General features: G+C 55.0%; 1 protein-coding gene and 1 long non-coding RNA gene across 2 annotated transcripts in view; both read right to left on the reverse strand.

Annotated features, from left to right (window-relative positions):
• The window catches only part of LOC144375205 (uncharacterized), a 3,767-nt gene extending 2,142 nt beyond the window's left edge, over positions 1-1,625 (reverse strand). The window contains exon 1 of the long non-coding RNA XR_013434701.1: positions 1,172-1,625. This is a non-coding gene — a long non-coding RNA (uncharacterized LOC144375205). The remainder of the gene's footprint in view (positions 1-1,171) is intronic.
• A 17,225-nt stretch (positions 1,626-18,850) lies between these two features.
• On the reverse strand, positions 18,851-51,199 carry LOC106145613 (putative RNA-binding protein 19). The gene is given in 21 exon segments (XM_078027118.1): positions 18,851-20,421; positions 20,521-20,643; positions 21,692-21,854; positions 30,249-30,369; positions 31,331-32,449; positions 33,042-33,152; positions 34,097-34,113; positions 34,116-34,192; positions 34,571-34,692; positions 35,284-35,414; positions 36,752-36,934; positions 38,693-38,771; positions 40,083-40,162; positions 41,718-41,799; positions 42,800-43,127; positions 43,524-43,538; positions 44,860-45,047; positions 45,277-45,315; positions 45,435-45,554; positions 46,995-47,177; positions 51,061-51,199. Coding segments are annotated over 17 exon segments (2,061 nt in total). The 5' UTR covers positions 51,184-51,199; the 3' UTR covers positions 18,851-20,421; positions 20,521-20,643; positions 21,692-21,854; positions 30,249-30,369; positions 31,331-32,266.
• Between the last annotated feature and the right edge of the window lie 19,176 nt (positions 51,200-70,375).

Genomic DNA, 70,375 nt, shown 5'->3' on the forward strand with positions numbered 1-70,375 from the left:
TTTAAACCTTCTCAGGTGCAATATGTAATCCATACTGAGCTAACAACTTCACCAAGTCTTTATAGGCCTCATAAACTGACTGTTGTAATTTGGCTGCCAATAATACATCATCCATATAATGAATAATCTTGATGGAAGGATATTGTTGTCTGAGAGGTGCGAGTGCCTTCCCCACATACATCTGACAAATCGTAGGACTGTTAGACATTCCCTGTGGTAAAACAACCCACTCAAACCTTTAATCTGGTTCCTCGTGATTACACGAGGGAAGGGTGAAGGCAAAACGCTGTGAGTCTTTAGGATGCAAAGGAATAGAAAAGAAACAGTCTTTAATGTCAATAGCAATAATATGCCAGCCCTGAGGAACAGAGGAAAGCAGCGGCAGCCTGAAACACCCCCGCCATACGGAGGCGGATCGGGAGGCCGCCCATTCTTGAGCCCTTGCTTATCTCTGTTCCCTGTACCTAAACTCCCTAGCTGCCGGGACAGCGTTCTTATCTCCTCCTCCTCAGCGTCTTCTGCCTCTGACCCACTTTCGCATGGGGGCGTGCGCAGCACACTGAGATCTGGATACAGTCTCCTCCGGTTCTCCACACCCCGCACACTCCCCTCTTCCTGAGACACTTCGCTCTCTGTTGTTTCTGATTTTTCTTCATGCAATTGTTCTAAAACCTCCTGCCCTTTAACAAGCGCTTCTTGGCATCGGCCATCCGTAAGACAACTACGGACCATCTTCCAGAGGGGTATCACCCCGCCCTCTAGCATGCCCTGCTCACGAGCAAAGTCAAGGTCTTTGCCTAATTTATCCCAGCTGGGTGTAGTGAGGCTGCCTGAAAATGCAAACCACGGTGCAGCTGTATCTACCCTCTGTAAAAATTTCTCTAAGGTACTGCGTTTCACCTCCAGTCCCTTGGAACTTAAAAGGCCATCGAGGGCTAGAAGGAGTGGACTTGAAGTCACAGCACCCATAACGCAACACAAGAAAACACAGAAATCGAAAGTGAAAGTACACAAAACAAAACGAACATACACAGAAAACAAAACAAAAATACAGAGTGCAATTGCTATGAGATGTAACGCCCTCTCTTTTTACAGAGGAGCAGGTACCTTTTAATGCTCCCTCTTTATGTATAGAGGAGCCTCCGCTTTTTAACAGCGGGTCCCACCTTACCTGGGACTTACCGGCGCGCCTCCCTGACTGCTGAAAGTTCTGGTTCCTGGGTGTTTCTTTGTTTCTTTTCTCCCGGGTTTCGGCACCACTTGTCACGACCCCCTTGCCCGCAAGGAAGACGCGACTCAGGAATCTTCTTTCAGCAGTTTATTCAGGCCCTTGATATTCTTCTAATGATTCTTCTACTCTACTTCTACCACCCGGAATAATAATTGGATGCCCCTCCCAGCCTTAATAAAGCACCTCGAACCCCAATGCAAAGCTGCCACGTGTACCCTTCTCACAGGGTGCTAGAAAATGACACGCCAACTTTCTCTGATAAGGAGCTGGGAACACGCCAACTCTCCTTGATATGGAGTTGTCCTTCACAGACCACAACGGAGCCAGCGCCATCATGTAATGGCGACCACAGTCCGCAGGAACGGCTCACCACAGACCAGGGTCATTCCCCATGTGGAGCAGGAACCTGTGCAAATAGATGCACCAAGTGAGATTGCCTGTGTGTAGAAAGGAGGCCTAGGGTACCTTCTTTCAAAAAGCAGATCTCTCAAAGAAAGACCAAGGTAAAGATGCTCTTCTTAATTACAACTGCAGAGACACATTCACTCTGTGAACGCTCCCTAAGCACCGTACTTGGGATCTTCGCACCTTCCCAAATATAATAAAAACACTGTGAAACCACTAAAGTGTAAATACTGACCTGCGGGTCCTGCCTGTGATCCTATCACAATATATTTGCTAAAACTAAAATGACCCAGGGCTCATGGTAATCATGGAGCCATAAGAGTGAGAGAGGGGATCAGACCACACATGCCACCTCATGCCACTGACGCATCTTTTTCAATTACTTTTTCCCTCTTCCCAAGTTGGCTCACTTGAAGATGCAGAAAGGAATCTTTCTGCCCTGCATAGATAACTTGCCCTCTGTATTCATCCAGCAAAACCTCAAATTTCCTACATCTCCTTTCCCTCCAGAAGGGCTGTGGGAGCTGCCCTCTCTTTTGACCTACCCACCTCCCTGCTACCCAGATGCCCAGCTGGGTCCTCAGCTGCTGCATTTGTTCGTGAGGCCATAAACCAGAGGCAGGGTCAGGCCTGGTCAGCTTGCTGATGGAATTAGAGTAACGAATGGGGAGTGGGGTGTTCAGATTATTCTTGGCTCTGGAGCTGAAGGAGGAAGGCTGGCACTTAACTTCTTGATAAACTCAGCACCAACACATCCTGGGTCAGCAATTATGGTTTAAAGATCCCTTGGAAGGGGCCAAGGTGGAACCTCCCTGAGCAGCTGTGTCCACCTGAGTAGCCCTGCCATGACTGAGAGGTGGGTGAGATCTGAAAGCAGGAGAGGGCCAACTGCGGATGATGTAAGGTACCTGCCAGTGCAGAGCCCTTCCCCCTCGCGTGCCCTGTGCACGAGCTGAGGTACTCTGCAGAGGTAAAGTGGTGAACGGATGTGGACAGGGGAGACTTGGATTGTAATATAAGTCTGAGGATATCTGGGCAAATCCCAGGGGGAAGCTCCAGAGCAAGGCTCATTTGAGCAATGCCACACTAGGCACAAATGAGCCAGGCCCCATGTCCCTTCTGTGCTCAACCCTGGGCTGGGGTGACCTGAGAAGCTCATGGTGACACTGCCAATGCTATGATAGATCCCAAAGGTACTATAGACAGGTTCAGTTCAACCGTTGAATAGTGACTTTCTCTTTGAATAAAAGCCTGGGACCTGTGGGACTGCCATGTGGACATCTTCCTCCCTGCTCCAGAATCCAGGCTCACTGGAGAGTCTGATGCATCCAGATATGTCCACTTAACCTGCATTTTACTCTTGGGAATCTTCTAGGTCAGTGGACTTGGTGGCAGGGCCTTTTCTGTGATCCTTGGGGCAGTCGGAGCATGAGGGGACTTGAATGGCCTATTCAATGCGTGGGCCCATCCCTCTGTAGACTTCAGAAGAAGGGCCGGAAGCTGTGCATTCCCTCCAGTCTTCATATCTCCTGGCGTCTGCATTGGATGAAGACCCAAAATCATGGGAGCAAGTGGTTTACCTGATGGGATTCCAGAAAGCAAAAGATAAAGGGAAGAGGCCACTGGGGGTTGGAAGGCTGCCTTCAGGAGTGTCCTACCCCCAGGGCTTCCAGGAGCATGAGGAGCACTGACTCACCACAGGCACAGTGACAGAGAAGCTCAAATGCTAGAAATGGGCAGCTGGAGTGACTGCAGGGAAGGGATAAGGGACATGGGGTGGGAGGTCAATGGGACAGCAGATAACTTTTAAAAAATGGTCTCCAGTTTCCCCAGTTCTCCCAAAGGCCCCACCCAAGGTCTCTCATCAACTTGCCTTGAAGTTGCACCTTCCCGGGGCAGGATACTCTATTGCAAACTCCCCAACTGATTGTTCTCAGGACCAAGCCCTTTGATGGTTTTATTGTCCCTAAATTCAAATCAGGCTCCAGTAACTTCAGAGCAGGTAGATAATGCAGATAAGGGGGGAGGGATTGGGAAGGGAGCTGCCCGGGATCAAAGCAGGATGCTGAGAGCCATAGCCGAGTCCGAATGAAGTATGGCATTTTTGCCAGTATGGAGTGGTTGAGAGGTGACGCCACCAGGCCATTGGGATGATGATGGTTATGTTGAGCTGTGTATGTTAGACCCTGCTGTCCGCCTCAGCCTGCTGCTTTGGAGTTCTCCCTACTTTGGAGTTCTTGCGGGGATTCCCAGAGAGTTCCCATTGTTTGGGGAAATGCTGGAGGAGGGATTTCCGGTTGGTGTGTGGTTCCTGGGGGAGCCATATGGCCTGCCGGAGAGTTCCCGGGGAGCATATGTGGAGTGTACTGGTGGAGTTCAGAAATAAAGTTTGTTCCTGCTTCAGTGGCTCATAATTTGTGCCCAGCCAGACTGCGGCAGCAGGAGATTGCGACTTCTAAATCTGCCCCACCAGACTTCCTCTGAAAACTCGCACATGCAGGAGCAGGTTCCATCATCTCTGGCCCAGAAGGCCCACGTTAAGTGGATCAAGGTGGCCATCACCTCTGGGAGCTCCTGAGCACACCTGCTTCCCCTGGTTGGTCCACACAGTTCCCTGATTCCTTGCCTAGCGGCCTAGTTCAAGGACAGAGTGGCTCTCAAGATGGACGCTGATGAGGTTTCTTGGTAGGATATAAATTTCCCAGTTCATTCTGAGATCAGCTTAGCCAATGTAGTGGCTCCAGGTCTGCTTTTGGAAGTTCCCAGACTGAGCTTGGGTACCATGAAGTCCACTCGCATTCTGTCTCTTTGCCCCACCCTCTTGCTTCCTGGGATGGACCTCCGGATTACAAAAGGCCCTTAGGAACCGTGCTGAGCAGAGGGGCTTTATCCTGTTGGAAACAGATTGCCTGGATATTTCTTACCAAAACTCACGTGCTGAGGACCTGCCACCCGAGGCTCTGGTGGAAGAGGGGGCCATTGGGAGGTGACTAGGCCCATGAGGGTGGGGTGCCCTTGGTCCTCCTGAAGGGACTGCTACACCCATGAAAGACCCCAGAGAACTGCCTGGCCCCACCCAGGGGGGACCCAGAAAGAAGGTCTGAACCAGGAAACAGGCCTCACCAGACGCTGAGTCTGCTGCTACTTTGATCTTGACACTCAGACTGAGATTTGTTTAAGCCACCCCCACCCCAGTCTGTGGCCTTTTGTCAGAGTAGCTCAAACAGACTAAGACAGGGACGACTTGATGGGTGGCCCAGAAAAAAGCTCTAAGGACGGTTCTCCAGGCAAAGAGGAAGCCACAGGGTATCGAACCATCTTTCATGAGTCAGGTGGGGTGGGCACCTCTGGGTGGGGATGTCTAGGGACTTTGGGGTTGTGTGTGCTTCTTACATGCTACGTGATCAGAGAAAGACCTCAGGTTGACTTTGAGGCTATTAGCATGATGCTCATAGGGACAAGGACTGTCTGAAGGGACAGGTGGACTTGAGTGGGCTGGGAGGATGGGAGACATGCCTTGGATTCTAGCTATGCACATCCTAGCTTTGGTCTGGGTTGGCCAATACATGCTGAGGCCCTACTTCGTATCAATGCCTCTCCTAAGACAATTGCAAGAAGGCACTTGGCAAGAAAGCCCACTGGGCTCCGAGCTTAGTGTGTAGGACAGGAGGGATGTGGGCAGGTTCAGGGTGTTTGAGAGCTTACTGGACATGCTGATGGACAGGATGTGGAAAGAGGGAGACTTCATAAGGTGGCCATGTCATTTCTTGGTTGGGTCCCTAAGGAAATAAATGCAGAGATGGAGACAGGAAAGAGGCTTGTTGGAGACAATTCCCAGGGATCAGTTGGAGACAATTCCTGACTGTGTTGAGTGCTACCTCGTCTTGGGAGATCAGCTGTGATGAGAGTGCTTACACCACAGAATCTGTCAGATGCTATAACCTGACCAGGTTGTTAAAGGTTGCTGGCACGCCACCGGTGTCTGCAAAAGAGATGGGGGCAGGAGGCAGAGAGCCTCCACCCAGGAAGCAGACCTGATGGTCCCCATGAACTCTGGATAGCTAAGAGCCGAGAGTGCCTCTCTACGGAAGAGTCCTGCATGGGGCAGAAGTGCCACACCATGTTCAGCCTGGGACTTGGGGCTGCCCAGGAAGAGCCCAGCTCAGCCTGAAGGCAGAGATCAACCCTAGAATCTCAGCTAATGGCGTTTCTGCAGCTAAATAGAAAGATGATCTTTTTTATTTAAAAAAAAATGACCCAAAACATGTCTTGAAACATGTGTACACTGAGGGACAGGCTCAAGCTAATGCATTTCTCTGGCTTTCTTGTTTTCTGTGATAAGAAAGCAAAATCGACTCTTGGCACTCGACTCTTTCCAACTCTTCAAGAAAGAAGGCAATATTTTGTTAACAGACTTTTTCATGTGATACAACAGATCTCCTGGACTTGTTCTTATCTGACATTTTGTATTTGACCAACATCCTTCCAACCACAGGGACCCATTAGCGACCATTCTACCCTGCTTCTGAGTTCAACATTTTTAGGATCTACATGTGAGATCCCTTTGGGAGGGGTCTGGGAGGTTCACCTGACTGCTCTCCACCATGTGTGCTAAGAAGGGGGTAGCTGTACCCCAGTATTCCAAACTACCACCTGGAAGTCTCTGCATGTGAACTCGGTGAGAGATTTGCAAAATCCCTAATCAATAGGAGCTGACTCTGGGAGAAAGCTTGTCCTGGGCCAGCCTTCCCATGCACGTGTCAGTGGAACAAAAATATCTTGAAGAAACCTGTGTCTACCTTGTTGCCTTACTAGTGAACGGATTTTCTGTTTAAGCTGCAGTCTGAAATAGTCGAGTGGACTCTTTGGCAGAACAGGCAGGAGCTCAGAGCTAGAACAAGGCGGTGTTAGGGGCAGGAAATCTGCTGCCTCCACCTGGATCACTCAAGGTATTTTAACACCAAAAAGTTGGCAAAGCATCCTTGCCCAGTTCCCCAAAGACCTCCACTGAAGCCCTCTTATGGTGCCCTAATAAGTGTTTTTGCAAGTGGGGAGGATGAACAAGGTCCTACCCTACCCCATCCCCCAACCCCTAAAAGAAACTCCCGGGTTCTGACACCTGGATATTGCAGACAAGCCGGGAACTCTCTGGACAAAGCCATATTCAGCCATCAATAGTGGCATTCACAGATGTCACAGCTCTAGATGGAACAACACTTCCAGGGTCTCCAAGGATTGGCCACCTGGCTACAGAACGGCCATGATCAGCTGCAAGCATGTCAATCTGGCTTTTGCAGACAGACTTTTGACATTAAAGAGAGAACTTCTAGGACGGACCAGAGTCTGGCAACACTAGGCCCACCTTCTCACCTTGCAATAAGCTGATAGAGTGAAACCAGAACCTGTCCTGAAGTCACAGGGTCCCAACTGGCAGGATGAACTTGAGGACCCTCCAAAAGCAATGGTGCAGGTGTAGTAGATCTGAAAACCGGCACCTTCCATGGCAGAGTCTGATTTGAGCAGCCCATCTTAGCCAAGCAGGAAAATAACCTGTGCTGACCCAACATGTCCCACCACCCACTGGGGCCTCACCATGGCTGCTTGTAATCAGCTGGAAATTGTGCCTCCTGGTTAAGGTTTCCCTTCCCCTGGCAGCTGAACCTCCTCTATCTCTTTGAAGATTATAGGGCTTTAGTATGCCTTTAAAGTGAATTTTTCCCTCTGCATTTTATTATAATTAATGACCAGAAAACTCTTCTCTTTCCCCTCTCTTTATCTCTCAAATATGTTTCTTTCCTCTTTTAAAAATGCAATATTTCTTTTAAACCGGGATATGGATGAGCCTGTTCCTAGCAGGGCAGGCCCAGATTTATCTGTCAACTTGATTATGCAAAGCCTACTTTCCGCTGGCATCTGAGGTGGATTTCAGAGCTATGAGTCACGTGGGCTTCAGGCTTGAAACCCAGGGAGCAGCCATCTCCTGGAGTCCATGCGCCCCATGCAGCCTGACTTTGAGAGAGTCCCTCCAAGGCCCTGCTGGCTAATGGTCCAGACTTTGAACACGTGCATGCACTAGCACAATCATGCAGTGTGCTGACCTGGGCTGAGACAGTCATGAACTATTCCAGGATTAATTTCCTTAGAAGAAATACATCAGGGATCCTGGAACAGAAAAAGGACATTATATAAAAGCTAAATAGAAGAAAGCATGTACTTCAGTTAATAATACTGTGTCTCTACTGGCTCACTTATTATAACCTTAGTCCCACTTCCAATGGAAGATGTTAATCCTAAGGGAAAGTAGGCACAGGTTCATGAGGCAACTTGACTACCTTCAGTTTTTTGTAGATCTAAAACTCTTGTAAATTGTTAAGTGGGGAAAACACATCAGCAGTCGCTCAGAACTGAGGATTTGCTGGTCAAGGGTGCAAAGACCTACCTTCGTAGTAAACATTATGTTGTCATTATTTTCCCTAAATGTGCTCTGGTATACGCATGTGACAGAATGAAATATCCACGCTATTAACAAAATCCAGAATGGCATTCTGGGTAGCAGCATTAGAGAACGGGCTGACTGGGAGCTCTTGTTAGTTGGATTGAGTTAATTTTGATTAGTTTGCAGGGCGAGTCTGCAGGCTTTAGGGAACATAGTATATTAAACTAGGAGCCTGATTTAATAACCAGATAGTATATAAGCAAAGTGAGATATCTAAAGATCAAAGTCTGCGTAGCAATCACTCCCTCTGGAAGCTCTAACCATGTATGTATAGGGCTCTCATGAGGTTTTTGTGCTGGGGGTAAACGTGTTCTAACACGAGACAAAATCATTGTGCACATCTCTCTGGTGGTTCGTACCATGCACGTGACTGAGGCTTAATTTGGGGAGAGGAGCTTTGGCAGCCTAGAAACCCATACTCAAACCACCCAAGTGTCCCCTCAGGACAATTCATCGCAATTTGATGGCCTGATCATCACCCTGTTCTGCCTGCGGGGGGCCAGTGGATGTCTAGCCCAATGCTTTCTAAAGGGGCTCGAAACACGTGGGAGACCAGGCATCTTGCTTGCAGCCCAGGGCTGCAGTCTTGCCCTGAGTGTGGGTGCTGACCTCGGCCACTCTACCCCCAAGTTAAATCAACCCTGGGCTTTCTCAGGATGGCTACAGACATTCCATGTAAACCTTCCTATGACAGGAATGATTTGAGGATGATATAAGTGCCCATCAAGAGGGGGTGACTTAGTGGTCCACCTCCACGGGCTGGCACCCAGCCAGTGAATGAGGCTGGACAGGTGCCCATGTGGACTGAGCTCTGTAATGATCTGGGCGAATCTCTGCATGCAGGGTGGGCTACAGCCCCCGACAAATGCAAAGCAATGGAAGGTGTGTATTTCCATATCTGTAGGAAACAGATGTCTAGAACAGGGGAGTTGAGAGTCTGCTATCCAGAGCTGTGGCCACTAGCAATGTTGACAAGTGAGTGCTCAAAGTGCAGCCAGTGTCACTGAGGAACCCAATGCTTCTCTTGCGGTTCACTGATGTTGAAACTGCACTGCTGCCTGACAGGTGCCGAACTGGGTGGTGTAGGGAGGCAGGTCCAGAAGGCGGCAGAGGATGGATGGCCAGGGAGAACTGATTTTTGTGGCCTGGCTTAAGAAATAAAACCCTGGATTGTACTAGAAATATTCTCCAAAAGCGCTGGCTGGCTCTGGGCTCCACATGGGAACTTCCATGGGGCCGGGAAGGCCGAGCCCGTAGGAGCAGAGTGGGCTCCAGTCCTCTTGCTGTGGGGCCTCCACAGGTGTCTGAAGACTGCAGGGTGCTTTGGCCAGAGACCCAGCTGCGTTCTGTTGAAGGGTGGCAGAGACTCTGGTGCCTGAGGCCCCTTCTAGTACCTCTATGAAAACCTATGGGTAAGGGCCACCTGCCACCTTGGCCCATGTGCCCTTCCCAGAACCTCCTTCCCTGGAGGCCAAAGAGGTTTCCCTACTTCCATTTTTAACTGAAAAAAAAAACAACTGGGAAACTCCCCACCCTGAGCTTCAAGGCTGGGATTTTGCCAAGTGGGACACGAGGGCTTCTGACACGCCCCTGACTGTTCTACTGGGTGGGAACTGGCCAAGGTCACTGCCCTTGGAGAGCCCCATAGAGCACCATGGAGCCTGGGGAACACGGATTGTGTCCTATCTCTACGTTTTTGTGTCCTCACTATAAGCACTCGGGGGAATCCTTTCTCATGAGTTGTTCTGAGCCTGTTTATCTGCCGATTCTGTGAATCAGTAAGAATTGAGTGGTCTTAAAAGTCCAAACATCAAGTGAGACCTGATACTTCATGATATCTGTCATTTCCTGACCCCCACCCTCCTACCCAGAGCGCCAAAGATTCCTGACTCACATCTTCTGGGAAGTCCCCCAGTTGCGGACACCCGTGGTACCTTTTGATGCCTCTCCCTTTGGGCTTGAGTATCACTGAGTCCTTGAGGCGTCAGCAGGAAACGGTCATCTGAAATCTCTGCCGGGGGTCTGAGTCCTAAGTGCTCTGAGTAGCGGCCTCTTCTGAAAGCCAGGTGACAGTATCCCAAGTCCCAGACTAGATGAAGGGAAGGTGTAAGAAGCACCAATTTGAGAAGCGGGTGCTGCTGTGCTTTTGTGGAATGGTCCTCTTGAGAGAGGAGAGTAGAAACTTGACTCTGCTTAAAAAATAAAATGAAATGGACTCGACGTCAACCCAGCTGCCTTAGTGCTGATGAGGCCTGGTGTCCTAGTATCTGGTGGCAGGGGAGGGAGGGGGCACCCAGAATGGTGGGCCATGGACCACAGTGCCATTCACTCAAACCTGAATGGCATCAGCACCTCTAACTCTTGGCCAGCCCTCGCCCCAGCCCTCGCCCCATCCCTGCAGGGCCTGGGGTCTCCGTAAAAGGGACTGGGTAACTGTTCATGGAGGTCCTACTGCCTGGATACTTCCTATTCTAGTTGGGTGTCTCCAGGGGAGATGCCTCAATCCTGCTCATTGGCATCCCAAAGTGCCCTTCCCCAGAGGGTAGACACAAGGCAGCTTTGCAATTGGGAACTAGGTTTAAAGTCCTAGAAATGCAGAGACTTAATAGCGACCTATTTCTGAAGACCTATTACAGTCCCTAGAAACAAGCTTACATACCTTTGTTCACCTCTGAGCCTCAGTTTCCACCCCATGTAAAATGGGGGCACTGGTATGTATCTCATGGGCTTGTTCTAAGGGTCAAATGAGCCAGGATGTGTTGGGCTCTGAGAACAGCACCTGGCATGTCACGTCACAGAATCTTTCCTCGAGGTCCCGTGAGTCGTCAAAGGTCTCCTGGAGGAAGGATCTATTCAGTGCTGGCCGCTGGCTGAAAAGGAAGCAGGGCCGCTGGTCCCCGTGCTTCAGGGTCACAGCAAGTGCAGCCTGGATTGTCAGCCTAGGCGTCTGGACTCCAGTCTTGGCATTGGTACCGAGTTGAATATGGTGGTAGCTGATCTGATAGTCACTGGGGACACGATGGCCATCATCTTGGAAGGTGACTCTTCTTGGTCAACAGCAACACTATCCACGATTTTAAGGAACCCATTTGGATGACAACTCACTTAGTAGCACACGACTAGCTGGTCCATGAAGATGGGTGGGCCAGTGCCCTAAGCTCTTCTGATAACTAGAAGATCAGGGGAGAGTTGATCCCAGGAGCCCTTAGCCTGTCACCAACCATCACAGGAACAGGTGTTGGATTTACTGTGTGGCAGGTGCCTCGGCCTGTTGGCGGACATTAGCATCTCTTAGCCTTATCTTCTCTGTCTGTAAAGTGGGCACACAATGGACTTGAGGATCTGGAGTCCTCCTGCCTGTGAGGACCACACAGTGGCGGAGGCAGAGCTAGAGTCTGAGCTCTGGTGTCTGGCCGTGGGCGATGCCTCCAGCCACCTTGTCCTAAGCCCTCTGGGGACACGCATCCTCGGGCCCTCCACCTCCATCTGTCCTCTGAAAGCCAAGTTCACGTGAGGCCAGGCAAGATGGGCGCCTCCTGCAGAAGTGGCAGTGTTTATTCCTGCCCTACCCCCTGGAATGGGGTGGTGTCATGGGTAGGGAACTTGAGTAATAACCAGAGAAGGGGGGACTCTGGTTCCCAAATAAACAGGCTCATGAGTGATGAGGGGACCCTCAGCTCCCACCCCCACCCGGGCAGCTGTCCTGCCAGCCCCTCGTGCATGCCCCTCCAGGAGGGGGACCAACACCAGCAGGACCCACTTCAAAAGGCTCCCGGGCCTCAAGGAGGGGCAGCTGCTGGTGATGGAACCAGTTTGCTGGGGGCTGGCCAGTGTGGAGGGTGGGGTGGCCTCTGCAGCAGGCAGCCCTGAGCCATCCAAATACATCTGCGTGGAGTCCTCCAAAGCCCAGAAACCCAGAGCAGGAAAAGTAAATAATTCGCTTATCTCTGACCAAGTTTCTCCTTTGATCTCACCCCTCAATCGCTCTTCCCCTACCACTACTCCAATTTTCCTTTCCTCACTACCTTCCCTAAAAACTTTTCTTAAAAACCTTTCCTCCTCCTCACTTTGATTTATGTCCCAAACAGCCCTGGAAGCCTGACGTCCCCTGATGAATTGTTGGGGCTGTTCTGTTCCGAGATCCTGGGCTGGCTGGGAAGGGGGCAGGGCGGAGGTAGGATGGCGTCCTCTAAAGAGGCAAGGACATGGCCCTGCCAAGGGACATGCCGTGTAGACACGTGTGAACATGCGTGTAGAGGCATGTTGCTGTGGGCACAACCACGTTCCCAAAGCTTGGGCTGCCCCCTGCTCCTATGAGTCTGTGTGTTCAGAACCCACATAGGGTTCCTCTCTGCCTGCCCCTCCTCTCTAGAGGGTGATCCATTAAAAAAAAAATCACATGCTGACTATGTCCAGAGCTCTGGGAACCCTAGATGGCCATCCTGACTCGGCCACAGCAGAATAACTACTGTCTAGAGCAAGATCGTGCCAAGGTCAAAGGCTCTGGGCAAGACTGCCCAGGCTCAAGTTGTAGCTCGGCCATTCACTAGCTATGTGACCTTAGCTTAAGAGAAAGGCGTAACCTTTGGGACCCAGTGTCCTATATGTAAAGTGGGGTAAGAAGGCCAGGGTCCTGGGATTAAATGAGCTAACACTGAAAGCACATACTAGCCTCCACAGAGTGCCAAACACTTTTCTCAGCTGTTAGCAGGCAAGACAGCCAGAAAAAGACCAAGGAATGGCTAACAGAAGTATGTAAGCTAGTCAGAAGCCTCAAGAGCCTGAGAGTAAAATCAATTTGTAGGGGCAAAGGTCCTGGGGCTGAATTATTCAAGGAATTAAAATCCACCATCAGTGCATGGAAACTCAAAATGCAGGAAGCACAATGAGAATAGAGCTGCTGGTAGAGGAGTCTTGGATACTAATGGGAGTTTGGTCTTTGCCCATGTGGCATTGGGGAGCCCTATAGGGCTTAATGCTGAGAATTGGGGTGAGGACATTTAGAAGACCTGAGTGGCTAGTCCTGGGAATGGGGACTGGAGAAGAGGCTGGGAAGGCAGGAGATGGTTGGAGTTGTCCAGATGGGAGAAGACAGGGGCTTGGGGGAGCATGGCTGCTCCCCTCTCTGCTTAACAGACAGCAATGGGGGCTGTGGGAGGAACTCTACCAGAGTTCAGGAGCCTCGTGGAGAAAAAGTCGAGGCAGCCTCCCAAGTCTGAGCATCTGGTGCTCGGTGCCCCTGGCTGCAAGGAGGGTGGCAGTGTTCTTGGTTTTTCCAGGAAGCGCAGGCAATCCTGGAGGGGCCGAGCTCCTCTTGCACGCCTAAGCAGACCGAAGATGGACGGCCAGACAGAGCGATGACCAGGCTCCCTGAGCGGGGACTTGAGGGAGCTGAAACCTAATGTGGTAGGGAGATCATCGTCATTAGTGGCTCCTGATCTGTCCTGCTCGTCGTGATTCTTAAAGCGTTAATGCTCGACCTCCATCCCAAGGCATTGTGTGAGGTGAGATGTTGGCACCAGGACACCTCAAAATCCCCCAGGTGACTCTAGTGCAAAACTTGGGCACCACTATTTAAAGACTTTCAAGTGTCAGATGGTGGACCAAAGAGATGAGGACCCAATTTTAATCCCCAACACCATCCTTTGAAGGTGGTTCTCACCTGTCCAAGGACAGGTGGTCACGTCTGTACCTGGCCATCTGACCCAGGACTGCCATCTTACAAACCCTTCAAAGCTTCCCATGGGGCTCCAGGGAGGCAGAACTAGAGTGGCCCTGGGCAGAGGTCCCCTGGGAGGGTCATTGCTAACCGCACGGGTGCAGATTTTAAGCTTCTCACTATTGGACTCACATGGGTTGGTGGCGAGACACACTGGATGGGATCCAAGGACAGGGGCTGGCATCAGGCACGGCTCCCTGGGAACACTGCTGAAGACTCTTGCCTCAGGTGGGGACTTTACCTGAGTGACCACAGGATGGAGGTGTCGGTGATCCTTTAGGACGCAGCAACCATGGACCCCCCTTGTCCGTCTTGGTCTCGGTCACTCTGCTGGTCCTGCTAGCCCTTCAATCCTCCTCTACTGTGGCCCTTCCCTGATCCAGAGTCGAGCAGGCCATGTAGTTTGATTCTTCTAACTGGATTCTTACCCTATCCTAAGAATGGGCCAGGATGCGTCCTTCGACCTTGGACTTGGTGGTTTCCAGCTTGTGATTACAAGGAGCAAAGCTGCCGAGCTCATCCTGGGCCATGTCTGTGGTGCAGGGGGTGGAATTGTAGCCCGAGGTGTGAAGACCTTCACGTTGATCTCGGGGACTGTCATCAACCTGGTCTGAGTGGTGTAGATGTTCCCAACAAGAGTGTCCGAGGACCCCTGCAGGGCCACAACTCTGACAAGATCTGCCTACCCAGGAATGGCTTGATTCAACATCCAGAATGTTCTAAGTTCCTTAAGTTCTTTCATGTTCATTTGATCCTCAAACTTATCCCTTGAGGGGAGAGGGTGGTGGGACACCCGTGCTTCGTGGATAAGCAAATTTAGGCTCACAGAAGTCACACTCGTGGGATGGGGCCGTTCCAGACCTTGTCTGCTCAGAACTTGGTAGCACATTACCTCCCTGTAGCAGTTGGACTCCATCCTAAAAGTTCGTGGCCATGTGGTTTCTGTATTTCCAGACCATGCCAAGGTCAGCCTCCAACTTAAGGGTATAGGCTGCTTAGGGCTTAGAATGGGACCGAGTGGTCCAATGCTGTCACCCAGGGAACATCTCTCGACCTTGCTGAGCCTGTTTTGGTCCCTCTGAAGATGGGAACAGAGAGCACTTGACTGGAGCTCTGGGGAAGATGGGATGAGCTCATGACACATGGCATCTGACCCCTCTATTAGGACTTCTAGAACACGCAGAATATAGCCATCTGCCCCCACCCCAAGAAACAGAACACATCTAGGAAATCTAGTTCGAGCAGAAAGATGCAGAGACTCACAAATTGTTGTTCTGTGTAACTCAGAAATGCATAGCCCGAAGGTTGAAGACTCTGCGTGGGGAGGTGGCTAAGGGACCACTTAGAGCGTGGCCTGTCCCTGTCTCCGTGGCTCTGGGATCCACACTTCCTGCCTGCCAGTGCATCAGGCCAGAATAAAATCCCAAATGGATGATAATCCAATCCAAGGACAAGATAGATCCTCAGTGCGAAGCCACTCCATAGCTGACCCAAAACGCTGGCTACGTGCTCCCGGGAGCCCTGGGCTCCTTAGCTGGTGCTCTGCACCTTAGCAGTGGACATAGGCTTGGGAACCCTCCGGGGGCAGAAGGAAGGACAGGTGGACTTCTCCAGGCTGTACCCCCACTCCCAGCACAGCTCACACGCAGGGTGCATCCTCGAAGCCCACTTCCTTTTCCTGCAATGTATTCCACCAGACACTGAACCCCAAATGGACCTGCTGTAGCATGAAGCCTATGGAAGGCCACGCGAAGATGTAAACGGGGACGTGAGGTCAAGAAAGTGGGTGGAGCAGCTCACCACAAAGTCAAGTTGGAAGGCCAAACCTAAACCTGGCTAAGATGAAGGATATTGATCATGGTCTCTTCCTCTTTGCTCCTAGCTGACCCCCTAGGTGCAAAGGGCTGGGTGTCTTGGTACTAAGGGAGCCAGAGGCCAAGACGGGAGATCTCGGCAAGAGGCCCCCCCAGTCACCATTCTAGCTTATACCCGAGCAGGGACCCCGTGCCACTCTGCCCTTGGGGCTTCAGACTGAGCCCAAGGGCCAAGCTCCCACTCCCCTCAGCACGCTCTGTCCAGAGCACAGACAGGTCAGCTCCTGGTACTCCCTGGTGTGGCTTCCTGTGGGAGAAGCCCCTCTCCCTCCCTGGCTCAGGTAGCGGGGCCCGCCACTGTCCTGTAGTTACTCCAAGTGTGGTTTCCTCTCGGGCCAGTTTGCACCAGCCTCGAAGTGCCCCTGAGGTTTCTAGGGGAACTTGGAGGATGTCTAGACTTTTGAAAAGGAAGCAGTTATGGGACGTGTGATCCCTGGGGTCTGCCCCTGTGGAGCATCAGGAATCCTGCAGGGGATGGCCAGAGGGACCTCTGTCGGGGTCCAGCTGACTGGTCTGCACAGTGGAGGATGTGAACTCTGGCCTACAACTGTCTCCTGCAGAACTCCTCCTGAACATCTCTCCCTGAGCCTCATCCTTCCTCTCCCAGGAGATGGTGATGGGAGTCCCCTCTCACAAGCCGTTGGGATTTAGCAACTTCAGATGGCAAAGGGCTTGGGCCAATCCATGATTCTGGGCCAATCCCTAAAGCAGCTGAGTTAGTGATGGGCATATTGGCGCCTCTCCCCCTCCCTCCAGGTGACTTCTCTGCCCCCTTCAGATCCCACCCTGTTTTTCCTTCCTTTCCATCCCCTGGTGAAGAAAGGACCCCATTGGAGGAGGCCCAGCCCATCTGTTTAAAATTCAGGGAAAGATGCCACAGGCCTCCCCAGCTGGGGCCTCGCTGCCTCTGATAAGGAGGACGGGGTGAATTCTGAAAATTAAACAAATCCTGGTGTCTTTGAAAGGTCACTCTGCTCTGAGGTTGGCCGTCCCACCCCAGACACACTGTGGGGCAGCCAGCCGAAAGGAGGGAGTGTCAGGAACAGATGAGACCAAAGAAGAGGAGGCCCGAGAGGAGGCCCAGATGTGACTCCCACAGGTGAGAGGCCTGTGAGCTGAGGAAAGGTCCTCTCCTGAAGCTGGCCATCCCCAGGCTCCTTTGCAGAACCCACAAAGTGCCAGAGTCTGAGGACAGTGTCGCTCCCTGGAAGAACCCACCTTCTGGGCAAAGCCAGCACTCTCCTCCCTGCTGACAGCAGATGGGAATGTGTGTCTGGGGACATAGAGTCCGTCCAGGGCTCTGCTGACCCTGCTTGGGGCTGCTCCTTCCCTCAGGAGCTGAGGGACACCAGCAACAAGTCACCTCTAGATATGTACGTGCCCCAGAATGCACACAGCAGTAGGGCCATGGGACGTTTGCCAACGGCTTTGCCCCTGTGTGTGTGGCAGGCCATCTGGGCCACTGGGGACCCAGTGAGCCCGGGAGGTAAGAGGACCCCCCAGGAGTCTGAGAGAAGGATGCCAAGCTTTGAAAAAATGCCCACGAAACGTGGCCTGGACCACTAAGCCACGTGTGGGCCTCGTCTCAATCCTTAAAGCGGCTGAGTTAGTGATGGACGCTCTGGTCAGATGTCGCATGTCGATAGTCGGAGGTGTTGGATCCTGGCTGTGCCACCCACAGCTGGGGAGCTTCGACTCAACCTTGCCCCAAGCCTCTGCTCCCGATGGCTACCCGTTGCTGCTCCCCGTCTCACCCTTACATCCCCATGAAGGGCCTCTGGAAATGGCCGTGGAGTCAAGCCCCTCCCTTCCCCAGGTGTACAGAAGGGGTGGGTTGTCCAATCGGGCAGGGTGCCACCAAGTTCTGCACCTCCTGGTTTTTCTTGTTGGCATAAAGGCTTCTCATGTGGCTGAGACGTGAGATGTGGACTTGGCATCTGAAAAAGTGCAGTCCAGCCAGGCGGTGATGTCCCCAGGGAGTCAGCCCCTCCTGGCGTCATCTAACTTTGGTCTTTGTACTTGATAGAAAGGGGGGCAACCAGCAGCACTGACACCCACTGATTCTATCCGGAGGACTCAGGGGCCCGAGTCGGCCTGGGTGGGAATCCCTGCTCGGCTACTGTGACCTCAGACAAGTTGCTTCATTTCCCTAAACTCCCATGTAAAGGGGCCTGGGGTAGCTGTGAGGTATGGAGAAAGCAGATCCGGCAGGTCAACCTGTTAGTCATTCTGTAATGTCCACCTGTGAGAATCAACTTGGAGGCTCATGTATTTTGACTTGGCTTTGGAGGTTTCCAGTGTGATTGGTGCCTCGTGGGCTTTGTCAGGCTGCCAAGTTCCGGGTTTCTCAGCTGGGATGCAAACCTGCCATGTGGGCAGAGTTTCCCTGGGTTGCTCAAGGTCACTCTTGGGGGGGCTTGTGATGCAAGAGGAACTTTCACACTATGCTGCTTACATTTTTCACTGTGCCATGAGTGAAAACTGTCCTTTGACTCTGAACACTTGTCAAGAATTGACATAAGCTTGTGAGATCTGGGGGGTCAGAGTGCAGTGGTTATTGGAAAGCGAGGATGACTATTGCAGATCAAGCCAACGTAGGATGACTCCAGCCCTGGAAATGGGCACGTGGAGCTTCACGTGTCTGGTAGATCTTTAGCACCCAGAGGGTGCTTTTAAAGCTGTCAATCCTTTGGGATCTGACAATCAAACCTTTACCTGCAGATTAGAGGCTTAGGGGTCATAGGAAGGGGGTGATAAGCCTGTCCCTTTTAGCTCCAGGGTTGATTCATGGAGAAATGGAGGAGGCCTTGATCAAATCTCAGGTTTATATCTGAGGCACCACGGAAAAAACAGCTGTGTGAAGTCACAACCTGGTTCCAGATCTCGGCCCTGCTGAAGGACAGAAGAGGCTGAACACCTGAGGAACTTTCTGGAAGCAGGTTTATTGGCTGCAGCCCACCCGTCCAGAGTGTGGCTCATGCCTGAAACATTCTCTGGACAGAGATTCTGGAAATTCTCAGACCTTTATCCCTTGGAGGCAGGGAGGAGGGACATTCACATAACAGGTTTCTCTGTTCCATTTCGTAGACCAGACACGGGTTTCGCAAGTCTTATGTTTTCTTGGTTTAAAAAAAAAAAATCTTTTTGTACAACAAGTTTGCAGACAGTCCTGAATCCATGAGGATGAAATAATTCTATAAATGTCATTTCAATATACCAACTCCTATCCAAATGGGGAAACCCACCCGTGTCACAACTGCAAAACTGCATTGCTCACCTTCTGAACGATCTTCTGTCTACCCAGTCTAGTGTCCACTGCTGAGCATATTGCTGTCCACAATAGCCTCCTGTATGCACCTGCTCTCTCTCAGAGCAAGGGGAGGAGATATGCTCCCCTCTGGAGTCCGGGCTGATCCTGGGCCTTGCTTGAATCAACAGGGTGTGACTGTGAGGTGCTCTTGTAGCTCTTCCAGGCTCTGGGGCAGTTCCAGGGGGAGGGATGCCATGGTCGTGGGTGTGAAGGTTCAGGGAGGGAGTGAATGTCCCTGGAAATGGCTGGACCTGTGTGTTGGGAAAGGCCAGGCATGTGGAGGCTGGCCTTCATCTCCCACCAGCTGCTCTTCCCAGGGTCGGCAGGGGTGTTGTGGAGCTGGCCCCAGCCGGGCCCCAGGGAGACAGAAGAGAAAGGGAACTACAGGGTGGGATGTGACTTAAGAGGGTTTTTGTTGTTTGTTGTTTGCTGGCTTCTGCTCACTGGCTGACAGAAGAGGCCTCAGCCTGGATCTGCTCCAGGACGTGGTGCGATGTCCACCCGCTGGGCTCATGTCACCTCCTGGGTCAGCGCCCTGAGCCCGTCTTTTTCTTCTGACCATGTTGCCTACAAAACCCCCTGTCCTGGTCCCCTGAGCTGTGCCTTCTCCCCTGCCGCTCCCCACCCCGCTCTCTGCCCGTTGTTTCGGATGTCATCTTCCCCAGAATGACAGGAGGGGGACCCGCCATGTCTTGGGCTGGGCAGGGCAGAAGGGCAGCTGTCTCAGCTCTGATCCGCTCTCTGTTCTGGTTTCCTGGGGGGCGGCCATGTTATCTCCCCACCACCAAGACCCTCACTTCCAGATAAAGGGCTCCAGGTTGGGGGCGGGGATCCTGGAAAGCTGCTCGCGACTGATAACAGCCCTGCTGGTGGCCATGGGAGCCAGGAGGGGGCAGCACACACATTCCGCACCTGATTGTAATGAAGCCTGAGCCCTGGATCTGTGTGCCGCAGTCCGCCTCTCAGCCACTTACATCCACGCCTGGCTTGGCCTCTAGAGGTGCAGCTAGCAGTGTCTCAGGCAGGTGGTCTTGAGTCTCTGGGGCCAGCTGTGGTCCTTGCGGTGTCACAGTCACTCCTGGCGTAGTGTGGGACATCAGGGATCAGCGTTTCTCAGTGATGCGCAAACAGGAGCTCAAGAGCATCCTCAGGAGTAAAGGCCCTGGAGCTGAAGGCCCAGCCAGGACCTTCTAGTTCAGATTGGAGACTGAGCTTCAGAGAGGCTGCTTCACTGTCCTGAGGTCACACAGCTCATTAGAAGCACACCCAGCGCACAGGACTCTTGTCCTAGCACCTGAGTGTAGAGCCATGATTGGAGTCAGTCCTCTTGGGTCTGGATCCTGGCCTCACTCCTGCCAGTGGGCGACTCCTGCTGTCTGTCTGTGCCTAGGTCATGAGACATGAGTAGAAGCTTCCCATTGGGTGGTTTGAAGGTCTGACTGGGACAGTGAGACCCTGCAGTACAGGGCCCCATGCTTGACGCACCTGCCTGCTGCGAGTGTGTGCGTTGGGGTCCCCACTCCTCCTGCTCCCCGTCGCTCTCCTGGTGGACAGTACTGAGCGCCTGCCTGTCTTTGGTCTTCAAGATGCAGGCAGAGCTATGTGGAGCTGGCACCATTGAGACAGAAGGGAAAGGGAAATACAGGGTGGGATGCGACTTAGAGGCGTTTTTTTTTTTGTTGTTGTTGTTGTTTAATTATTTTGGCTTTAAGCACTGAGGGCAGTGAGGTCAGGCCTGGGGTCAGTAGGCTCCATGTGTCCTGACTGACACCCGGCTTCTGCAGCGAACCCCTCAACTGCTCCGTGCCCCAGTTCTTCCTTCTATAAGTGGAGCAAGAACCAGCCTAGCTGCCACCTCGGGAGGCCTGGGGGACTGACCATCACTCACCCCCTCAGAGCGACCCAGGTCTCCACAAGGCAAAGTGGGAGGATAGTGTTGGGCAGGGCTGCGGGGTGGCTCAGAGCCTGGCTGGCAGCCGAGGTCCCCAGGCCCTCAGCCACCCATCTGAATGTGCCATCGGGGTCACTGGATGGGTGGGTGGTGTGGGGGCCAGACACAGGCCAGTGCACCGGGAGCAGCACCTGGTGGCAGTCTGCATGCCCCCTGCTCCCCGTTCTCATAAGGAGCTGCGCCTGCTCGGGTGGCCGGAGGACCTGGGAGTGCAGGGGCTGCACCTGTTTCCAGGTGTTCTCCAAAGTGGGGGCCGTGAGCAGCTGCTCCTTCTCCAGAAAGAAGAACAAAGCAGATACCCTGTTCTCGTGGAAGGACATGGTTCTGGGAGACCACACCTGGGGGCGGGGGGCCAGGCTTGTGCAGAACAGCCCCTCCTCTCCTGGAGATCCCTGCCGTGCTGTTGGAGAGGTCCCCATCCTGGGCTCTGAGAGAGCCTTCGCAGGCCCTCAGGTGGTCCTGAGCTATGTGCATGGTGGGCAGCAGCAGCACCCAAGGCCTCCCTTGTTCCCACGCCTTGGCACCCAAGAAATCCTCAGGCATAGCAAAAAAAATGGATTGTGGGCTTTCCCCTCAGTTCCAAGGGAAATGACCCCCCCCATATGGAACTTCTAGAACATTCCACCACATCGGTAATCCTGCACATCCCTGGCCAGTAGGCAATGGGCAGGCACAGGCCACCTGGCCCCTCCATCAGCCCTGTACCTTGTCCTGACGCAGTTGTCCTCTGCCCACATGTTGTCCAGCCCTGAGTCTTCAGAGCATGAGCAGGGATGGTCCTTTGTCCTTTTCACAGCCATGCAGTCCCGTCCAGCAGCCTTGGCCTTGCAGAATTGGTGGGTGCAGTGTGAGTCAGCTCGATACCGTCCTGGGTGCCAGTTCAGGAGAAATCGAGGCTAAGGGACTTGTTCTGGGCCTACAGGGGTCCAGAAAAGCCCAGGTACCTGTGCTCCTGCTGTGGTCCTACAGTGACCAGCTGGTGACCGGGAGCCCAGAGCCCCCAGGCCCCAGCCTCCTCATCTGTAAAATGACGTGGAAGAACACGGGGATCCTGGGTGGGTTCAGCCCAGCAGTGCAGCCCCTCTGAACACAGGGAGGACGGCAGCTGTCACCTGGCCCTTCCAGGGGGGAACACTGGAACACCCACGACCCCACTGAGAACGCTGCCCCCTCGCAGATGCCCACAGCAAGCTGCTCCTCAGGGGCGGCTGCCTACGGCCAGAGGGACAGCCCTGTGCTGGGCTCTGGGGCTGGCCTGCAGGTGGCAGCCCATGGCCAGGTCTCTGCCTCCTGCTCTAGGAACGCTGCCCCTCCCTCTTCAGACAGGAGACCAAGGCCCTGAGAGCTGGAAACACTGCCCAGGGCAGAGGGAGCAGCTGGGGCTGGGAGCCTCGATCCTTCCAGGGCCACAGGCAGAGGTGACCAAGAGACCTACGGAGCCTGGTGCACGGCTAGGCCCTGGTTAAAAAATGGGGGATTCTACAACAGCCGGAGCAGAACCCTAACCACAGCCTGTGTGGCCATGCAGTCACCTGCCCAGGGGCCAGCTGTGTCACAGAACCCCCTTCCTAGAAGAGGGAGACCACTGCCTTCCAGAAACCAGGACTGAAAGCAAGGCCAACCTAAGGAAGGCCACTGACACAGGGGATTGAGGCCTCTAGGGACCTTTGCTGGTGCCAGGGCCTTGGCCAGAACCGTATCCAACAGCACTCCTAGCACACTGGGCTGCAGGGACAATGAACGAGAGCGTGGGGCATGCCCAGCCCAGCCCCGCCCCGAGGCCTCCCAAGTGCCCTCAGTCCTGGACACCTCTGTCCCAGCACCGTCCCCACAAGTGCCCTGGTATGGAAGGCCATCATGAGAAACATGGGCAGAAGTGAGACCTGTCCAGCGAGTCCTTCAGCTCTGTGCACAGGGACTGGTGCCCAAGGGCAGAGGCCCCAGAGCCTGCCCTGCATGGCCCCAGCCCACAGCCTCTCTGCCCGGGGGACTTTCAGGTAGAGACTAGGGAAGGGCACATGGTGGACCAGACAGGGACATCTGGAACAAAACTCCTTTCTTATTTAGGAATCTGAAGCAACATAGGTCTCTGGGCACCTGCTGGGGACTGAGGCCCCTTCTGCCCTGCCCCTGCTGTGGGGTGGAGCTGCTCAAGCCACTGTGCGCTGGGGCCCTGCAGAGTCTGGGGCCCCCAGCTGTGACCACAGTGCCTTTGGGTGGGCGGCAGGGGCAGCAGAACTGGGGACAGGTTCCCTAGAGCCTGACCCAAGAGAGCTCGGGAGGCTACAAGGGCAGGACGTGACTAGGGAGGAAGACAAGTGGGAAGGACTCAGTCCTGCCACCGAGGGCTCTGCCCTGAGTGACACTGTTGGCAGGTCCTCCCGCCTGCTGTTCCTGCCAGGTGCCTGATCTCATCTCAACCTCTGAACAGCTCCCAGGAGGGCAGCCATGCAGTGAGGGAGGAGCAGGGTGACAGTCTGAGGTCCCTGAGGACTGAGGGGGCAGGGCTCGGGCTCAGGAGCTGGTTTTCCTACTGGGAAATGGGGCTGAGGACAACCCGCAGGCTCTGATGACCACGGGACCCGAGGACGGAAACAGCCCAGTCCCCTAGCCTGGCCCAGCACGCAGGACCACCAGGTCGCCCCTGCACCATCGGGAACCACGGCGCCTGCGTCATGAGCTTTGCAAGGTCTGAAGCCAGGAGAAACCGAGGCCCAGGAAGCCAGTGGCCGGGCAGGGGGTGGGGCCGCTCTGCCCAGCCTGCTCCACGGTGTGTGGACCCTGACCTTCCCACAGCAGTCCCTGAGCCGCCCACAATGACCCCAAGGAAGTGAGGGTCTGCAGGGCCTCTGGCGCCCGTCTGGGCATCACCAAGGCTGGACTACTCACGGGTGGGAGCACAGCGTGGTCAAGTGCAGAGGGCAGAGCCCTGGGGGGCCCAGCCAAGGCCTTTGGGGCCGGGGAGCCTGCTGCGTGGGCTCCCTCCCGAGTCTCCACAGGCTCTGGGCCGTGGAGGGCCTGGGGCTGCCTGAAACAGAGGCACGTGGTCCCCACATGGCACCTGGTAAAAACAACAAGTGGCGAAGGCACAGCGTCCCCACTCAGACCAACCAGGGGACGACAGGCCCTTCCAGACCCGGGAGGAAGACAAAGGGTGGCAGAGAGGAGCCTTCCCAGCCCGGCTCTGGGTCAGACCAGCTGAAACCCTCAGCCGTCGTGGTGGTGGGGTCCCAGGCAGGACTGCCCTCCTCATCTCCAGTCTCCCTGCGGGTGTAGGGGACGGTGGCTCCTCCCTCACAGGGCTGCCTGTGGCACAGGGGGACAGGTGCACAGATGGCGCTGGGCACAGACACAATACCCAGAGTGTGCCACACGGGGGCTGGTGGTTCTTCCTACACCTGGGAGGGCAGCCTGCAGAACCAGCCTGACGCAGAGCACCAGACTGTCCCCCAGCCCTGAGGTCCTCCCCTGGCAGGTGACCTTTGCTGGCCAGTGGCTTTGTCTGAGATCTGGGGCTTCCCTGGAGGAGTCTCAGTCCTTGAGCAGGCTCACAGCGACCCCTGCTGTCCGCCACTCAGAACTGTCTTAACCCACCAGCCAGTGCCACCCAGGAGGCCAGGAGAGGGAGCAGGGAGAGGGAAGGGCCTGGTTCCCAGGTCTGGGAAACTCTGCCAGGACAATGCAGGGAGGGGATGCTCCTATAATTAAGTTCAGGGAACACTAAGTCCTGAAATAGGCAGGGAGCTTGAGATCAAAGAAAGTCCTTCCTCCCTCACTGCCTGCCTTTGTTCCTCTGGATAAGTGTCACCTAGACTCACCACTGAGCAAAGAGGAACTGTTTCCCAGGGACATTATTTCCTGATCCACACAAGCTGTTAGCAGCCTGGGCTGATCTGGTGGGTCTTAAATTGGACTCTTTAAGCAGTAGATACCAAGAACTGCCCCAACGTGGCTCAGAACCACGGGGACAGGCAGTGTCCCTGCGGCCTGCACAGAGCTGAAAATGCATCCAGGCTGATCTACCTGCTGCACTTCAGGGACGACTCCCCTCCTGGAATCCCCAGGCCTCGACCCTCCTACCACTAATGTGGCACTTAGCTGCCCTTCCTCCTGTCCCAAACTGGTCTGAAGTGCTCAAGAACAGAGATGACAGGGGCGGAGCCATGGGCCCCTGGGTCTTGACTGGAGGCCTGACCCCAGGTGTCAGAGTCTCACTTGAGACAAGCTCTTTGCATCAATAATCAAGTCAATGGAGGTCACTGAGGTGGGCCCTAAGCCAGAGCGACTGGTGCCCTTTAAAAGGTGTGTGGGGATCGAACCCAGGACAGGCCTACGCAGAAAACCCCCTGTGGGCACAGGGACGCCATCACAGCCAGGGAGGGCTGGACAGGCCGCCCCTCCCAGCCCAGCCCTCAGAAGGAGCCACTGCTGCCAATGCCTGGCCTTGGGCTTCTGGCCTCCAGAGCCCTAAGGCAGGCCGTCTTTGCCGATGAAGGCCCCAGGCGTGGCCCTCTGCTCCAGCACCTGAGCAGACGGAGGCAAGGGACTCTAACTTCTATGCCACAGAAGTGTCTGCTAAAACTCTTGGTGGCTGCCCACCAGGTCACAGTCCAAACCTCTGCAGGGCACAGAAGCCACTTCTCAATGGGAGTCTGCCTCCCTTTCCAGGGCACCTCCAGCCTCAGCCTCTGCCCCCAGGCTGCTTGGCCTCCCTGCCTCCAGGCCCCAGTCTGACTTGGAGACTGCAGTCCTACCATGGCCCTCCTGGTACAGCCTCCTGTGCTGAAGCCAGCAGCTCATATGTCCCCCGGCTACTGTGGGTGCCTGGGGACAGGGACAGCATCTCCTCTGGTCTACTGTCCTGGATGCCCACTGCCTGGTGGCCCAGGGCCTATGGGGAATGAAGGAGCAGCAGACACTGTGGCCACACACACAGGCACCCAGGACCGTATCGGGCTGACTCACACTGCACTCCACCAATTCTGCACCCACCAATTCTGCAAGGCCAAGGCTGCTGGATGGGACTGCATGGCTGTGAAAAGGACAAAGGACCTTCCCTGCTCATGCTCTGAAGTCTCAGCGCTGGACAACATATGGGCAGAGGCCAACAGCGTCAAGACAAGGTCCAGGGCTGACGAAGGGGCCAGGCGGCCTGTGCCTTACCACTACCTACAGGCCAGGGAAGAGCAGGATTACCGACGTGATGGAATGTTCTAGAAGTTCCACATGGGGGGGGGGGTCATTTCCCTTGGAACTGAGGGGAAAGCCCACAATCCATCGTTTTTGCTACGCCTGAGGATTTCCTGGGTGCCAAGGTGTGGGAACAAGGGAGGCCTTGGGTGCTGATGGGTGCTGCTGCTGCCCACCATGCACACAGCTCAGGACCACCTGAGGGCCTGCGAAGGCTCTCTCAGAGCCCAGGATGGGGACCTCTCCAACAGCACGGCAGGGATCTCCAGGCTGTTCTGCACAAGCCTGGCCCCCCCGCCCCCAGGTGTGGTCTCCCAGAACAGCGTCCTTCCACGAGAACAGGGTACCTGCTTTGTTCTTCTTCCTGGAGACTGAGCAGCTCCTCACGGCCCCCACTTTGGAGAACACCTAGAAAGAAATGCAGCCCCTGCACTCCCAGGTCCTCCCGCCACCCGAGCAGGCGCAGCTCCAGGGACCAGGGGGCATGCAGACTGCCACCAGGTGCTGCTCCCGGTGCACTGGCCTGTGTCTGGCCCCCACACCACCCACCCACCCATCCAGTGACCCCGATGGCACATTCAGATGAGTGGCTGAGGCCCTGGGGACCTAGGCTGCCAGCCAGGCTCTGAGCCACCCCGCAGCCCTGCCCAACACTGTCCTCCCAAGTTTGCCTTGTGGAGACCTGGGTCGCTCTGAGGGGGTGAGTGATGGCCAGTCCCCCAGGCCTCCTGAGGTGGCAGCTAGGCTGGTTCTTGCTCCTCTTACAGAAGGAAGAACTGGGGCACGGAGCCGTTGAGGGGTTTGCTGCAGAAGCCGGGTGTCAGTCTGGACACATGGAGCCTACTGACCCCAGGCCTGACCTCACTGCCCTCAGTGCTTAAAGCCAAAATAATTAAAAAACAAAACAAAACAAACAACAACAAAACCCCTCTAAGTCGCATCCCACCCTGTATTTCCCTTTCCCTTTGGTCTCCCTGGGGCCCGGCTGGGGCCAGCTCCACATGGCTCTGCCTGCATCTTGAGGACTAAAGACAGGCAGGCGCTCAGTACTGTCCACCAGGTGAGCGACGGGGAGCAGGAGGAGTGGGGACCCCAACGCACACACTCGCAGCAGGCAGGTGCGTCAAGCATGGGGCCCTGTACTGCAGGTTCTCACTGTCCCAGTCAGACCTTCAAACCACCCAACGGAAAGCTTCTACTCATGTCTCATGACCTAGGCACAGACAGACTGCAGGAGTCACCCACTGGCAGGAGTGAGGCCAGAATCCAGACCCAAGAGGACTGACCCCAATTATGGCTCTACTCAGGTGCTAGGACAGGAGTCCTGTGCGCTGGGTGTGCTTCTAATGAGCTTTGTGACCTCAGGAAAGTGAAGCAGCCTCTCTGAAGCTCAGTCTCCAATCTGAACTAGATGGTCCTGGCTGGGCCTTCAGCTCCAGGGCCTTTACTCCTGAGGATGCTCTTGAGCTGCTGTTTGCGCATCACTGAGAAACGCTGATCCCTGATGTCCCACACCACGCCAGGGGTGACCATGACACCACAAGGACCACAGCTGGCCCCAGAGACTCAAGGCCACCTGCCTGAGAAACTGCTAGCTGTACCTCTAGAGGCCAAGCCAGGTGTGGATGTCAGTGGCTGAGAGGTGGACTGCAGCACACAGGCAGATCCAGGGCTCAGGCTTCATTACAATCAGGCGCAGAATATGAGCGCTGCCCCCTGGGGGCTCCTGGCAGGACTGTTATCAGTGGCAAGCAGCTCTGGAAGTGAGGGTCTTGGTGGTGGGAGATAACACAGCCACACCCCTGGAGACCAGAACAGAGAGCAGAGCAGAGCTGCCAGAGCTCCCCTCCTGCCCCACCCAGCCCAAGACATGGCGGGTCCCCCTCCTGTCACCCTGGGGAAGATGACATCTGGAACAACAGGCAGAGAGCGGGGTGGGGAGCGGCAGGGGAGAGGGCATAGCTCAGGGGACCAGGACCCGGTGGGGGGGTGGGTGTGTAGGCAACATGGTCAGAAGAGAAAGACGGGCTCAGGGCGCTGACCCAGGAAGTGACATGAGCCCAGCGGGTGGACGTCGCACCACGTCCTGGAGCAGATCCAGGCTGAGGCCTCTTCTGTCAGCCAGTGAGCAGAAGCCAGCCCCTCCAATGGCTGGTCACTGTCAGGACACTCAACACCGACCTGAGGACAGGGGACAGGGCCTCAAAACCAACCGGGGGACCGGGGACAGAGGAGCATTCTGACAGGGTCCGGACACAGGTGCCAAGAAGCCATTGTTCATGCTCTAGAGCCCATATGACCCCAGGGCCCATCTGATACCACCTGTGACCAGCCGCAAGATGCTGAGGACAGTCATGCCACGCCTGTCTTGGTCACCATGGGCAGCAGACACCAGTTAGACAGGTGTTCCCACCACGTGGGGCTGTCGGTGGCCAGCAGGCTGCATATCCCGCGTGCTCAGGAGGGTGCGTGGGCACCACTCTCTCTGTCAGAGTCAGAAACAGCCTCAGAGGAGGCAGCTGGCCCAGTCCCAGAGCACTGCCCACGTCACCAGCATGGTGGCCAGTTCCCCTGAAGCGGCTCCTGAGTGGAAGGACGTGGAGGGCAGGCCAGCAGGCAGGGAGCAGGTGCCACTCTGTCTTCTGTCACTCCCAGGGCCTGACACTCCGCAGGGTGCTGTGGTCAGCAAGGCAGATGCTGCTGTGGCGTGGACCCTCTGGTGGTAACGAACTCAGGCAGCAGCCAGCCGAGAGGGGTGGTCACCTCACGCGGCACAGACGACCAGTCCTGAAGACCCACGGGGAGTGGACATGAGCTGCAGGCATGGCGGAAGGCCTGTGCTCAGAGAAGGCCGCAGAATCCAACCGACACTGGCTGACCAGAGACGACTCCTCCTCTACTTTTTTAAAAAAAAAACCGTAAAACACTTTAATTTTTGTAAATATACAGGAACAACCAGGGTGGTAAACAAGAGAAGGTCTATCTTTAAGAGGAAAATCCTTATCTTAGTAAACTGAGCAACTGGAAGCCCTGTGTGTGGGGGGGTGGGCGAAGGTCAAATCTTAACATCTGGGAGAGGGCAGATGTTAAGCCAGTCCTCAGAACCTCCCTCCAGGTGTCTATTCTAAGACGTGGTCGTGGTCTCCAGACTACATGGTTCCATGGGAAGCTGCCTGTCTCCTAGGGGCAGCTGGGGGACAGGGAGGGTCTCAGGTTTTGGCATCCTGACGGGGCGAGGGCCAGGGCCAACCCATGACCTGCAGTGTGCACCACAGTCCTGAAGGAAAACCTCATCCTGCCTCCAATGCCCCACTGTGAGGGGGTACCCAGGGGGCCGACACCCCTGTGGCTGGGAACACACATTGGTCTTTCCTTTCCTGCCTGTGCAGTCGCTGGACACCAGAGGGCGCTGAGGCACTCCAAGAACATGGCCCCCAGCCCCTCAGCCACCTATGGAGGTCTGGGCTTTCATGGGCTCTTCTGGGTATGAAGAGATCTAGGTTTTCTTCCCTTAACCGTTAGCTGACAAACTAAAAATATGCTACATTACGTTGCACTCATAATTCTTTTTTTTTAAGAGAGAGAGAGTTTTAATATTTTTTTTTTTTAGTTTTAGGCGGACACAACATCTTTGTATGTGGTGCTGAGAATCGAACCTGGGCTGCACGCATGCCCAGGTTGTGGCTACTGCTTGAGCCACATCCCCAGACCTGGACTCGTAATTCTGATCTCATTTTTTTTTTGGTACCAGGAACTGCATTCAGGGGTGCTTCACCACTGAGCCCCAGCCCAGCCCTATTTTGCATTGTATTTAGAGACAGGGTCTCACTGAGGCTGCTTTTGAACTCAGGATCCTCCTGCCTCAGCCTCCTGAGCTGCTGGGGTGACAGGCGTGGGCCTCATCACCCGGCTCTGATGCTGTTTTTCAGGGATGTTTTAACACCTGCATAATCAGAGACCGAGACCCGCTGGTCTGTGGATGAACAAAGCCATAAAGCAGTGGTCTGCTGAACAGCTCCTGGCTCTCCACCCACCCCTCGCCTGCCCTCCCATGACATTGACCTGTTCTTACCGGTTTCTGGCTCCACCATGTTCTTTTCTGCAGATGCTTCTTGGGGCTCTTTCCCCTGTGGGGCTGTGCTGGAGAAGACGCCAACTGGAGCCCACTCGAGATACAGGGGGACGTGGTGGAACTGCAGAGGCAAAGGTGCCAACACTGTGGGTCCCTGTCATGGGACACAGCTGAGAGGGACTCAGTCCCATGTGCAGATGACGCGCCCCAGGGTCGAGAAGATGGGTGCAGAGGAGCCAGGAGACGCGCAGCCCAGAACCCCAAGTGCTCTGGGTGCCTGAGGAAAACACTGGGGCCCAGGCTGAGAGGCAAAGGCCACGTCTCTGTCGCCTTGACCTGCGGTGGGTTCCAGGTGCCCTGTGCGCTTTCTCTAGTCAGAGGATGAAATGGGGACTGTGACAAGGGGAGGAACTGCTGGCACAGGGCAGCTCCAGGGGAAGTCATTGGGTCGCAAAGCCAAGAGAGTTCATGTTGCCGTTTAGAGGCGACCTGTGTGCCAGGGGTTTCTTAAAAAAGGTTGAGACAGCCCCTGCTAATAGCCACCTCAGAAGAAGGCCCCTGGGTAGCTACAGGGCAGGGTGGGAGGGAGACTTGTCAACTTACAGCCCTTGGGACTCTTCAAATTTCATACTGCATTCAAGCCTCAATGATTAATTATGCTCAGGGGAAAAAAAACAAGCAGCGGGGCACGGTGGTGCACACCTGTAATCCCAGTGGCTTGGGAGGCTGAGGCAGGAGGATAGGAAGTTTGAGGTTAGCAAGTTCGAGACCAGCCTCTGCAACTTGGTGGGGCCTTAAGCAACTTAGTGAGACCCTGTCTCAAAATAAAATATAAAAAAGGGCTGGGGACAAAGCTCAGTGGATAAACACCCCTGGTTCAATCCCTGGTATAAAAACAAAAAAGAAAAAGAAAAAAATGTGCTCGGGAGGGAGAGGGAGCAGCCTGGGGGTCTGACAGTTGGCGGTGCCACTTAGGAGCTGTGTGGCTTCGGGTCACTGGGCCTCAGTCGAGGCTGCTGACGGGAGCGGTCAGTGAAGAAAACACTTGTCAGAGTCAAAGGGGAGGCTGCGCCCGGATGTACCTTTGTCATCGTCCACTCTGGTGATGGGGACTCCTTCCTGAAGCAGTGAGGAAGGAAGGGAAGGCTGCAGTCCAGACATGGCTCCTGGATGGGCCACCAGAGACACTGCAGTCCAGCAGGCCAGGCTCTCACCAAGCCCTGATGGTGCAGTGGGCAGGGCCCCAGCTGGGAACCCCCCAGGGCTGGAGGGTCCAGAAAGGCCTGCCTGCGGGTGACTGGGGGCCTGGCAGACAAATGACCTGTGGTGGGTTAAAGGTGGCTCCCCAAGAGATGGCCATCTAGACCCCCAAGACCTATCAGTGCATCCCCTGCAAGTACCATCAAGACCCCCAGATGGTCCAGGGTTATCTGGGTGGGCTGTAAGCCCAGGAGAGGGATCTGGGGCCAAGAAGAAGGCCACGTGAAGACAGGGCAGGGACGGGAGTGGCGCAGGGAGCTGATGGATGCCGGGAGCCCAGCAGTGGGCAAAGGCAGGACAGGTCCTCCCCAGAGCCCTTGGAAGCCCTGGCCACACCTTGCTCTTGGATGCCTGCCTGCCTGCCAGCTCTGCGACAGGTGACTGTGTGATCTTAGGCCACCTAGCTCACGGCCACCTGTCATGGAGCCCCAGAGGCCCCTGTGCTGCAGATACACGTGTGTGCATACAGGGACGGCCCTGCACACAGGACCGGCTGCAGCTCACCACAGGCACAGATGGCGCCACAGCCAACCAGGGAGACCCAAGTGGGGGCAGGAACGGAAGGCAAAGGATGGCCGCTGGAGCTGGGCAGGGGCCGAGGGTGCTTCCTGCAGCACCCTCGGGGGGGGGGGGGGGGGGGGGCGGGCCACCAGCAAGTTGGAACCCAAACTGAACTCATGCTGGGCAGTGGGCACACCAGCTCCCGGGCCCTCTCCCTGCAGCAGCTCCCAGTGGCCTATCTTGGAATAGGCCAGGTGTCAGAAGGCCTTGTGGGCCTCCAGGGGTTCCAGGAACTCCACGATGGCAGTGACGCCACCCTCAGGCAGCAGCACGCAGTCCAGGCTTCTGAAATGGCCGAAGGTCTCCCGCAGCTCGGCCACCAGGGTGCCTGTCGGGAGGTTCTTGGCCAGAATCACAGTCTTGCTTCGTTCTGCTGCCACCTGCAGGGAGGAGAGGCCATGTGAGGGACGGCAGCAGGACTCTTCAGCTGGACACTGGCACTGACCTGGTGGCCTCTAGTCAAGGTGCGCCCCTGGGGGCTCAGTGGCCAGGCACCTGGGAGGACCCAAGAGGCGCCACCCGCTGGCTCCACAGCCAACAGGCAGCTCCACTGAGGGCGAAGGCCCAGGGCACCAGGTGAGAACCCCAGGGTCGAATCCCAGCCCCAGCTGAGTCACCAGATCCTGACAGTGACTGACCACAGCCCCGCTGGACCTCCCAGGCGCCCTGCGCTGGGCAGTAATCGAGATCGGCACCTCAGCGTGGAGGGCTCTTCCTGGCACTGCGGACCACCTGCAGCCACAGGCGTGGGAAGCAGAGCAGCAAGGAGCCAGTGCCCCCAGGAGCAGCCACCGCCCCCAGGAGCTGGCTGTCCCTGTCCTTGGGAGGGGAGACTCTGAAGTTGAGCCCTCGGTTTGGATCCAGTCACCACAGGACCCACCCACACCCCCAGCCTCCCCTGGGCCGCCCCAGCTCTGGAGCAGCAGCAGTCGACTGCCCAGAGGTGGGGACAGCGGGGCAGTGGGCACCCACCTGGCTGAAAGAGTCCAGGCTGACGCCGTTGTCGATGAGGAAGCGTCGCACTTCTTGGACCAGCTGAGTCTCCCAGAGGGCCACGTGCACGGCCACCCTGCCCTTGGTCTCCTGTGGGGAGAGAAGAGGAGGCCGGGCCCCTCAGGCAGGGCCTAGCCAGTTGGGCAGGCCCAGAGGGGAGGGGATTCAGGGTGCTGTCGCCCACCCACAATGATGTGGGGACCACGCTCTGGTGCTACACCAGCTCTCTGCCCTCCGCAGCCATGCATCCCCGCCCACCCTCCAGCTCTTCCCTTCCGCAGTGGGCAGGTCTCTGTGTGGCTCCTCTTGCAGCCCTGGGGCTTCTGCATGCGCTGACCTTGACCCCATTACAGCCAGTCCTGTTTCTGTCACCTCCCCACCTGCCCACTTTCCTGCCACAGCACCCCCCAAGCCCTTCTCTCTTCCCCTGCCTCCTCTAGGTGGCACTACAAGGCAGGACCTCTGTCCAGGTGCTGCTGAGCCCCAGTGCTCAGAGGGCATAGGCAGGGCCTGAGCGGCTGTGGCTGTCCATCCAACTCAGGCCAGGCTGCCCTCCCCAGCCCAGCAGCCACAAGCCACCACAAGACCAGGCACCTGAAGTGTGGCATGTTCAGATCCAGGTCGTGCTACCCACAAAATACAGTGGATTGATGGAAAGAAGGGAGGAAACACAGTGTGGCTTTTTACGTTGCTCACGTCAAAGTGACGAGGCTCTAGACGTCAAGTTGAAGACGGTGTCTCGTTAAGACTAGTTTTGCCTGTTTCTTTGTACACTCGTGGCCACTGGACGCTCACAATTACACGCGGGGCCGGCCTTCTACCTCCAACGGTCAGCGCTGACCCGAGTGCCCTGAGAGAGAGTAAAGGACAATGGAGAAAGCAGCTAATGGGCAGAACCAAGGGACGCCCTTTGCCAAGTGGCTGAAAAACACTCCGGAGTTTGCTTGAAACGACGCCAGCAGAGGGCGACCGTGGACAGCATTTGGAAGGAAGTCTGTGGACTCAATGCACGCAAGACACTCGGGCTCACTCACGTGGTCGAACACTTGCTCTTGGTGGCACTGTACTTCTGTGCGATGGCATCGGCCATGGCATTGGGCCCCATGAGCAGTGGGTTCCAGTTGTGGGAGCTGAGAGCAGGGGCAGGCAGAACGGGTCAGGCTGGGACCAACAGAGGCCTCTCACAGACACCAAAACTGCCATGAGCCTCGCCGGCCTTCCCCGCCCCCCGCCAGCTCTCCTGTCCTGGGCAAGCACCCGGCCTGCAGTGAGGCCGCAAACCCAAGCCCTGACAAGTGTCAGCATCTGCCCTGTGCCAGGGACCCAGCCCTTGGTGACACCTCAGAACCTATGCTGACACAGTCCCACTCTCCCAATGTGCAGTGGGGACACTGAGGCCCTGAAGGCCCCACCCTACAGAGGGAAAGGGCCCAGGCGGCTGGGGAAAGGCTGGGGGGTGGGCAGCAGAGCTTGGACGGGCGCAGGGGCCCCACAGGGCGGACGAGGACCTGGGGCTGCGGGCTTTGTCCTCAGACGCCTTCTTCTTCTTCTTGTAGGACGACCCGGGGACGTCCATGTCCTCACTGGCTTCCTTCCTGATGGTGGACGGCAGCACGTGCAGCATCCTGCCCTGAGGGGACAGAGCAGGAGGTGAGAGGAGCCCCGCCCTCCATCTTGTCCCCTCATCATAAGCCAGCTGGACTCACCACTGAGCCCTGATGGGAGACGGGGACGGCAGACAGAAAGCCACGTGGTCACTCTCCGTCCAGCTGAGGCTGGGGGCACCCTACACAGCCACGCCAAGGGGACTGTACCCCTCTGTGAGCACCCCACGGCTCCCGACTCCCCCTGGTGGATCCTGCACAGGTGACACTGTGAGCTGCACATGGCAGGGGCCAGTCTGGCCCGGTGCCCGGGACACCAATATGCCATGAGCAGATGGATGGAGGAGCTCTGGAGGTGGCCTGGCCCGGGCCTGGGCACACGGCACGGGGACACTGGGAGAGCAGCAGCTCCCTGGCTCCTCAGGGCCACCCACACACCCCAGCCAGCTCCCCTTTCACAGCATCTTCCCTTCAAGTAGCTCACTGGAGGCGACCACATGGCTGGCCACCGTGGGTCCTGGGACCCAGAACATGGACGCACGCCTGCTCATATAGCCACCCGGCGTGGCCTTCTCCGTCGCCAGGCTCAGTGACCCGGTGCCCACAAGCCACCTCACCTGGAACACCTGTCCGTCCACGGCTGCGTAGGCCTTCACCGTGTGCTCAGGGAACATGGAGGTGACAAAGGCGAAGCCCTTAGGCTTCTTGGTCAGGCTGTCGATGGGGTAGTGGAGCTCCGACAGGGGACCTGAGGACAGGGGAGGCGTCAGCCTGCTGGAGCTGGAGCTGGGGCTGAGCTCAGGGTGAGAAAGGGCCGGGCACTAAGGGGTCGGCCACACGAACACAGAACAGCTGTGCTGTGCCAGCCACCAGGCCCAAAGTCAAGGGCGTCATTTCACAGTCCCTCGTGCCTACTAAGTGGGGGAGGAGGGGCACCTGGCTCCATCCCGCTTCACGTGCAACCTGCCCTGGACCGGTCACCTCACCCACTCAGGCCTCCTGCCTGTGAATGGCACAACAGTCCCCAAGCGCAGGGTGGCCTCAAAGGTCCAAGGTCAGTGTGTGGTTACTACCCAGCACTGGCTACACTTAGTGCCGTGGAAGTGTTTGTGACTCTGTCCTACTCAGAGGACACTGTCTGCAGTGGACACTCTGAACACCAGGGTGTGACCACGCCCCCTCTGTGGGTCTTCCTCTTCCCAAATGGGCACTTGGAGCCTATGGACAATCCCCCTCCTGTCCTGTGTAGCACTATTGTGTGGCCAGGGCACCAGCCTGTGTGGGAGGACCTGGGGAGCAGGACAGCATGGCCAGACCTTCAGATCCCATGTGGGACCTCTATGGACGTCACGCTGTCTCTGATGCTCCACGTCCAGGCCAGCCTCCCAAGAGACAGGGGCTCGGGCAGCACTTACAGACGGTGCACCATGAGCCACCCCTCCCCACAGACTCGGCCCAGTGTGGCCGAGTGCAACCACAGGCCTGCAAGTTCCCAGTCCAAGAAGTAACGACCAGGGCAAGAACAAAGGGCCCTGGCTGTGGCCTCCTCTCTGAAGCTCGTTTGGATGGAAGACGAGGAAGGACAGCCTTCCCAGGCAGAGGAGCACTGCGGGCACTGGGGGCTGTGCGGCCGCTGGATCCCAACACCCAGCAGCCAAGGAAGCCCAGGAAAACGCCTCCACCTCTCCAGCTCGGTGCTCGGAGAGACAGTGAGAATCCCAGCTCTGCGGGCGTTGTGGCTGTGCCTCTAATCCCAGCGGCTTGGGAGGCTGAGGCAGGAGGATCAAGGCCAACCTCGTTGACCTACCAAGACCCCGACTCAAAAAATGAAAAGGACTAGGATGCAGCTCAGTGGTACAATGCCCCTTGGTCCAATCCCCAGAACAATTAAAAAGAAAAGAAAGGAGAGAAAATCCAAGTTCAAGTTCAGAGAGTAAAAGATGTCCTACATCTGCAGCAGGGAGGGACAGCAAGCCCTGTTCTAAGATGAGGAGACCCCAGCTGGTGCCACTGTCCAAGGCCAAGAGCTAGAGGGAGGTGGAGGGGGCTGCCCAGGGCTGGGGGCGGCCCAGGAGCAGGTCCTACCATAGGTGGAGAAGAGCTTCTCCAGGTCCTCCTTGGTGCTCAGCACAAGCACCTAAGCCAGGGCCCACGCAGGAGCCAGGGAGCCCAGGACGCAGCGCCGCGCCTCCTTACCCATGTACTCCCAGTTGCACTTCAGGGCTCTCTTCACCTCCTCTTCGCTGCTGAAATCCACAAAGACGTACCCTGAGAGGGGACCACGATAAGGTAACTGCCAGCCCTGCCAATGCTCGGAGTCAGAGGACGTGGGCACCTTGCTAGGTGCAGAAAGCGGGAGTCGCCACCGCACAGGCTGACCCCCCACCTGGCCACCCTTTGGAGGAGCACTCAGCACCCACCTGGCATTGAGGGTGAAGGTGCAAAAACCAGGCCCCTTCTGCCTCCCTCCCAGCCTCACCCCTTCCCTGACCATGTTCTGCAGAGAAGAAATGCTCACGATGGCCGCTGTGACCCAGCCCAGCACTGGAGGGTCACCTCCACACCACCTTGCCTGCAGCTCCAGAGGCCGTGACTACACAGAAACAAGCAGGTACAGAGGCCTCCACAGCCTCAACCTCACTGGGCCTTGACCCGTAAAGCCGCCAAGCAGCACCCCATCTACACTACCACAGTTTCCCCCAGCCTCCCCGACAAGCCCACATAAGCAAAAGTCTCCACTGCCTCCGGCTGCCAGAGGCCCTCCCTGCACTGGCCAGCGGGCCTTTCTAAACCCGACGCTGTCCTAAGCCCCGAGCCTCCACTGGGCCCAGGCTCCCCCTCTTACTGCAGCCCCAGGGCCCAGCCCAGCTTCCGCCCCCACACTTCCACCTGGGTCATTTGCTGCCCTCAACAGCGTCATGCTCAGGTGCTGGCTCTCTCCAGCGCCAAGGCCTCCAAGATGCTGTCCCTGAGCCCAACAAGGCAGGTACCTTCCTCCTGGCTCCCTGCCTGGTCTCTGAGGCATCATGAACCGGTGGCCCCACCACCAGCACCAACACCAACAGCAGCACTCCGAGCGTGCCCAGTGCTCACACCGACCGGGCCTGACCCTGACCCCTCCCAACTGCACGACAGGTCTGACCCCTTATGCAGACAAGGAAAGGATGCCGAGTTCCTGTCCCAGGTCACAGGGCTCCTAAGTGGCTGGCTGGGCTGTGAACCTGGGCAGGGGCTCTGTCCCCCGCCCCTCACACTGCCCTCTGCTGAGCTCCAGGAGTAACGGCTGCCTGAACCATCAGCCTGGTGAGCTGGGTGGGAGAGCTGGGGAGGGACAAGACCTGACAGAGCAAGGGCACTGGACCACCCCGACGCAGGAGCACCTTTCTCCTTGGGTGCCAGCTCGGCCAGACCTGACCACTGTGCCCAGGTGGCCTCTTCCTACCAAGGCATTCCCAACTCTAGGGTCCTATGGTCCAGACACCCAGTGGTCACAGAGCCTTAGTATGGTTCTCTGAGATGTGGCTATTCTGCCACTGGTCTCCTATGGCTTTCTGGCCTAGCTGGCCCCTGGGCTGGGCAGGTGCCCTCCTCTCCCAGATCCACCTTCCTTCCAGCCATGCTCACTGCCTGGAGACACCAGACCCAGGGCTCCAAGGCCAGGGGAGGAGGCTCACAGCCTGGAGCGGACACCTGGGGAGATGTGGTCTGGGGCAACACCACGCATGTGCAGAGAGGTAGGGGACTGCCCGCTGGCAGAGCCGCCCATGGACTTAGCCCAGCATACCCAGACCTGCGGGCATCCACATGAACAGAACAGGGGAACCTACTAGAACAGTGGAGGAGAAAATTCTGACACTATACACCAGGCTGCCAGAGGCAAGGATGACACAGATCCGCGTCCTGAACAGTTAGCCACATCCACAGAACTGAGGAACCCAAGGAGGAGAAGGGACAAGGCTGCCTTGGGACATCCCCAACCATGTGGCCAGCCCTCCCCCGCACATCCGCCCAGCTCCTAGGCCTTACCTGTCTTGTTCCCGTGCGCATTTCTCACTATTCGAATGGCCACTGGTTTCAGGGGCGCCAGGAATTCCAGGACATTTTTCTGCAAGGACAAGTTTTGCCCCTTATCATTCCCCCAAGAAACCATGCAACCAGATAAAGAGATAAGGAGCAAAGTGTTGGATCAGAAAAGATAACAAAGTGATCACGGTTTTTCTCCTTCCTTTAAGTCACACTCATCTCTCCTCCACCATAAAGAAAAACTGGGAAATAAAAACTGAAGAAGAAACGAATAATGTAATTATAAAATAATAACATTAACAGCAGCGTTTTAAGGCATTACATCTGGTCTTTTGTTCCTAAGGAGTTGTTTTTTTTTTTTTGGTTTTTGTTTTTTTAAATACTTGGGGTTAAAGCTGGCTTTTCTTACTTCTCTTTAAAGCACGGATATTTGTCTACGTTAATCACAGTGACAAACCTAAAGTTCCACTGTAGGGAGGTCCCCGACCTTCTTAACTACTCCCTTCTCTGGACATGTGTGAGATTTAAACACATTTTTAAAAATATGTGAACATTCAGGGTGTGAAACTCTAACAAATACTAAAAAGTACAAATCAGGAAACCAAACTGGTTCCTAATTCCGAGGCCAGTTCACTCTTCCTGGCTCTTCTGCAAATCAAAAGCCGCAGATCCATTTCCCATCTGGGCACTGGGGGAAGCCCTTGAGGCCCCACCCTGATGTAGCTTGTCCTACAAGGTGACAGAAGGACAGAAGGACACATCCGGGCGCTCCAGGTCAGTGGAAGAAGCCCAGCCAAGTTCTGAGCTTTCACATTACTGCATCCAAGTTTGCAATTACCAGATTCTTTCCAAACCGTCCCCTGCCCAGAGGAAAGCCAGCATGGTGGGTCACACACAGCTAGGTTCCTCTGGGGATGAAGCCATGTCCTGCTCCACACCTGGCCTTTTCTGCTGGCCGTGGCATCTTGGGGGTCTTCCCTGTCATCATGTTCTTTTCTGTGATACGTCATCTTACACCATTTTCATGTGTCCCCGTGAATTAACCCAGGTTTAACCTGGCACTGGTGACATTTTGGGCTAGTGACTCTTTGATGTGGGGGCTGTCCTGTGGCAGGGCTTACACAGCACACCTGGTCTCTGTTCACTAGAGGCCAGCAGCCCCCAACAGATGTTACCATCAAGAGCAGCTCTGACCACGGCCAGATGTTGTGCAGGGGTAGACCACTCCCCTCCGAGAACCACGGACACACCACTTCCCCAGAAATGGAACTTCAGGGTTGATGTGGGTTTTGGTTCTTATCAATGACTGCAAATCAACACGTTGAGTTATAAATAATAACAGGAAGGCTGCAAGAACGTTCCCGCATTCAGGCTCTGGTGTGCCGGGATTCACCTGGGGCAAAGCCCTGGCCAGGCACCAGCTCCGCAAAGGCCTGGATGTCCGTAAGGTTGCCGGGAGCTCCACGCGGCCCTCTAAAAGGCAAGAAAATGTTTATTGCCAAACATGAACGATGCATACCATTTTGGCAAGTGAAAAATGTGAACTCCAGTTTTGATTTTTTTTTTTTTTTGATAATCATGACAGAATCCAAACATGTGCACTGCCACCCGAGTTCTTGTTCTTTGAAAACCTTCTGTTCTTTGTGTTATTTTTCTGTTGGGTCATAAATCCTTCATAAAAATCTCTGTAAACTAGAGACACTAGACTCCTGCCTCTGTTAGGCATGAACCACTGTGACTTCACGACAGCTGCTGGCTTCCAGAGCTCTGGGCTGGTAGGTAGGTAATCAATCTATGGTTTTTTTTTTTTCTTTTTTCCCACGAAACTTTACAAATTGCTTAGAAAGAAACTTTTTCAGCTCAAATCCTTGATGTATCTGAACCTGATTTTATCAGGAGGATTAGGGCAGGGGTTCATCTTTTCTTCAAAAACAGTTAACTAGCCGGGCACAGTGGGCAGGCCAGTAATCCCAGTGGCTCTGGAGGATGAGGTAGGAGGATCACAAGTTCAAAGCCAGCCTCAGCGACTTAGTGAGACCCTGTCTCAAAACATAAAAAGGGATGAGGATGTGGATCAGTAGTTACATGCCTTGGGGTTCAATACTGGTACCCCCCCCAAAAAAAAACTGACCCCTAATCACAAGGAATTGCTTCAGTATTTCTAGCAGCATAAGTTGTAAATAGCTCCCACGTCCACTTTAGGAGATCAGGAAAGTGTACCAAAGCATCTCCTGAGGAAGGAAGACTACACAACAAGGCAGCAAGCGTGGTCCTGCTGCAGGGACGCTGCTAACCAAAATGGAAATGAGAAACCAGACCAGTGTCAGTGCACAGGAAAAAGCATCTAAGAAGGCATGTCCCCAAAGTACCAGTGGTTGCCACTGGGTGGGACACAGGAATGCTGAGCAGGGTTGCCCACTGTGCCAAGGACAGTTGGCACCTCCAGCTCTAGTCCTTAGACCTGCAGCAACCTTACCTGCACCCTGGCACCCCACCTGGCTACACCCCAGCTCGCAGCTCAGTGTGGACAGTAACCCACGTGGTCATCCCAGTTGTAGGTGACTTTCAGGTTCTGTCACGTAGCTGTGTCCTTTAGAATTTCCTGTAGTGAGCTTCCCTGATCATCACAGGAGGGAAATGAAGACAGGCGCCTCTGCTGGCGCACACCTAGAGCCAGCTAGCTGCAGCGCGTGCTCTGAGTGGCCTGCGGCCTGTTTCTGGAAATAGTGTTGAGCAGGGCTGCAGCAATACCTACGCCCTCACCTGTGTCCGAGATGGCTGCCCCTACAGGAGCAGAGTGAGGGATCCCAACAGAGACCACACTGACCACTTGGCCTTCCCCAGGCCCCAAGCGTTTTTTTTTAGTTGTAGGCAGCCATCTCCTTTCCTTCCCTGAAGTCATCTGTCAGCCTCTGGGCCTCATATTCCTTCTTACTCTGGACACTAAGATACTAATGGCCTCAGGCAACAGAAGCTCCCCTCCCACCCCCCCTCTGCTCCCACAGGTGATCTTCCTCAGAGCACCTACCTCTGTGACACTGAACAGGGGCTCCCCGTTGCTTCACGGTGTGGGCCGTGGTGGGTTCCTTCTGGTTTGCTGGTTTCTCTGTCTGAACAAAGAGAAACGACCACAGTGGATTCCCTGGGGCAGTGGTGGCAGGGGACAGACTGGGACATGGCAGCCCTAGGAGAGGAGGCTATGGGGTAGCACGAGAGTGCCGCATCTGTACCCACCACGGGCTCAGGGTCCAGGCACAGGTGGAGGTGGCGGCTGCGGGTCTCCATTTGCCTCTGAGGGCTGTAGCCAGGGCTCAGGGCACCGTGGCTGGGCGAGCAGTGCCCCAGGCCATCAAAGGCCAGGGGAGATGGAAGGAGCCCCGGGGCAGAGACCTTGCTACCACTGATGTCTGCTTGCCTGGTGACACACAGGCGCTGTGAGGAGGTTCCTTCCAGATGAGGATCAGAGAGGCCTGTGGGGCTGCAGCACCCTCTGGGCCCAGCAGTCACACAGGGTCAGAGCTGAGACTGAACCCCTCACCCTCTCACCTCCCTGGACAGGGACAGGGTGGGCATTAGAAAGGAGGGCGGGGAAGAGGAGGCAGCAGACGGAGCCCCTTCCTCTTGTTGGAGCTTCCACCGAAGGAACTGGGAGGCACGCACGTCCAATGCCCTGTGTCTGGAGGACAGGACTCCAGGTGGAAGTCGCGTCCACCTTTACAATCTCAACTTCACAGCCTGACAGACCCGGGCCTGGGGTCTGACCTGTCACTTCCCTTCTCTGGGCCTCAGTTTTCTTACCTATAAAATGGAAGCAGGAGAATGCCTGCCGAGCAACTGTGACAGCATCCAGTGACAGCAGGCATGTCTATCAACGAGGAGCCCACCCACACCTGCCCGCCTTGTGACTGAACACCAAGTAACCCAGCCGTCACCACCTCACTCGTGCCCAGAGCCCCAGCAAGCCACCCCTCTCGTGTAGCAGGCAATGAGCCCAGAGGATCAGGGAGTGCGTGACAGGTTGCTTAGCTCTCCTCCGTGTCACACCCCCAGCCGTGGGGCCACAACCCCAGACAGGCACACAACCCCGCTGTCCCTCCTGCAGGCACATACCTGGGCTCCGGGCTCCTGCAGCCTCCCCCTCCCAGGCAGGGTCCCTGGGCTCCCTTGCTCCGGCTGGTCAGGGGTGGCAAGGGACTCCTCTTCCTCGCTGCCTCTGTCATAGTTTACAGCTTCGTCCTCACTTTCCTCCTCCTCTGAGGAAGAGGACTCAGCTGCCACCACCTTGGACTTCAGGTACTCCATGTCCGACAGCCCCCGCTGGGCAGCCGCCTTAGCTTCCAGGCCTTGCTCTGCTGAGAGGGCAGGGGGCGGGGAGGAGGTCATGTTCCTGAGCAGCCAGAGACTCAGGCAGCACAGGGCTGGAAACTTGGGGGGTAGCCTGTGGACCACACTCACCACAATCAGGGCCCTGGTGCCCAGCGGCACAATAAACCCTCTGATGGGCACCGCTAGAGGGCGAAGCTCCCGTGCCACACACACAGCTCCATGGCTCCCTGCCGCCTGCCAGGCTCTCCCCTGGACGGCCCCTCCAGGTCATCAGTCACCTTCCCAATTGTGTCATGTACACTAAGGGGCTCCACGTGCCACAGAAAGCACTTACACAGCAGAACCGTTTCTACAGTGAACCCTTTACGGTACCCACCCGTCATCTCACAGGGCCACCCACATAACCCCAGTGGGAGCCACGCTCAATCATCTACTTAGGCAGCAAACACCCCAAACATTAGGACCTCACCCCAGCCCAGCTCCAGTGCTGGGCCCCTGGCTAACTCACCTGCTATCTGCTACCCTGCGGGAAGCACAGAGGTGTGAACGGCTTACAGGGGACACCTGGTGATACGCTAGCTGTTGAGGGGTGCTACAGAGACAGCCGGGAAGGAGGAGTGTGCCTGCATGGCTGTCACGACTGTCCTTGTAGCCTCACACCCCCACCCATGAGTTCTGGACGCTGAGGATGGAGCCCCAGCCCCTCCGCTCCAGGCCTGTGTGAGCTCCTTGGGCCCCACTCTTCCTGCTCCAGTGCCCAGAGCCAGTCTGCCCTGCAGCTGTGTGCTCCCCTGTCCTGAGCCCCTGTGATGCTGTGCCCTGGTCTGCGACCCCCTCTGCCCCCGGCTATGTGTCCTACTACATCCCACAAGTCCTCCAGGTCACAGCTTAGCACAGAAACCCTGCCAGGTGCACAGGTGACACTATGTTCACATCCTCTGCCCTCAGCCAGCCGGACTGACCCCCAACCAGAGCTGCCACCCCATACTGCAGCCGGTCACTGGCCACCAGCTGCCCCAGCACGCTAAGGCTGAGAGGACAAAGGCTCACCCACCCTGCAAGGCCTTCCCCGGCAGCTCCCTCCCAAACTCTCCTGCTTCCTCTCCATAGCGGCTGTGACCCCATGACGTGTCCCTGGGTGCTCATCTGTTTACTGCTCTCCTCTTACCACAATGACAGCTGACAGCGCCACGGGGCAGGATTCCTGTCTATGGCTCAGCACTACATCCCCAGAGCCCAGCATGCAGCATGCACTCGGGGAACACTGCCGACTGACAAGCAAGTGACTAGGAGCAGCCATGGCAGACCTTCCTGCAGGTGACCTCATCTCCCCACCAGAAAGCTCCGGAGCCTTGTCTGGACAGCCCCAGGCCTGGTGTCTGAGGGAGGGGCGGCCAGTGCCTGCCAACAGGTGTTGGTGTGCTAAGAGCCATAGGCAAGCAGTAATGATGCATGGCATTTTTGGTTGAAAGGTGAAGCCAGCAAGCCATTGAGATGATATGATTATGTTAAGGTCTGCATTCAAATGGATATTAGACCCCTGCTGTCCACCTGGGCCTGCTAGGGGACTCCCGGAGAGTTACCATTGGTTGGGGAAGTGCAGTAGGAGGGAATTCTGGAGGAGGGCTTTCCTGTTGGAGTGTGTGTCCAGGAGAACGCTGTGTGTGTGGGTCGGCATATTTCCCGGGGAGCATATGGGGCACTGGCGGGAGTTTCAAAAATAAAGTTTGTTCCTGTTTGAGTGGCTCGTGATTTTGTGCCTAGCCAGACTGCGGCATTGGTGGGCCACAGGGCTGCAGCTGAGGGACACAGGTGCACAGGCACAGCGCCCAAGCCTCACCTACCAGCTCCTCCTCGCGGCCTCTCCCTCACTCTCCTGCCCAGAATCAGAGTCAAAGTTCAGGTAGTCACTGGTCGGCTTGCTCTTCCCTTCTGGGGGCTCAGTGTCCAGGGCACCATTTGCCCAAGTGGCCACCTGTGTCCGCTTCTGGTGAATCGAAAGGAACTTCTGGAACTCGGTGTCTTCCTTCAGCTGGGGGCACCGGAGGCAGGCAGCAGGGACATAGGAGAAGAGGCAGAGGGGACTCAGTGGGGCTTAGCCCTCCAAACTCCCAGCAGGGCGAGCATCCTCCCCATCTCTGGTGGACCCCGAGTCCACAGGGACACGGCAGGACACTCGAGGTGTGGGCTCTGCTTTCTGGACCAGCCTGCACCCCTCCGACCGGCTGCCCCTGCCCTCTCGGTCAACAGGACAGACTCACCTGCTCCAGTTCACGTGGGGCCTTTTTCTTCTTGTCATCCTAAAAACAGAGGCAGAGGATGAGGGCACACGGGATGGGGAGGGCAGATGGAACTACAGACCCCTCCACAGCCACCACCTGCCCACACAGGCCCGGTGCTGGTTCGGTCACCTGCATACCTTCTTAATTTCCAGGGGGACGGAACCTTGTGAGGGCTGCTTGGGCTGCCTTGGTCCCTGGGCATGTTTGCTCCAGGCTGGGGGCTTTGTTGGGTCCCCAAAGGACTTGCAGAATTCCACCTGCATGAGAAAGGGCAATTGTCACACCTGCTGTGACAGCCAGAGTCCTGAGGGTCCCACCCTTCAGCACCTGGGAACCTGGGCTTTACAGACAGGCAGCTGCCACTAGTAGAGCATAAGCAGAGGACTACCACCCCGCCTTGGCTTTGTCCTCCGCGAAGGCACCACACTAGCTACCGTCTACTGGGGAGTTCCACGCAGCACCCGAGTGCCCTGTGAGGACCGTGGACACGCTGAGCCTCCGAACAGCGGGCAGTGAAGCCACAGCTCTCCCCAATTCAAGACCAGAAAACTGGAGCACAGAGATGTGAAGCAACTTACCCCAGGTGACCCAGGCCCTCAGGGACAGAGACTGGGGACTCAGGACCATCCATGCCAAATGGTGGCTCTGAGGATGGAATGAGATGATGTAGGCCAGTGGTCAGCAAGGGCGGGTGCAGGGGACACCCGTGCTCCTGGGATCACCAGTGATCATGAGGCAAGCTCCGCTGGTCTGGGAGAACCTCCCAGGTAACAGGTAACGGGAGATGGGGTGGCCCAGGGGCCAGAAGTGTGCTGAGGATGAAGCCTGAGCCAGACCTCTCCAGACCAAAGCCTCCAACGCACTCTCAGAGGTGACTCTGGTGAGGGCCGGTCCTGCTGGGAGCCAGGAGTGACGACTCCCAGACAGGTAAGGACGCCCTGGTCACCGACCACCCTCCCCAAAGAAAGAGCCTGCCATTTGGTCACATCCTGGCTGCGTGGACTTCCACAGCAGTCCCTTAAGTCTATGATGAAGGTCAAAAGGCTGTGACTCCAACTCCTGTCACCAAAGATGAACCACCAGCGACTGGTGACCCCACAGGCCACCACGCCCACACCACACAGAGCGAGAGGTGAGGCCGTGTGTCGCCTCGGCTCTATGCTGCTCCATCTTGGCTTTTCCCTTCTCAGCAAAAGGGCTGGGGACGTTTTATCATGTCAATGAACACCTGTGGGTGACCCTTGTGGGACCTCCTCCTCCAGGAAAATTTCCTGACCCCTCCCTGGACAGGGTGGGTCCTGCTCAGTTGTCCCAGGGTCCCTGACCCAGTGACCACCCTGAACTCAGCACCTGCGTCTGCCAGCGCTCCTGAGGACAGGGACCAGTGGCTCCTGAGCGCCTGCTGTCGGGCAGTGGAGGACGCACACCTGTGGCTCAAGTGCCCTCCTGGCTGGCAGCACAGGTGCCACCGAGGCTCCAGAAGGCCTGTTCTCCCACGTGACTCCCGCACTGAGCCAGGGCCCAGGGGGGGCCCAGCAGCAGTCTGGCTCCGGGAGAGTCTTACACACAGAAGAGAGGGAACCGCTGAGGAAGGCCAAAGGCCTCAGGGCCTAAAAAGGACAGCCTTGGGACCCATGTGTCGCTGACAGGTGGAGCAGCGGGTGACACTCTGGACAGGCAGGCAGGGGCCCACTCACTGTGATCCGGGACGTGTCGATAAAGCTCTTGTTGAAGTGGTTCAGCGCAGCCTGGGCCTCCTCCTCGGACTTGAAGCTGATGAAGCCAAACTTGCGGAACTTGCCGTCTTTGGTGAACTTGAGGCTGCAGTGGGTCAGCGCGCTGAAGGCGGTGAAGAGCTGCCTGAACCCCTCCTCCTTCATCTGGAACAGAAAGTGGAGAAGTTGGCGAGTCCTTCAGCAAAGGGACAAATGACTAGAAACCCGGGGCTCCAGGACTCTAGGGGCGACCAGAGACAAGGAGGTGGCAGTGTGCTGTGCCCGTCAGGCCAGGTCCCTGAAAGAATGAACAAGGCTCGTTGTTGGAGAAAATGCCCGTTTATTGAGGAACAGCTCTGCATATTTATAGAGCCGGGGGAGGTTTGACAGTTATGACAGTTTAAGGATTGAAGGGTTTGACAGTTGGCATGGGGTGCTTTCTGATTGGTGGGTAAGGATCATGTGAGCCAGCAGGGCTCACCATTGGACGGCTCTTCTGGGGGATGGGGAAATTTTTTTTGAGCCCTGATGACTCCCAACAGTCCAGGCTCTTACACTGGAGCCATGCCCTCAGGCAAGCCCTCCTCACTTCACTGGTGAAGAAATGAGACTCATGAGGGCCACAGGATGTCTCAGTACTCTGTGTGGCTGCTACAAGGTTAGGACCAAGGACAGAATCATCATCATGCTGCTGCCCAGTAGCCAATTCAAAAGGCTGGGCAGAAGGAGCGCCAGATGGAGTACGCACACTCTGTTGTTTACAGCCTCCCCAAGGATGCCCACACCCTAGCCCCCCAGACGCTGGTTACACACCAGACATGGCACACGGGATTTTCCATGTGATTCGATTAGGAACCCTGAGATAAGGAGAGGACCCTGCATTACCCAGGTCCTAAGTAATCAGGAAGATCAGAGTCAGAGAAGGAGATGTAATGAAAAACAGAGGGAGAGAAACTGGAAGATACTCTGCAGCACTCTGCAGACTGAAGTTGAAGGCTATGGCCTGGAGCCACTTGGGGCAGGCAGCCTCCAGAAGCAGAAAAAGTGAAGGAACAGATTCTCCCCTGCAGCCTCCAGAAGGATGGCAGCCCTGCTGACACCTTAAGATCTCTGACCTCCAAAACTGTGGGAATCAATACGCACTGTCTCACCTCAGGAAGTGTGGCCACCTGTTATGGCAGCCATGGAAATGTGACAGAACTTGGTCCCACCATCCCCACAGCCCCAGGACCACCCTCACAGCTCAGCGACTTTTCCCAGCAGAGGAGATTCCTGTGGCTGGTAGCGGGACCAAGGGGCACAGGGGCAGCCACAAACAACCAAACAAGCTTGAAATAAGAGGAACCCATAGGCATTGGCTGCCCAGCAGGAAGAAATCTCCAGAGGAGCTGTATAATAACTCCGAGCGCATCCAAATCTCACAATCACCAAGTTAGGGACTTTCAGGCACATTTTAGAGAGGAGAAAATGGGATTCTCAGAGGATAAATGACCTGCCCAAGGTCTACAGAATCCAGGGCTCTGTCAGCTCAGATTACAAAAGTGAACTTGCTCCCCCACTGCACGGGGACACCTTACTGAAGTCTGACCCATCATTCTGCTGCTTCGGCGACCCTGGAGCACCCATTCACTCACAGGGCGCTCCTCTGCCGTCTCCCACAGGAAGCCTCTCTGAGACCCTGCAGCCTCCGGAAGGATGGCAGCCCCACTGACCCTGTGGGTCAGTAACCAAAGCCCCCTGTGCTCCTGCAGCACCGGCTCACACTTCAATCCCTGCATCTTGATCTGTTTCCCCTGCAAACTCCATGAAAGCAGGGACCAAGTCTTGTCCACTTCGGTCTACACTGTCAGCAACCCCAGAAGTACTCAGGACCCAATGTTTATCTGTTGGAAGATAATTAAGACAATGGCATGCAATCATGCTAAGCGAGACGGGAGGTGCAGTGGTCAGAACTGCTCATTCCAGAAAGACACCTCAATTCTGTCACTGTTGTATAAGTTATCACACGTGAGTGACTTCAGGCCGATAACTTTACCTTGATGTGCCCTGGTTTCTTCACTTTTAAAATGGGTATAGAAGCCAACTTGCAGGGTTGTGTGAGGAGTAAATGAATTACTTCACCTAACACATCTGAACAGCGCCTAGCACACAGTAAACTCTCCGAGGGCTCACTACTATCGGGCAAGATGAACGATGAAAACATCTCTAGCAATTAGAGAAATGCAAAGCAAAACTACTCTAAGACTTCATTTCGCTCCAGTCAGAATGGCTGCTATTAAGAATACAAACAACAATGAGTGTTGGTGAGGATGTGGGGGGAAAGGCACACTCATACATTGCTGGTGGAACTGCAAATTGGTGCAGCCAATATGGAAAGCAGTGTGGATATTCCTTGGAAAACTTGGAATGGAGCCACTATTTGACCCAGCTATCCCACTCCTTGGTCTATACCCAAAGGACTTAAAAACAGCATACTACAGGGACACAACCACATCAATGTTTAGAGCAGCACAATTCACAATAGCTAAACTGTGGAACCAACCTAGATGCCCTTCAATAGATGAACAGATAAAGAAAATGTGTTACATATACACAATGGAATATGACCCAGCAATAAAAGAGAATAAAATTGTGGCATTTACAGGAAAATGGATGGAGTTGGAGAATATCATGCTAAGTGAAGTTAGCCAATACCAAAAAATAAAAAAAAAAGCCGAATGTTTTCTCTGATATAAGGCAGCTGATTCATAGTGGAGTAGGATCATGGGAGGATTAGATGAACTCTAGATAGGGCAAAGGTGGGGGAGAGGGGGCATGGGCTTAGAAATAATGGTGGAATGTGATGGACATCATTATATAAAATACAGGTACGAAGACACCAATGATGTGAATATACTTTGTATACAACCAGAGATGTAAAAAATAGGGCTGTATATGTATCATATGAATTGTAATGCATTCTGCTGTCACATGTAACAAATTAGAAAAAAAAGATGAACAATGGGAGAGGAAGCTACACTGAGATGCAAAATGAAACTAGGAAGGAAAAGAAGGGTGGCCATGCTGAAACTCTCATCCAACTAAGTGAAACATCAGGAGACACTTTTTAGAGCTGATGGATGGCTGGTAGCCAGCACACACCTGTAATCCCAGCTCCATGGAAGGCTGAGGCAGGAGGATCCAGAGTTCAAAGCTAGCCTCAGCAATTTAGTGAGGCTCTAAGAAACTCAGTGGGACCCTGTCTCTAAATGAAATACAAAATAGGGCTGGCGATGGGTTCAGTGGTCAAGTGCCCATGAGTTCAATCCCTGGTACCAACAAAAAGCTGATAGATCAGTAAAACATATCTTAAGAGTATACCACTTCAGGTAAAGATTAGGATAGTTAAAAACAAGAATATTTAGAAGAATCAATTATATAAAGTGTCATCTTTCATAGTAGAGGGAATCAGCAGATGGTCCCTGTGATAAACTATAGGGGAGAGCAAAGTACCTGGGTATGTAGAAAAGCCTCTGGGGAGTCCTTCTAAAAACAAACCACTTGAAGATGGATATTCTCAGAAAGACTTTGCTTCTCATTTTACATACCACGGTCCAGTTTTGATTTTTTAAATTATGTGGCATAAACACCTCCCACATGACAAAGAGAAAAAAAAAACTAAAAACAAACAAAAAAAAAACCACAATAAAAACGAAACGGCTCCTAACATTCTCTGCCTAGGGAAAGAGACACCCAAGGATGGAGGCAGGAGTTCAGAAGACACTCTCACACCATCCAAAAGGCTGGCTTGGTATTTGGGGCATGCTTTCCTGGCCACACCGGTCGTGTGGGTGCTCTCTATCCAAGAAAAAGGACAAGGAAATAGGAAGGACGACCCACTTGGGTACACCGCAGCCAGAACATCACCACAACCATCCACCTGCTTCTTCACTCTCTAATCAGGCTGATTCCGCTAGGAGCCTACCACTGGCTGGGTTCTGTGCTAGGCGGGGATAAAGGGCTTAAAGGGTCCCATTTTCAGATTCCTAACACCACGCTCTCTCCTCACCTCATTCGGGAGGTTCTTCATGATCAGTCGCGACATGGCACCAGGTCCCTCTGTTCTGATTCCAGCACCTCTGGACAGCGACTGCCCATGACAACTTTCAAGCTGCCCCTCAGGCGCCGCCATCTTCAACAAATCAGAACAAAGTCACGTGGCCCTGTTCTCGGCCCGCCCACTTGGAAGTGGGCGTGGCCAAAGCCTGACCTGCCTGAGGCGGTCACACCCCTAAGAGGCGGCCTGAGTGCTTGCATTCTGCCCAGGTGCAGGTTCTGAAGTGGTTCAGGGAGAGCGCAATGCCATGGTCCTGTCGGCAGGGGGCGCCGGATTCCAACCTCTGCGAGGGGTTGGGGGGATCTGCTCTTCTTGGAACTCTAAGCAGGGGATGTGATTTTGTGACCCTTTCTTATTGTACTTTACCATGGATTTCTAAAAACAGCCCTGAGAATGAGGGCCAGACTAAGGATCCCTGCCTCCCTTTGGGAGGTGGAGAAAAAGCCTTACTAAGCACTGAGGGGAAAATGGTAGAATGTGCATTTTGGGAACAGTCCCGTTTTGCAGGCAGGACATGGGGGACCTGAGGAGTGAAGTTACTACACAGAAAATCGGAGATTTGGTTGTGATTGTCGTTGACAGCTTTATCAAGGTTCAATCCACTTCCTACAATTCACGAACTTAACATGTACAACTCAATGGTCTTTAGTATATTTGCCAAGTTTTGCAGCCACCACCATCACTGTCAATATTAAAATGTCTGTATCCCCTCCCCCGAGAGGAAACCTGCACCCTTAGTTGTCACGGGCCAATTCCTCCTCCCTCCAGGCCCTGGCAACCACAGATCCACTTTCTGTCTCCCCGGAGTTGCCCCCTCTGGACATTTCATGCAAATGGAATCAGGCAACACTGGACACAAAACCACATCACCTGCTTAGCGCTCCAAGTAGAGCAGATCCTGCGCAACCCCCGCAAAGGTTTGTGACAGGCTTCCTTCATTTAGCATCCTGCTTTGGAGGTTCATCCTGAGCAAGATGAGTTGGTGCTTCCCTCTGATGCCTGCTGGGTAATATCTCATGGGCGGATAAAGAGCATTTCATCACCCAGTCCTCCGCTGATGGACATCTGGGCTGTTTCCACCTGTGGCTATTGTGGATAACACTGCTATGAGCTTTCAAGTGTTTGTGTGCAAGTGTGTCTTCATTTCTCAGGGTGTATTCCTGGGAGGGGCATCGCTGAGCCACACAGCAGCTGCACCCTGTGACCGCCCTATCAGTGCCATTTGAAGGTTCCTGTTTCCCCATCTCTTCTCAGCTTCTTGCTAGGTCTCCTACCATTCTGGCCACCTTAGTGGGGGTAAAGCCACGTCTCCCTGTGGTTTGGGTTTGCAGGTCCCTCTTGACTCCTGTTCTTGAGCATCTATTTATGAACTTTGGGCCATTTGTGTATCTTTCTAAAGCAACCCCTGTCCCCATTCTCCAAGACCAGCTCAGAAGCAGTGTCCTTGAACCCATCTCTTCCTTCCTGAGTCCCAGATGCACAGAGCTCATGCATTTGCCGTAGCATAAGCACACAGGCATGGCTACCAGGAACATACTTAGCTGATTCCAGGGTACAGATGGGACCACATGGTTTTTCCACCTTAAGGTGCCCAAGGGGCCCCAGCAGATCTGTCTTTGCAAAATGCTGCAGCAGGCACCAGGAGAAGGTGTCCCTTCCAAAAATACCTCCTCATCCTGGCCCCTGGCACCTGTGACTGTCACCTTGTTTGGAAGAAGAGTCTTTGCCCATGTGATGAAGGATCTCAAAATGAGAGGGTCCTGTGTCATCGGAGTGGATGTTGATCTAGTGACAAGTGTCCCTATGAGAGACACAAGAAGTCAGTGGTGCAAAGACAGAAGCAGAGGTATGGGAGTCCCAGAAGGGTATGAGAGTCCCCTGCCCCGTCCTGTTTTCCTCCTACTTCCTGTTTCCTGTTGTGGCCTCCCATAGGCTGAGCCAGCCAGAGACCAGAGACAAGGTTGGAGCGCCAGGCGCACACAGGTAGCTCGTGGGTGCAGAGCAGGGTGGAGGAGCAAGTCAGTTCTCGGGAGACTGACCACTAGAGAGTGAGCAGCACCCAGGATGGCCTTGAAGCCAAGTGCTAACTAGTGTGTGACAAGTGCTGTCACTCAGGTGGACAGAGGAGCACGGGGTGCAGTTCCCCCTGTCCCCACCCCCCCCCCCCGTTCCTGTGAGCTAGGGCCCCCGTGCACTTAGGAACAGTCCGTGGTGGATCGAGGTTGGGAGGTCGGATCCTCCTGCATCCGGAGAGGGCGCATCTGCCCCTCCCCTCCCCTCCTCTCTGAGTGACCTTTGGTGTGGCCCGGGTGGTGGGTGCATCGCCCCTTCTCAGCCTCGTCTCCTGCTCACAGAAGCCCCATCAGGATGGTGGCCACGTCACCATGGTGGCTAGCGCAGTCCTAATGAGCACATTTTAACTGACCATCCAGTCTCCAAATGGAGTCACCATGAGGGGTTCTAGAAGGTGGGACTCTGCCCTGTGAATTTGGGAGGGGACCAGGAAGCAGGTGTGTGGCTGGAGGGACACACCCTTCATACTAAGAAACCTTTTGTTATTTTTTTTTCACTTCAAGCCCCCAAAGACAGCACGCACAGCCATGTGGCAGCCACACCGTCTCTGTGTCTTTAAGTGAAAGGACTGTGGGGGCCCACTCATTCCCTGGAGCTACTGTAACAAAATACCTGAAATCAGGCAGCTTAAAATAACAGAAATTGTTCTCTGGCAGTTCTGGAGGCCAGGAATCCCAAAATGAAGCCATGGGCACAGCCATGCTGTCTGAAGGCTCTAGGGGAGGGCCCTCCCTAGCCTCTTCCAGCCTCTGGGACCCCAGGGCTCCTTGATGTGCGACTGCATGGCTCCAGGCCCCATGTCTGTCTTCTTATGGTCCCTCCTCTCTGATGTCTGAGTCCACCCTATATCCCTCCTCACCTCTGATGACACACCTGCCACTGGGCTGAGGATGCTTTAAATCCAGGACGATCTCATCTCAAGACCCTCAGTTAGTCTGGATGCAGTGGCTCCCGCCTGTCATCCCAGTGGCTTGGGAGGCTGAGGCAGGAGGATTGTGAGTTCAAAGTCAGCCTCAACCAAAGCGAGGCCCTGAGCAACTCAGTGAGACCCTGTCTCTAAATAAAATATAGAATAGGGCTGGGGATGGGGCTCAGTGGTCAAGTGACCCTGAGTTCAATCCCTGGTACCAAAAAAAATAAAATAAAATAAACCCTCAATTACATCTGTAAAGCCATTTTTCCAAAGAAGGTGACATCATCAGTCTGGGGATTAGGGTTGGGGAAGGCCAGACCTCACCCTGCCTCTGACCTCTGTGGATGTCTGTTCAGTTAAAACTCACAGGCATAACAACACACCCTCCACAACCCATGCTAGACAACAAGTATCTACTTCAAAACAGCCAGAGAGAGAGAGGATTTTACATGTTCCCAACACCAAGAAATGGTAAATGTCTGAGGTGGTACCTAGGCCAGTTATCTGATGGTGACCCCCTCAAAAAGCACAATTATCATGAGTCAATTTAAATTTTGTTTGAATTTAGAAACATACCCTCCACCCTGGAAATGACTTTGGGGGGTCCTTGTTTCGAGTTCTTTCATTTACTCAACAGCTATTTTTATTTATTGATGTCTTTAATTAAATGACCATGGTGGGGGGTGGGGGGTTCTGTGCCCGTGGCCCTGTCAGGATGCCTTTTGGGGGTGGCTCCCAGGCATGAGCCTTGGATGAGAGGTCAGATGGGGGCTGCCCACCGGCCCTGGCTGGCTTCATAAGTTTTTTTATATCCTCATGAATGGCCTTTATTAAAACCTACGACTAAATATAGCCTTCCCCAAAGACATTCGCAAATCAGAAGGTGTTTGAAAGGTATTAAAAGAAAATGGAATGCTCTTTACGGATCTCCAGGTCCCAGGCCTGCCCGGGAAATGTGGCCACCACATGTGGGGAGGAGAGGGCCATTCAGAGGCTCCGTGTTCCTGGCCCTTCATAAGCGCGTGCGTTATTGGACGTTATTATTAGCCCTCCTGGTCTCCTGACTCCTGTTCCGTCCCTGCAAGTACAATCCGGGGGTCCCTGGACCCCACCAGGACTGTGCCTGGGGACTGCGTCAATCAGGGAGGTCTGGCCATCTCCTGCCATGGCGGGGGGACCTCCAGGCTGTGAGAAGTCGGGGCTGGTCCCCAAGGGAACTACGTCCTACCAGGGAAAGGCCCATGGGGGAGAGATGCTCCTGGGCCTGGACTCTTGGCGTCCTGCACAGGTTGGTGGATCTCAGGCCAAATGAAAAGGATCAACATCCCCCAGGAAACTGGGACTGTCCCGAGACCCCTCCCGCGTCCTCAGCCTGTCTACTCCACTGGCCAGTTCAGTCACCCACCCCTTCTCCCCCTGTCCCCACCGTCCTAACCTGGTCCTGGCACCCTGTGGGTGACCCCGGGGTGCTGCAGGTTTACTGACTGAGAACCGCACTCGTCACAGTCTTCAGTTCTCGGGGGAAGGGGGTCCGAGTCAGGGGGTGGGCAGGCTGCCTCCCTCAGGGGGCCCCAGGACGGGTCTTCTCCCACCTTTCAGACCAAGTGGTCAAGGTCAACATCAACCATGACCAGGCACAGTGACCGCACGTGGCCCTGGTTTGACATCACATCAATGGCATCTGAGCCTCTGTGACATCTTGCCCAAGACCACCATCAGGTCCACCCATGAGAACACCAACGACACCGTGAGGGACACTCCAGAAAACCTACCAGCACTCCCCAGAGCTGTCAGGGTCACAAACAACGAGGGACAACTGTGAACCCGTCCCAGCCAGGAGGAGCCCACGGAGACCTGGGGACTCGGCTTAACATGGGATCCTGGGACAGAGAAAGGACGCGGGGTAAAAGCTAAGGAAATCTGAATGACGCCAGACCTTAGTGACGAAGATGCGTCCACGCTGGTTGACTGTGACTAAGAACCAGAGCAGAGCTAAGGACACTGCACGGGGGTGGCATGCCGGAACTGTCTGCACCATTCCCACGACTTTCCTTGTCAATCTAAAACCTACTCAAATGTAGAGTTTGGAGACGTTTTAGAAGATATTTTAAATGCAGGGAAGGAGGGGCGCAGGCGGTCTGTGGGCCTAGACGTGGATGGACCCCAGGAGCGCTCTGCATGGCCACAGGGGAGGGCTCTGCACCTTGCCTTGGCTTGTTTACTGACTGGTGGGCTGATGAGTCTTTGGCTGTGATGTCATCTTGTCCCCAAGGACAAACTGCATGACTTTAAGGGGTGTCGGCCGGGGCTCTCTTAGGTCAACAACTTCCCAGGTGGCCAGGGAACTCACACAGGAGACCAGGTGTGACCCTTCTCGGCCACACTTGTGTGATCAGGAGGCAGCTGAGCCTTGACCTCCCCATAGGCGCAGCCGGGGCTGAACCCTGCAGATGGGGGGACCCTCCTGATTGTCGCAGGAAACCATAAATGTCCACCAGAAACTGCAGAAACCACAGACCGTCCATCACACAGGGTAGGGCTGGGGAAAGGCCCAACTCATATTCTCTCTCTCTCTCTCTCTCTCTCTCTCTCTCTCTCTCTCTCTGTGGTACCAGGGACTGAACCCAGGGGTGCTCCACCACTGAACCACATCCCCGGCCCTTTTCATTTTTTTTTTTTTTAATTTTGAGAAATAGGGTCTTATCAGGATGCTTAAAGCCTTGCTAACTTGCTGAGGCTGGCTTTGAACCTGCGATCCTCCTGCCTCAGCCTCCTGAGCTGCAGGGATTGCGGGCGTGCACCCCTGCGTCTGGCTAAGCCAAACTCATTCAAACAAGGTGAGCTGGTTGCGTCTTGTCCTGGGCTCTGGAGGCTGCAAATCCCCGTGCGTCTGTGACCCTGGCTGCCTGTGGTGAGTCCATTTCTTGACTGTAGCCTCGAGGTGCAGCCACTGCCCGCTGCCCTCCACCTACTCCACAGATCCTGACCACGGGCAGCAGCTTCCTCTCAAGTTATTTGAGCCCCAGGTCCTCAGACCACAGAGCAGCCATTGGTGGAACACGTCCCCTTAAGACCATCACTACCTTCACACGTGAGTGAATCTGCTCATTCATTCGGGTGACTGTGGAGAACCTGTCCTGTGCAGCCACGGCCAGCCACTGAGCACGAGGTGGCGATCGGGCAGACAAGTCCCTGTCTCCATGGGGTCCTATCTAGTGGATGAGACTGAAGTTAAGACACACCCTTAAGGTTGTCACTGAACACATTCCCTGTGGGGCAAGTGCTTTGTTAGAAGAGAAGGCGGCTGTGACGTCAAGGTCACATCTAAGGTCTGTTCCTAGATGTGCCCTCCTGCCCCCTGGCTTTTCTTTAAGAATAAATAGTGCCACCATCTACCCTCCTGTCCTCTCCCCTTGTGCTGGCCGAGGTGAACCCTGGAACACCATGATGTGAACTAGCTAATCCTGAGATCTTCAAGGATAGAGAGCCCTGGAAAGGATGTGGGTAGACACAGGAAGTGGGGAGATCTGGGTTCAAATTGCAATGCTGACATTTTGTGCTGTGGGAACTTGGGTAAGTCAGTCACCTTCTCTGAACCTCTTGCCTCATTTATAAAGCAGGATCACTGACACCCACTTTCGGGGTGGTGGCGAGCATTAGAGATGATATATTCGTACCATACAGTATAATACCCATAACAGCAACCACAAAATCATATTTTGTTGGGTCACAAAAAACTCTCAAAACAACCCAGTGATATAGGGACAATTATTACACATGAAGACACTCAGCAGAGAGATGTAATGACTTTGCTGAGCTCATGGAGCTGGGAGTAGCAGGCGAGGGTTTGCTGGATGCCTCTTTGCTTGCTTTAGGTTTTGTTTTCCACTGTCCCCAACTCATGTTCCCTGTTGCTTAGTGACCAGGAGGCATCTGGGCTCAGACCACCTTAGCGCGTGCTAGAAAATTGCCCGCAGTTCTACACCTTGGCCAGCAGGTGGCGGCAGAGGACCACGGATAAGCCGGGGTGCAAAACAGGGAGGCTGCCTGAGGCTGAGCCTCCTTCCCAACCTGGCCAGGTGCACAGTGGTGAGGTTTATTCCGGATTTTGCTCCTGCAGGGAAACAGAACCCTGCTTTCTCGCCAGAAGGAACCCAGCTCAACGCAGCGCCAGGCTATAGAGTTGGTCAACATTTCTGCGTCCACACATAGATTTGAACCTGTAAATTGGAGGAGCCAAAGGCGGCTGAGTGCAGGGGGCTCCAGAGGGAGGTCCGGTGGGGAGGGGGACGGGGAGGTGCTGGGCAGGGTCCCGGGCAGGGAAGCAGCCCCTGGGGCTCTTCAGGGACTTGGCTGGAGAGATGGCCCCCAGAGGTGCAAGCAGCCTGAGGGAAAGCCAAGGCTCTGCAACGGGGGAGCCCAAGAAGTGGCCTCCATAAGCTGTCCACACCCTAAAAATTGTGGTGTCAAGAAGCCAAGGGTCCTGAGTTGGGATCGTCCTGGATCTCCCAGGTGGGCCCTGGGATTGGCCCACACAGAGGAGTGGGGGATGGGGTGGTGGGGCCACAGCCCCAGAGATGGTGGGAGCCCCCCGAAATGGGAAGACACAAAGGATGGTCCCTCCTGCGGCCTTCAGAGGAAGTGTCTCCCTGTGACCTGTAAAACTGAGAGCGCCCAGGGCCCAGGGACGGTCCCAGGGAAGTGCAGTGGCCATCTCTAGTGCTGAGGTGGGGAGGGGAGGGCCTGGCTCCCCAGCCCAGAGGGGGCGTGTACAGGGCACTATCTGGGGTACCTGGGACCCTCGGGGATGCCACCAGCCTGAAGTGGCCCTGCAGGGGAGACATGCAGCAAACAACCCAACCCAAGGGGCTTCCCGTCCTGTGACCCCATGTGGGGGTTGCCTTTTGGTTGTGCCCACCTGGATGCCAGAGGATGGAGCCACTCTGGCGTCTACTGGGTGCCATGCCGGATGGAGAAGATTCAGGAGGGAGGGCAGGGCATGGAAAGGGAAGGGGTGCTGCTCCCCCCCTCCCCAACTCTCTCTGGTGTCACTCCACCTCTCTGAGCCTTGGTTTGATCACCCACAAAATGTACTACCTACCTTGACTATTTGTGTAGGGGGTTGAACTGGGTTCTCCCCAGAGAGACCTGGCAGTCCTGACTCACAGTATCGTGGATTTGTCCTGATTGAGAAATAGGGTCTTTGCAGAGGTAGTCAAATTCAGATAGGTTGGTATTGGATGAAGGGGGTTCTAGTCCAATATGGCTGCTGTTCTTATAAGAGACGCTCAGGGGGACACCTTGTGGCAGCAGAGGCATGGAGTGGAGCCATGCATTCATGCCCTTGGTGAGGAGGGTCAAGGATCACCAGGAACCAAGGAAATGGAGAATGACACAGAACAGATTCTCCCCAGAGCCTTCAGAGGGAGTACAGCTCTGCTGACTCCTTGGTTTGGACTTCAGGCCCCCAGAACCGTGGGAGAATACATTTCCATTGTTAAGTCCCCTAGATTGTGGTACTTTCTTTTTAGCAACTCTAAAGAGAGAACACCCGGGGTTCTAGTTACAAAGGCTGTGTTAGGAATTATCCCCAAAGCCATGGCATCAGTCAGCTTTCTGATGCTGTGACAAGATACCTGAGGAAAGCCACTTAGAGGAGGAAAGTTGGATTTTGTTTCTTGGGTTCAAAGGTTTCAGTTCCACATTCGGCCCTGGCTCCATTGCTTCCCGACTGCAGAGAAGCAGAGCATCATGGAGGAAGGGCGAGGGGGAGGAAAGCTGCTTACCCCTAGGCAGCCCAGAGCAGAGAGTGAAAGAAAGGGGCAAGGGACAAGATACAGCCCCAAGGCCATGTCCCCAGGGACCCACCCACTCCTAGCTAGGTCCACTGGGGAGGACAGCCCTGGTGATCCAGTCAACCCACAGTCCCACCTCTGAACACTGCCGCATTGGTGACCACAAGAGCCTCAGGGGACAGTCTGGATCCTGATGGTGACCCTGGCTCAAGCATCCATTTGTATGCTCAGGGACGCACTTGGGCAGAGGTGGTCCCGGGGTCTCAAGAGCAGACGCCCTTGGTCAGGTGTCCTGACGTCCTGATGACTTCTCCACGTGGTTTCTTGGGGCTCCCAGGAGGAGCTGGCCTCTGGGGAGCAGTGCCAAATGCGCAGCAAGGGGGGATGGGTGGCCTGGCCCCAGGAGCGCCAGCGTCCTGCCCCTCAGGGTTCAGCAGATTCCCTTCCTGCTCAATGTTCCTCTGTGCTGTTCTGGGGGGGGGCATTCATAAGCATCATTTTTTTTTTCTTGGTTAAGCTGCAGGATTTGAGTTTCTGGGACTTGAGGCATGTTCAGAAGTGGAGGGGAGGCGGACAACCCCTCTCCCTCCCCCTCCAGCCAGGCCCTGCTTGTGGGGGGGGAAGGCCAGCCTCTGTCCACAGCCTCCCTGGCTTCTCTCTGGCCACAGGACGTGTGCCACCAACATGCCAGCCATGTCCAACTGTCTGCCTGAGAGGGGACAGCAGGGACTAAACTGTGTCCCCACTGCATTCCTAGGGGCCCCCAGTGTGGCTGTATTAGGGACTTTATGGAGGAAATTAAGGTGAAATGAGGACATAAGTCCTGATCCAGTAGGACTGGTGTCCTCATAAGAGGAGGGAGAGACACAGGGTGGTTCAAGATGGAGGACACTCTGTGCTGCTCCAGCCAATGTCTCCGCATTGCAGATGGGAAGGAGGAGGCAAGGAGGAGGAGCAGGCGCCCTTGCTGCTGGTCAGAGAGCCACAGAGGCATCTTTAGGGTCCCAGCAACATATACCTGCTTACCATTGGCCAGGACTCAGCCACATGACCCTCTAGCCACAGGGCATGCTGGGAAATGTAGTTCCCCAGGCAGACAGAGAGGGTTTTCCCCACCCTGACCCCAGGACCTGAAGGAGGAGGCCGTGGTTATGGAGGAGGCTGCCGCAGGCTACTCCACGAAACAGGGACACAGTCGAGGAGGCCAGGAGGAAAAGGGGACTTTGTCCTCCCACAGCCTTCGGGGCCACATCCAATGCTGTGTCGGAATTACTAGGTGGGAGAAAGCATCTGCAGTACCAGGTGGGAAACTGAGGCAAAGGTGGCACCATCTGTCCTTGGATGACCCTAATGTGTGGCTCTGTGTCCCCCCCCCAACCCCCGCTGCCCCCTGTGATCTCACTTCATGACCTCCTCAACTCTACCTGGCAGGAAAGCTTACCCTTTTTCTTCTTTGTTATTTTTGCAACTACCCTTTTCTGATAAGAAGCTGCTCAGAGAAGTAGGGGCAATACCTGTGGTCACACAGCAGCTGCTGCTGCTGCTCATTACACTTGCAAGGGAGGTGGTATGTCTACAGAGGGCGCCATGTGCTGAGGTATGTTCTAAGCACTTTAAAGTATTGCCTCAGCTCATTTAGGGAGAGATTTATCATTTCCCTTTATGGATGAGGAGACCGAGACTCAGAGAGGGGAGTAACTCACAGGCGGTCATGGGGCTAGCTCGTAGGGCTGCCATCTGTAACACTTCAGTTACAGTAAGCACAGCCAAAGGTCTTGTCATTCAAAGATTTGTTAGGTTCCTGCCTTACCCCAGGCTCTTCAAGTGCATGATCCCATTTACACCTGTGCAAGCTACTGACTTTAAGAACTATGATCATGTCTATTTTACAGATGAAGAAAGTGATGCCCAGAGAGGTTGAGTGACTTGTCCAAGGTTATGCAGCTGGAAAGTGGCAGAGCCAGGACTTGAACCAGGACCCTCTGACATTGGAGCTTGGGCTATTGCTTTCACTTTGGTCTCCAAGCATGGCATGCTGGAGTGAGGCCTGGGGTGAGGTGCCAAGCCCAGAGGGCATGAGAGAGACCTGCCCAGCCCGCCTCCTTCCCAGGTCCTCTCTGCCTTGGGACTCGGCCTCACTCACACGTACACAGCTGCCAGGGATCAAAGTCCTCTCCAAGATGTATTTGCTGTGAGTTCTAAACAAACGGGTGTTACCATGTAGCTAAGAGAAACACTGGAGGACACGGTGTCCAAACGCCAGCAGTCCTTTAAAGTCCTGTGATTGATCAGACCCTCCCTGGTCTCCTGCTCTCAGGGGCCATGGTGGAGGGAGGGAGGGGGGAGGCTGCAGCTCAGGAGCATGGAGGCAGGGCCGTGGGCCACTCAGGGGGCGCCTCCAGACGCCCCGCCACCTCTCCTGCGTCCGTCTGTGCTGAGAGAACAGCCCTGCTGACCACGAGCCATAACCCCCAACACCCACACAAGTGACAAGCAAGTGCTGTCTGGAATGGTCGCACGGGAGCTCACGGGCACTGCCCTTTAAGCCAAGCCATCTGTTTGAGGGCACAGAGATGGCAACCAGGGGAGCTGGGTCTGTTCAGCGCTCAGCAAATGCGGATAGATCAGGGTGGTGGGCGGTTACTTTGTGACCAAGGCATAGGCAGGCAGAGGGGAGACTCAGCTGTTGCGGCACGGAGACCAGATCTTTATGGGGAGGGTCCCTCTGATTGTGTTAAATTTGGTTTGGGGGGTATTGCTCTGGCCTGCTGGCCAACAGACTGCTGACTGCCAGGATTGGTGTTTACATGACGGTTTCAAGACAGAGAGTGACAGAAGAGAAACCAGGATATCTATGAATTGGGCTTTCTTTTTTCTTTGCTCTTCTATTCCAAAGGCTTGGAATGGTTTGTGTAATGTTTGACTGGGGGAAATAGAAACATAAAGTGGGTTTTCTTCAGCATATTTCAATGTCCAAGCATCTATGGTGGGAAGAGATCGGATAATCACCTTGAAGCACTTGCCCAAGTATGCACAAGTATGCACCCCGGTATGCACAAGTGCTCAGTAAGGACTGTCACGATTCTCAGCCACCAGGTGTAGCTCTCAGCTGTGGGCCCCAGGAAGCCGGTGTGCACACCCCATTCAGGGCTGAAGTCAGGGTTGGGACCTTTGTCTGTACTTCTGGTTGTGGTGGTGCACTCCTGTAATCCCAGTGGCCTGGGAGGCTGAGGCAGGAGCATCACAAGTTTGAGGCCAGCCTCGGCAACTTAGCGAGACCCTGTCTCAAAATAAAATATAAAAAAGGCTGGGGGTGCAGCTCCACAGTAGGGCACCCCTGGGTTCATCACAGCAGTACTGGGGAGGGGGAGCTTGTAGGTGTCCATGAGATTGTGATTGTCATTCTGTGCTGTCTAGTATGTCAACTCATGTCCCACATCTTCAAGATGTTCAATTTTTATTTGACAATTTTAAAGGAAGCTAAGCATGAAGGAGGAGTGAATGTATTTTGAATTCTGTCCTCACCATTCTATCCCCCATTTTTTTTTTTTGGTACCAGGGATTGATCTCAGGGGCACTCAACCACTGAGCCACGTCCCCAGCCCTATTTTGTATTTTATTTAGAGACAGGGACTCCCTGAGTTGCTTTGGGTCTTGCCCTTGCTGAGGATGGCTTTGAACTTGCAATCCTCCTGTCTCAGCTGGTAAAACTTTAACAATTGTTTTCCATGGGACAGAGTATGTTCTGGAGAGAGGGAATTCCTGCTGTATTAGTTTTGTGTGTGTGTTTGTGTTTTTTTTGTTTTTGGTTTTTTTTTTTAAGATCCTATAAGAACAACTTAGAGGAGGAAAAGTTTATTTGGGGCTCATGGTTTTCAGAGGTCTCAGTCAATAGACAGCCAACTCCATTGCTCTGTGCCCGGGGAAGAGTTTGGTGGAGGAGAACAGCTCAGGACATGACAGTCAGGGGGCAGGGAGAGCTCTGCTCAACAAGGACACTATCCACCCCACAGACAACCCCAGGATCTGCCTCCTCCAGCCACACCCGCCCTGCCTAGGGTGACCCCAGCTAATCCATGCCCCTGGATTCACAGGCTGACTAGGTTAAGGCTCTCGGAACCCCATCATTTCACCTCTGAACCTTCTTGCCTTGTCAAACACACGAGCTTCTGGGGGGACACGTTGCATCTGAACCACGACACCTGCTGTATAGCGATCGCCAGTTTCCAGGGTACCAACGCTCCTGCTAGGGCCAGTTTCCTGCATGTGCGAGGCAGGTGCCCAACCACGAAGCTGCAATCTTATGCCTTAATGGATAATTTTTATAATCGTGGCCACATTCAACCACTGACTCTGGAAATTTCTGAGCAATGATCTGCAGGGAGAAGCTGGTGTGTGCAGGTTCCAGCACCCACAGTTCCTGGTTCTTCTTGTCTCCATTTCTGTACTCGACAAACCCAGGACAATCCCACTTTCCACAACTCTTGTTGCAAATAACACTGCAAAGTGCTGGGCAGAGAGCACCACCCCAGCAACGCGGCCGCATGATCCCAGGGCTGGTGGGGTGGGGAAGACCAGCCCTTCAGCACACCATAAAACCCCCTTTTGCCCATGGGGAGGAGAGACGAGGTGGGGTTTCCACCCTCCAGTCAGGTTGCAGGTGTGGGGCTCCTGGCATATGCCAGCTTTGTATCTGGCCATCCGTCACCTCCAGGAGTGTTTACCTGGTTACATCACATCTGTTGGAAAGTGGGTATCCAAGTAGGCACGCGTTTACATTTTTCTCAAATTAAAAAAATATATTAATAAAAATCACATACCTTAATTGTCCAAAATTGAGGTAAACCTGTGTCTGGAAACCAGGAAACATTGAATACATCTTAGGTGTTGTGATATGAGAGTCTGCTTATAAATTGCGTCAAATTAACATACGAAAGATCGACCACTGTATTCACCCCCACTGTATCTGTTTTTCTCTGCCCTCTGTTCGTCTGTATTTTAAAAATAAAAGCTCACTAGGTTATCTTGTGTATTTGTTGCATGCTCTGCTTTTTTTTTATTTAATTTTTTTGTAGCAGGAAATTTGTCTCTGGAGCACCTGTGAGATGCTGGGGTCACGTCATTGGTGGGAATCATCCCCAGGAGCCAGGCTGCCGCCCACCTCCTCGTTCACCTCTGACATGGTGCTGCATGACCTGACGTGAGGCCAGGGCCCTGGATCTAGCTGCAGCATGTCCTGGGGCTGAGCATTCATTTCTCTGCCATGACCTGGTCCTTCTGAGACCTACAGCATCGGGGAAGGGCCCAGAGCCCAGGTAGCTCCCTGGCACCACCCAGGGAGCCCCGCCCAGCAAGGCTCCTTGTCACATCCTGCATTTGTCCCACCAGGCTCTGCCCTCTCCAAGAGCATCCATAATGGTGCGCTCTGGGGAGGGTCCAGGCAGCAGCTGCCTTTGATCAGCCCAACATCTGGGCTGCCTGGTGATCAAAGATGGGAACGCTGTGACAGCACAGACTTGGCAAGGACCCAGCCTGGCTAAAAGCACTGGCGGGGGAGGGGACAGAGGGCAGGGGTGAGGGCGGGGAGGAAAGAAATGGAGGGCTGGGGCCAGCTGGGAAGGGCAGCCGTCAGGAGCACGGGCTGTGTTTAGGTGACCTTGACTCTATGGGCCTTGATGTCCCTTTCTGTAAAATGGGGATAACTGGGAGCAGTCCCCAGCATGTGACCTGGGCTCTTGGTGAGGGATGTCGAGTGACCAGGGCCCTAGGCAAGGCTCCTGGGGTCCTGGCATCAGCCAAGAGCGCCTCCAGCTTCTCCTACAGCTTGGAATGAATGACATCACTAATAGCAGCAGCAGCAGGTAATATTTTATTTTGAGTTTAAAAGTTCTTATTAAGGAACCACAGACGTCCTCAGTGGTCGCCCACCAGACCCACCCAGAGAGCAGCACCCTTGATGCAGAAGCAGAACACTCCCAGCCCCCTGCCACTCCCCAGGTCTCCCCTGAGGTCACTGCCCTCCACGTTGTTAGGACGCCCATTGCACAGAGCAGAATACCAAGGTGTGGACAGCAGAAGCCACTGGACCAAGGCTCCTCACGGGAAGGTGAGGCTTCAAAGCTTCAAGCCCTGGCCACAGCCCAGAGCCCTGCCGAGACCTGCTCTCAGGGCTGCTCTCAGGGTTGACACAAACCCAGGGGTGCCCTGCTTACAGGGTGTGGCTCCTGGGAGGGGGAGGGGGATGGGGGATGGGGCTCCTGGGAGGGTGGATTTATTTTTTTTTTTGGAGGACCAGCCCACTTCCAAACACTAGCTGCAGAAAGCCTCAGGGCTCTTGGGAATAGAGCTACTCAGTGGCCCAGGGGATTCCCTCAAGCCCCTAGCCCATCTCAGCTCACAGGAAGGAGAAGGTGTCCCAGCCCCTGCCCACCCCCTCTCCCCACCGCCCAATGCTGTCCCCTGAAAGCTTTCTTTGTCCCCATGGGAGGGGGTTGGAGGAGGTAGGATGTGCTGTTGGCACCAGGCAGAAGCCCACTCCCTTTTGTGGAAGTGCCCAGAAGGTCTTAGCCTGAGTCTGAGAGCAGAGCCGGAGGCAAGGTTCATGCACAGAGAGCCAACGTAGGAACGGACCCCACGGAGAAGGAAAAAGATCAGGGCAGGAGCCGGAGGACCTGGCCACACCATAGGCATCCAGTGCCTCTTCTGCTGGACCCAAGGAGTCCTATGAAACGCATCTCAGAAGTATCTGCCAGGGCCCAGGACGGGAGCACTTATGAGTTGGCTCCCACCTCTGTTGGTCAAGGTGCCTGTGGCCTAGGAGGAGTGATGTCAAGGGCCTCGCCTTGCCCAGGGTATCCACAAACCTTGGGACAGAGTCTTCAGAGAGAGTGTCCATGACACGGTCAGGGTGTTACCTGCAGCAAGCTGGGGGCAGCCGACCTGGAACTGGGGCCAATCTGTGTGTGTGTGTGTGTGTGTGTGTGTGTGTGTGTGTGTGTCCCAGGTGGGGGGAGGGAACACGTGGGGGTGAAAGGCAGGTGTGGGCAGATAGGAAGAGGTGCACAGAGGGTGTGGAGACACTGGTGCCACCGGGAGGCTCGGCAGAGGCTGTGGGCCAAGGCTGGCTCAGTCTCACCATAGGTGACCTGTCTGTCACCCGGCCATCTTCCCTTCCTCTGTCCTGTGAACACTCCCCTCCACCCTTCACTCCAACATCATCCTGACAACACGGGATGGCAGCCCGTCCTGCCGTGAGACGCCTGTTGGAGACAGAGTTGCATTTCCCAAATACTCACCTGTTGAAGCCCTAAACTCCAGGGCCTCCCAACAGGGTCCTTGAAGGCATCGGACCACATTAGAGGAGGGGGTCCCGAATTCAATATGGCGGGTGTCTCATCAAAAGGAGAAATTTGGGCACAGACACGTGCACACAAGGAGACCCCCACGTCAAGGTGAAGGCAGAGGTGGGGCACATGGTCTGTAGCCCAAGTCTGCCAACCAACGGCAGGGGCGAGGCATGGAACAGACGTGCCTCGTGGCTCTCAGGAGGACCAGCCTTGCCATGCTGTGATCCCACACGCCCATCTTCCAGAATGGCGAGGCAATACTGTCAGTGGCATGAGCCGTCCACTGTGGTACACTATCGAAGCATCCCTTGTCAAGGAGGAGACCTAAGGGTACGGCAATTCCATGGCACCAAGGAGAGGCGCTCAGTCTTGGCACTTCCCTGGGGCCTGGGTCCTCCTGGGTAATCCCACGGAACGGGAAATTCGCCCTGCCGAGAATGAAGGTCCGCAGCCAGTTTTGGAAAGAAAATTCTGACGCTCTCAAGCATCCTCCAGCTTACGCGTGGCTTCAAGAACATTCTGAAGATGGTTCTTTGGAGGCAGGGCTGTCTGCCGGGGAGTGGCGAGCGCTCAGCTGATGAAGCCGGGTGGATTTGATGCACAGATGTGCTTCCTTTAAGGAACAACCTTAGAGACAAATAAATCACGAGCAGGGAGAGACGTCTGCAGCCTCTTAGGAGGCGAGGGGAAGGCATGGTAGACACCGGTGGCAAGGGTGTCACACCACGCTTCCCACTCATCTCGTGGGTGCTCAATCCACTATGGCTTTCTGCTGGCTCCTGGGGAGGAGGGACACATGTGCAGAATCCGGCACTTTGCAGATCAGAAGTGGGTGATTAGTTTTAACCGGGTCACCTGGGTTTTCAGCAGATTTGCACTGTTGGAGCTCCACCCGGAGTCCCTGTCTCTTACCCCTCCTGGGATAACATCCTCAACTCTATGACCTCGTGGGTCCTGTAGCTGCAGCTGTGACTGTCTTTCGAGATCTGCTCAGAGGACTTGCTTTGCCTGCAAGTCCAGGAGCTGATGGCCCTCGATGGGGCACAGCATTGAGCATCTGAGCCCAGCACTGCTTTTGTAGGAAGCTCAGCCATGGCGGGTCAGCGCCCGAGCCCCCGCTACTTTGCCTCGAATGTTGGGCCCCGCTCTGAGCTATAATTTACACAGCAAGGCTCCCCCGCAGGATCAGGCTAAGCTGAGGCTTTGCTGAGATCTCACCCTGGCTGGGCGTCTTCTTCCCTCATCCTCCGTTGGTTTCTCCTGGTGCATTTCCTTAATCAATCACTCTGGGCGACTCCTCCTGTCAGCTGCTGCTCCTGCAAACCTGACAGGAGGCAGGGGGTTTAATCCCTCAGGAGCAGCCCAAGTCTCTTCTCAAATATCCTGGGCTGTCTTCTCGGGTCCAAACCGCACTTGCGTGGTCTGAGGAGGGAGGACCGAGATTTGTGGGAGGGGAGCAAGAGGGAAGGCGTCTGTCAATCAATCAGGCAACAGAGAAGCTGATGCCATATGCACCAGGGTTTCTCCACCTTGGAACTAGTGACACTTGGGGGATAACCTGGGCACCGTAGGAGACTCAGCAGAATCCCTGACCTCTGCCCACCTGAGTTCAGTAGTATGTCCCCAGTCACGACAACCGAAATTGTCTCTAGACATGCCCCGTGTCACCTGGCTGAGAACCATTGCATTCAACCAAGGCCTGGGACCCTGCAGGCCCCCGTCTCCAGCTGGTTAGCTTGATGCAGCCCAGGTCAGTTCTCCAGGAAGGTCCATGTCAGTTTCCTATATGAGGGACGGGCAGCAGCTAAGGGGTATGTGCACCGGGGAGGCGGGGCAGGACATCAGCATCGACGACACACGTGGACCACGTTGATGGGGTCAGCATGGTGCTAGGCAGGCCACAGTGGGAGTGGGACTTATTTTGGCAAAGGAGTCACCAATGTGCTTGAAAAGACCCAGGGTGAGCTCTGTGTGTAGTCAGCATGATTTACCAACCAAAATGTTTTTCCAAGGACAGACATTTTTTCCCAGGATGCAGGACATCAGAGGCTGAAAGCCAGCAGAGTTCCAGGCAAGCTGGGGCTGTTGGTCCCCTCTGAGAGGAATCCGGTTCACACCAGCTGATATGCAAGCATCTTGATGCCAAGTGTCACCTCCAGGTGGTGGGTGGCATGCTTCGCCAGGTCACGTCCTGGTATTTCCGTGGTGGTGATCGGGCCCGCTGAATGAGCATGTGCCTAGGTTCCTTCTAAGGGTATTGGAAAATGTCAGTCGGTGGCAGTTGACTTAAGGCTCAGCCTGGAAGAAGGGGAGGCCTGGGTTGGCTTTCTGTGCCTCGGTCACATGGGGCAAGCACAGAAGCTGCTGCCCTCCTCCCTCTGGTGTCTGACAGCTCAAGAGGTGCAGAAACCTGGCCCCCAGCCCTCCCACTTTCCCATCTCCCTACCCCATAATCTCTCTCTCCACGTTTCCAATCCCCCCAGGCTCCAGCCCTCTCGGAGTCCACGGTGGCTTTCTTCTGCATAAGCACAGGAGATGCAAACACCCTTCTTATAAACGGACTATCTCCCGGACCCTTCGCCGGCTCTGCCAAGACACACGCTGTCTCCAACCTTTCCTCTGAGCTCGGTGCCCAGCTGTCTGGGAGAGAACAAGCCACTTGTGAGCCCTGCGGAGCAGCCCTGCTCAGGGTGGTCCACTGGCATCTCTGCAAGATGACCTCCTCTGCCCTGGCCTTGGCCAGCCCCATCCAGAGCTGGCCAGACTGTCCTGGACTCCCTGTGGCTCCTACCCAGGGAAGCAACCCCACCTTCCTCTCTGCTCAGGATTCTGAATCTTCTTAGAAGCATTCAGTGATGATATTTCAAAAACCTTATTCTACTTCTTTCCCCCCAAAACAGCCCATAAAACAAATCTTAGAGCCAGAGGAAATGCATATTGGTTGAGGACTGCCCAGGTATGGGCAAGCTGACACGGAGTGATCTCTCTCCCTCTCTCTCTCTCTCTCTCTCTCTCTCTCTCTCTCTCTCTCTCTCTCTCTCTCTCTCTCTCTCTCATGCTTGTAGAGACTCATGGCAACTTGATTTTCTGTTCCCACCTTCTAGGGAAGATTATTATTATTTTTTAACTGTGTTGCTTAG

Source organism: Ictidomys tridecemlineatus, chromosome 2, assembly GCF_052094955.1.
Source record: "Ictidomys tridecemlineatus isolate mIctTri1 chromosome 2, mIctTri1.hap1, whole genome shotgun sequence".
In the NCBI taxonomy this organism is placed as follows: domain Eukaryota; kingdom Metazoa; phylum Chordata; class Mammalia; order Rodentia; family Sciuridae; genus Ictidomys; species Ictidomys tridecemlineatus.